The 60,948-nt window shown below is 38.7% G+C and overlaps 4 protein-coding genes, 1 long non-coding RNA gene and 1 other non-coding gene across 12 annotated transcripts; 5 read left to right on the forward strand and 1 right to left on the reverse strand.

Moving 5' to 3' along the window:
• Positions 1 to 10,768: 10,768 nt before the first annotated feature.
• Positions 10,769 to 10,875, forward strand: LOC148916489 (small nucleolar RNA R71). Its single transcript, XR_016128368.1, has one exon. It is a non-coding gene; the product is annotated as a small nucleolar RNA R71 (small nucleolar RNA).
• Positions 10,876 to 22,221: 11,346 nt separating this feature from the next.
• LOC103336049 (Pentatricopeptide repeat (PPR) superfamily protein) lies at positions 22,222 to 29,005 on the forward strand. 6 transcript variants are annotated; one of them, XM_089054359.1, is made up of 3 exons: positions 22,222 to 27,095; positions 28,119 to 28,508; positions 28,613 to 29,005. In XM_089054359.1, exon 1 carries the CDS (start codon positions 22,798 to 22,800, stop codon positions 25,495 to 25,497), a length of 2,700 nt encoding a protein of 899 aa, XP_088910485.1. In that variant the 5' UTR covers positions 22,222 to 22,797; the 3' UTR covers positions 25,498 to 27,095; positions 28,119 to 28,508; positions 28,613 to 29,005. The 6 variants fall into 6 exon arrangements, with proteins under 6 accessions (XP_088910485.1, XP_088910486.1, XP_088910484.1 ...); XM_089054360.1 differs by having other exon boundaries at positions 28,119 to 28,495; XM_089054358.1 differs by having other exon boundaries at positions 28,119 to 28,489.
• Positions 29,006 to 31,838: 2,833 nt separating this feature from the next.
• On the forward strand, positions 31,839 to 32,495 carry LOC148916490 (uncharacterized). Its single transcript, XR_016127852.1, has 3 exons — positions 31,839 to 31,924; positions 32,005 to 32,165; positions 32,261 to 32,495. It is a non-coding gene; the product is annotated as an uncharacterized LOC148916490 (long non-coding RNA).
• A 188-nt stretch (positions 32,496 to 32,683) lies between these two features.
• On the forward strand, positions 32,684 to 33,917 carry LOC148916491 (uncharacterized). Of its 2 annotated transcripts, XM_089054865.1 has the most exons (5): positions 32,684 to 33,131; positions 33,239 to 33,332; positions 33,423 to 33,516; positions 33,596 to 33,714; positions 33,838 to 33,917. In XM_089054865.1, exons 1-4 carry the CDS (start codon positions 32,974 to 32,976, stop codon positions 33,706 to 33,708), a joined length of 459 nt encoding a protein of 152 aa, XP_088910991.1. In that variant the 5' UTR covers positions 32,684 to 32,973; the 3' UTR covers positions 33,709 to 33,714; positions 33,838 to 33,917. The 2 variants fall into 2 exon arrangements, with proteins under 2 accessions (XP_088910991.1, XP_088910990.1); XM_089054864.1 differs by having other exon boundaries at positions 33,596 to 33,911.
• Positions 33,918 to 45,921: 12,004 nt separating this feature from the next.
• On the reverse strand, positions 45,922 to 46,908 carry LOC148916492 (protein FAR1-RELATED SEQUENCE 5-like). The gene has a single exon (XM_089055146.1). It carries the CDS (start codon positions 46,906 to 46,908, stop codon positions 45,922 to 45,924), a length of 987 nt encoding a protein of 328 aa, XP_088911272.1.
• A 7,505-nt stretch (positions 46,909 to 54,413) lies between these two features.
• Positions 54,414 to 60,618, forward strand: LOC103336051 (erythroid differentiation factor-like protein). Its single transcript, XM_008239088.2, has 9 exons — positions 54,414 to 54,772; positions 54,876 to 54,997; positions 55,232 to 55,439; positions 55,528 to 56,053; positions 56,159 to 56,410; positions 56,525 to 56,716; positions 56,802 to 56,876; positions 56,980 to 59,478; positions 60,109 to 60,618. Exons 1-9 carry the CDS (start codon positions 54,594 to 54,596, stop codon positions 60,409 to 60,411), a joined length of 4,356 nt encoding a protein of 1,451 aa, XP_008237310.2. The 5' UTR covers positions 54,414 to 54,593; the 3' UTR covers positions 60,412 to 60,618.
• The last annotated feature ends 330 nt before the right edge of the window (positions 60,619 to 60,948 follow it).

Below are 60,948 nucleotides of genomic sequence, written 5' to 3' on the forward strand. Positions count from 1 at the left end.
AGATCCTTGGAATGGGGGCATACAAGTTGCAGGATAGAGATGGAGAAATTCATGCTGCCCCAATCAATGGCAAATGGTTAAAGAAGTTTTATCCAACCATGTGGGATTCACAGGCTGTACAAACAGATCCTCGGATAGAGAAGGGACAACACTAAATAAAAAAACTTTAATTCTGTTTAGAGTTATCTTTGTTCTAAAGTTGTTTAAAGTTTGTTCCTTTTGTACTTTTTACTTCTGTTTATTTCATCAAAAGAAAATTAAAAACCCGAAAATTGCAGCAAGAAAAATAAACTTTATTTAAAATAAATAGTCATGGGGCCTTCCCCATGGCAAATTGTTCATCATAAAGCAAAAAACTGAAAAGATAAATAAATAACAAAATCAAAATCCTAATTTCTTGAGTTTCTTGCAAGTTGGTCTTTTTAATGGAAAGTTCTTTTTGAAGCAGCACCCCCTGATGGATTGAAGCCTCTGCAATCTCCAAGGCTAGCTTGGAAGCCGCAACCATGCTCTGCACAAGGAAGGTAGCCTAAGTCTTGGGCTCAGTCCAGCCCGAGCCTGCTCGCACTTCCACACTCTGCCACCGCTTTTGAAGCTCGCAATCTGCTTCTCAATTTGTCTGCAGTGGCTTTGGCTTCCTTATACCCCGCCACCATCGATCCATTATGCATACGCTTTGCAAAATCAACCAAGTTGGCTTCATGAGTGGCCTTGCAGAACTCAGAGGTTTTGAAGGTGGGCTTGAGATCCTCATAATGGTCGTGAAGGTTGAGCACATCCCTTGCCAAACCAAGGCTCATTTCAAGTATAGGTTTTGGGGCCATGTTTTATCTGTGCAGCAGGTCCAGATCCTTCATCACCGGTGGTCAATGGCTTCCTATCCTCATTCACTCTAGTTCAAGATGGTGCCATATCTTCACCTCTCCATAGCCTCCTTCACTGTCTTGGATTTTGCCTTGCCTATAGGAGAGCTGAGCATCTCCAATCATGTCTAGCGGGGCATCTAAGTCCATAGCTTCAAACTCTGCAGATCTGATCAGCAAAGGAGGCCGTGGTAGATGAACCTGGAAGGGAATGAATAGGCATCTGCAGAAGGAAGCATAAGTAAAAAACAGGAAAAATCGGAAGAGAAAAACCCAAAAAATGCAATAAACACTTACAACAACAATTGAAGGCTTCAAAGGACTGGTCATCACTGCCAGAAGGCCAAGAAGAGCACTTCTACGGAAAGACAGAAAAAGTTAAAGAAGTAGAACTAGAATAGAATTACAGAAAATAAAGAGCAGAGTAAGAAGAAAATTACCATCACTTGAGGCAGCTGCAGCCACTTTCACTACACTTTGGGGCTCGAATGCAGTAATTTTGCTTGCTCTACTGAGGCTCGGATGCGATTGCTCTGATTGTTCCTAGCTCTTGGAATAGCAATAGAATGTTCTGCCTCTGCATCCTCAAATAGGGCCAACTCGAGCTAGTCATTTGCCCTATGTCTTTTGTTGCTCTTGTTGCTTCTCGAGCCAAGGCAATGCTCTGCTATCACCTCGGCAGGGATTTCCTCCTACAAACAAGCAGTGTGGTTAGGACATAAGGAACAAAAGGCAGCGAAACTAATACGCTAAGGAAACAAGACTCACCTTTTCTTCCACTATCTTGGCCTTCTCCTGAGGCCCCTCTCCTATTTCTTCCAGCTCTTCCAGCTCCTTCTCTTGGTCCACAGCCTCAAAAGCCTCTCTCGGCTCTTCATCCGTGTCGAAAGTAGCGGTGGGAATTGCTTGATCCCTTCCGGCCACATATTCTTCTACAATCCTCTTTCTAAGTCTTTTTGACTTAGTAGGGGGAGAAGAGGGACTTCCAGCTGCAATGAACAGAAAATAAGCCTTAAGATTATGGCGAACAAATTATAAAGAACTCAAAAACTGTCAAAATATACAGAGTCACAAGTTGGGCGTTTCTTTTCTCTTTCTTCTAACAGAAGAAGTGGCCTCAACAGTGTTGCTGGTCTTCTTCTTCTTCTTCTTCTTCTCCATCCCGGAAGGCGGCTCCAGATCCCCAACAGCAATAATCTGATGTATAATTTTACTACCTGAAAATTAGATAGTTAAATTCAAGAAATAAACTTGCAAGCGCACAAGGTTAATGCAATATAGCCAAGGCAAGTACAAGGTCGTTCCCACAGAGACTGAATAAATTCTCAAGTTGTTGTGAATTATAAACTAATTTAAATCCTAAATTACTCTAGACACCCTAATTAATAAACTTAAAACTAATGACTCAACTAAAACTTAATAGAGGATTTTTGAAAGTTGGTTTTGAAAGATTTTCTTTGAAAGAACATTGAAAACAAGAAAATTAAAAGACAAGATAACGAAGAAAAACGTGAACTAAATAAGTTTGTGAAAGATTTTAAAGAAGCTTACCAAGACAACAATTTCACCACAATTCCTCTTATCCAAACCTTAGCATGCATACTATCAAAATTCCCAAGTTATGTTGATGATTAGTTCTCCAAAATTATGACTAATTCTTTTCACAGCAATTAACCACTTCTTCTTACATGCAATTTATCCTTGGCGTGAGGCATAAATATAAACATATAAAAAGACCTTAGGTTCAATGAGAACTTCACACAATCACACAAACCCCTAAGAGTATAGTGTTTACCTTAGGCGCATTCATGAATTTAATCATAAAAAGCAAAACTCATATTAGGCATGGCGTATACCCTAACATGCATCAAATTACTTAACCAAAAACCTAGATGGTAGCTAAGCATCAAGATCATTAGTTAGGAAAATAAGCACAGTGATTAAATTTCAACAACATGGAAATTCTAATAGCATGACATAACTAAGCTTTGAATAATTAGAAAAGGGTTACATTGTGTCTTAGTAAAAGAAAATTAGTTACTCATAATCATGGTAACAAAGCAAAAATAAAACATGGAGAAAGAGATAAGGAAAACCCTTAGAGTTTAGAGGCACGGTGGCTCTTCCTTGCTCCACGGTTGAAGTCTGAAATTTTTCTGGTCCCTTGAGCCTCTACGACCTCCCCTCTTAAAAGAACCTAAAACCTAGTTAGAATGGGCCTAAACAAGTGGCCTTACACGAAGACTTGATTTCCAAGTCAGTTCCTAACTAGAAAAGCTAATTAAAACTAAGTTTCCTAAAACCTCCAGGAAACTGCACGTGATCCTCATTGCGAATGCGATTTGGACACGTTTCTGACCTCCAAAAATTACGTATGACCACTCTTTGGAAAGCTCTGGATGTCTTCTTTTCAGCCATATATCATGTGCCTCAATCTGATGTTGTATGAGTGAGTTGTAGCCAAAATACCCCTGCTGACTCAGTATTCTCCGGGAATTGATTTATGCTGAATTGTCTAATTAAAAATGGGCACCTTAGCAGCCTTCAAAAATTATGAAAATATTCATGGATAAACTTCAAGATGCTGTCTCCCATCTCCAATTGGAATCATGTCGAACTCTATTATGATGAATATTTGACGAATTTATTCATTCCGTGGCTCATAAGCTGAAAAACAGGAAATAACTCAACTCAGCATCTTTAGTCCAAATTAATTCACAAAACTAAGTAAAAAGGATATAAAATCATGTGAATTTATGAACACATCAAATACCCCCAAACTTGGATTTTGCTAGTCCTCGAGCAAAAAAAAATAAAGAACGAAGAAAGAAAAAAAAAAAGAAGAAGAAAACAAACAGAAAGAAACAGAAACACACGGACAACACTCTTCTTCGTACAAACCAAAGGTGTTAGTCTCAGTACAATTTTTCTCCTCGCCAATTGCAATCAATCAAAAGTACATTGGAACACCAATCAGAATTCTCAACTCATAGAAAGGTTTAAAAGAAAGAACAAACTTCCAAAATTTTAAACAATTAATTCATACAATCAAAGAGATTTACAAAAGATTAGTAAAGAACTCACATGCTATTCTTGGTGTAGTGTGAGGCCAACACAAACGCAGAAAATTAAACCAATCTCAAGTATGCAGCACCTCTTATGCTATAAAATACGGACTACCTAGCAAACAACTAGCAAAGGTTTTTTTTTTTTTTTTTTTTTTTTTTTTTGGGAACAAGCTTTCTAATCAACCCATGTAACGAGCTTTAGGTCAGTGACTCCCAAATCAAATGACTTTAGGGCACTAAATGTGAAGACATCCCGAAGGACTTACTCACTCGAGTTGAAAAGGCTTGTATGTAATTCCGACTTTTAGCTTTTAGCTCACTTCAATTTTCACCCTAGCTTCATTGAATTGTACCTTGCTTTTGCATGGGGCTGTGACTTCTTTGGTCACTTTCAATATGTTATACCTTTTTCTTTTAGTTAAAAGCTAACTAGTCCTATATTTTATAAAAGAAAAGGATGAGCATACTCAAAACTCGTTTAAGTCCCTGCAAGAATGTTGGCGTGCATGTGAAAGTCTCAAGGTGTAGCATATGATTAATCCACTAATCCAAAGTAAATAACTGTGATTGCAAATTTCATCCTAGATTTCATAATGGAAGCATGTTCAAACCTTTAAACTCACCTATGAATATCAAATTCAAAATTGAAATTTCACTATACTTTGAATTGTCCACAATTAACAAGAACAAACGGACTAAGAATAACAAATTTATTTATTTTTTTAAATTTTTTAAAATTAATTTTTTTTTATTTGTTTATAATAAAAATTTTACTAAAAGAAAACAACCTAAACAAAGTTTCCCACCCCCAAACTAGAACTAAACATTGTCCTCAATGTTAAGAAAAGAAAACATGCAATGCAAAGTTAAGGATGGAAGCATATAGAAAAGAAAAAAAAAAGTAAATCAATCAATAAGAGAAACAAGTAAAAGAAGAGGACTTCCCCGGTTTATGGTGAGGCATGAGGCTCTAGTGTGAGAGGCAAACCATCCCCAAACTAGTGTGAAGCAGCAGCTTTTGAGGACAGCAACAGCCGCAAAAATCTGGAAAAATGACCTTTAGCGACGGTTTTTCTGCAGAAAACCGTCACTAAAGGTTGTCAGAACCCTTTGTCGACAAAAAATCCGATGAACACCCCTCGCAAAAGGGGTTTTAGTAACGAAAAATCCGATGAACAGCAAGAAAATGCAGCAGTATCAGTTTTGGTATTTTGGCTCATTTTTGAACTTCCAATCCACCTAAAACACAATGTAGGCCATACGGGACCCCCAAACTTAGTCCAAATCATCACCATAACCATTTGCAACATGTCTGAAACCTTGAATTCATGTGAAACACTCCATAGTGAAAATTATGAGGAGAATCCAAAAATGACCATAATTGTGCCAAAAGGCAAAATTGAACAATAAAGTTCTCCAAACCAAACCAGCATCCAGAACATCTTGTTGAGACCATATGTCACTTGCGGGGGCCACTCCTTGGTGCGAAAGAACTAAGAAAATGATATTGTGCATAGGAAAACTTCTCAACTTCTCCAACAAAAACATCAACCAAAATAACCTTTCCTCTTGCATGATTTCAACTCTTGGCAATTGCAACCCCAACAAAAAGCCATATGTGAGCTGTTTGGTATCCTTGTGCACAAAGGCCTTATGGCTTGGCTTTCAAGCCGTGAATCCTACTCCCTGAAGTTAGCCTAGGTGTATGGACACCCACAAAAACTAGTTTGCAGCCTTGGGAGCATTGGATCAAAATCTGGGCATTGAAACCTGGAAAATACTTATAACTACAGGTTGGGAGTCTCGAACTGCAATTTGTTGCCTTCCCTTGCTTTGCGGTCCAAATGAGGAGTGCCAACACATTGAAAAAGACTCCTTAAACATGCTGGGATGTGTTCGACTTGTTCCTACACACAAACAAAATAATCAAATTGCTAAGGAAACCAAAAAGACAGCAAAAGAAGCAAAAACAAGAAATTAACAAGGAAAAGTAAGAAAACTTGGGTTGCCTCCCAAGAAGCGCTTGTTTTAAGTCATTAGCTGGACTTAAGAATGGTGCTCAGGAACATGGTGATGGAATGGTGTCAAAGAATGACACCACCTCTTGAGGATCAAAGTGAGATTCTAGATAATGCTTGAGGCGATGACCATTCACTTTGAATTGGGTCCCAGTTGACATATTCTGAATCTCTACAGCACCATGAGGAGAAACTTGAGTGACGAGGAAGGGGCCTGTCCATCTTGAACGCAATTTGCCTGGAAAGAGTCGAAGTTTGGAGTTATAAAGTAACACTTTCTCTCCCGTCACGAATGTCTTCCTGGAAATAGCTTGATCATGCAACTTTTGGTCTTTTCTTTATATATCCTTGCATTCTCATAAGCCTCATGTCTTAGCTCCTCAAGTTCATTAAGTTGTAGCTTCCGTTTCACTGAGCCTGTATGTCAAAATTGAGCTTCTTGATAGCCCAATATGCTTTATGTTCCAACTCCATAGGCAAGTGGCATGCTTTCCCATACACCAATCAAATGGTGACATGCCTATAGGTGTTTTGTAAGCTGTCCGATAAGCCCACAATGCATCGTTTAGCTGCAGAGACCAATCCTTCCTTGAAGCACTGACTGTTTTCTCTAAGATTCTCTTGATTTCTCTATTAGAAACCTCAACTTGGCCACTGGTCTGAGGATGATAAGGTGTAGAGACTCTATGATGGATATGATATTTAGCCATAAGCTTGTCAAATGCTCTGTTGATGAAGTGCTTCCTCCATCACTGATGATCACTCTGGAATGCCAAACCGTGAGAAGATGAATCCTTTTAGAAAACGCATAACAACAGCAGCATCAGCAGTGGGACACGCCATAGCTTCAACCCATTTTGACACATAATCTCAGCCACTAATATATATTTGTTGCTACAGGATGACGGAAAAGGGCCCATAAAGTCAATACCCCAGACATCAAAGAGTTCAACCACAAGAATACTTTGAAGTGGCATCTCATTCTTTTTGGAAATATTACCAACTCTTTGACATCGATCACAAGCTGCACAATACTTGTAGGCATCCTTAAACAAAGTTGGCCAAAAGAAACCACTTTGCAAAATTTTATCAGCTGTCCGTTTGGGACCAAAATGTCCACCACATGCATAACTATGAGAAAAATTCAGAATGCTCTGTTGCTCATTCTCCGGTAAACATCTTCGGATAATTTGATCAGGGCAATGCTTATACAAGTATGGTTCATCCCAAAAATAAAATTTGACCATGGACAGGAACTTCTTCTTTTGCTGAGAGTTAGAATCAGCTGGAATAATTCCACTAACCAAATAATTCACAATGTCTGCATACCAGGGGACTCCATGTCAGCATGTACAAATAGTTGTTCATCCGGAAATGACTCATTCAGGCAACACTTCCTCTTTGTGGCCTCCGTGTGAGCCTTGACAAGGATCTCTACCACATTTTCGGAGCCTTTCTTGTCTCGGAATCTCTAAGTCAAACTCTTGTAGCAACAAAATCCATCGAATGAGTCCGGGTTTGGCATCCTTCTTTGTCATTAGGTACTCTAGAGCAAAGCATGGTCGAATACACTATGACTTTAGATCCAACAAGATAAGATCTAAACTTCTCCAAAGCAAAGATTATGGCAAGCAATTCCTTCTCAAAGGGTTGAGTAATTGAGTTGTGCATCATTTAATGTTCTACTTGCATAATGAATCACGTGTAAAAGCTTTTCCTTTCGTTGACCAAGAACAGCACCTATTGCATAGTCAGAAGCATCACACATCAGTTCAAAGGGAAACTCCAATCTGGAGCTGTGATAATAGGAGCAGAAGTAAGAAGCTTTTTTAAATTGTTAAAAGCAAGTAAACATGAATCATCAAACTCAAAAATGGCGTCTTTGGCGAGCAGGTTGCACAAGGGACGACTGATTTTGGAGAAGTCCTTGATGAAACGCAGTAGAACCCGGCATGGCCAAGAAAAGATCTCACACCCTTCACTGAGGTTGGTGGCGGCAATTTAGCAATGATGTCTATCTTTGCTTTATCAACAGAAATGCCTTTACTAGAGACTGAATGGCCTAGCACAATACCCTGTTGTACCATAAAATGACATTTCTCCCAATTTAAAACAAGGTTAGTGTCCGTGCACCTTTCCAACACAAGTTTGAGGTTAAACAGACAAGCATCAAATGAATCTCCAAAAACAGAAAAATCATCCATAAAAACCTCAATTATTCTCTCAACCATATCAGAGAATATACTCATCATGCATCGTTGAAAGGTCGCAGGTGCGTTGCACAAGCCAAAAGGCATCCTCCTATAAGCAAACGTCCCAAAGGGGCAGGTAAATGTCGTCTTCTCTTGATCCTCAGGGGCAATGGGAATCTGATTATAACCTGAATAGCCATCAAGAAAACAGTAATGTGAGTGACCAGCTAATCTTTCTAACATTTGATCAATAAAAGGCAAGGGAAAATGATCTTTTCTAGTAGATGAATTCAACTTCCTGTAGTCTATACAGACTCTCCATCCTGTGGTCAGTCTTGTAGGCACGAGTTCATTGTTTTCATTCTGAACCACTGTGATTCCAGACTTCTTGGGGACGACTTGAACGGACTAACCCACTTGCTGTCAGAGATGGGATAGATCACACCTACATCAAGAAGTTTTAAAACTTCACCTCGGACTACCTCCTTCATGTTAGGATTCAATCTTCTTTGCGCATCAATGGTAGCCTTAGAACCATCCTCTAGTAAAATTCGATGCATGCACATGGATGGACTAATGCCTTTAATGTCAGCTATGGTCCATCCTAAAGCTGTTTTGTACTCTCTCAAAACCCGCAAAGCTTTTCTTCCTCGGTAACCAAATCGAAGCAATGATCACAGGAAGTGTATCGGATTCTCCCAGAAAGGCATATTTCAAGTGTTCAGGCAATGGCTTGAGCTCCAGCTTTGGAGGTATCTCAACGGAAGGCAAGATAGGAGCGCTAGGTGTCCCTAGTGGCTCATATGTGTGACGCCACCTTGGGAACTGAATAGGTGTCGAATCCAAAGCTGCTACAAGGTGTTGGGCCTCATTAGAATCTGATCTTAGCTCCGGGTTAGCTAGGCATGTGAGAAGTTCATCCTCGTTTACATTAGCTAGGAAAGTGGTGTGGGCAATAGTATCAACGACATCTACACAAAAACACTCATCCATCTCCACAGGTTTCTTAATGGCTTCAAACACCTTGAACTCAATAGTTTGGCCTTGCACAGTCATAGACAATAAACCTTTCTTCACATCAATAATGGTGCCAGCAGTAGCCATAAAAGGACGTCCCATAATGATGGGAACTTCTCTGTCTTCCTCCATGTCAAGGATGATAAAATCTGCTGGAAGAACAAATTGATCCACTTTGATTAGTATATCTTCAACGATTCCAAGTGGATATTTGATAGACCTATCAGCCAGTTGCAAGCTCACAGAAGTTGGTTTGATCTCTCCAATGCCTAGCTGCTGAAATACAGAATAAGGCATTAAGTTAATACTTGCACCCAAATCAATTAAAGCCTTTTCAATATGTAAATTTCCAATAATGCAAGAAATTGTAAAACTCCCTGGATCCTTAAGTTTTGGTGGCAATTTCTTAAGGAGAACTGCACTGCATTCCTCGGACAACATCACTTTCTCATGTGTAGCAAACTTTCGCTTGTTTGTGCAAACATCCTTGAGGAACTTAGCATAAGCTGGGATTTGCTTCACTGCATCCAACAATGGAATATTTATTTGAACCTTTCTAAACAATTCCAGAATATCCATTGTTTGTTGATCTCTCTTGTGCTTCTATAGTCTTTGCGGAAAAGGAACTTGAGGCACATATATTCGCTCCTTGGAAGGGGTAGCTGCTGTAGGTTCTTTGGTAGGCTCAATAGCTGCTGTTGGGGCCTCTGTAACATCCGTTGTGGCAGGGACAGGGTGTGGCTGAAGTGTATTCATGTCTTCCACGTCTAACTCCATTTCAGCAGCTTGTTTTCCCTCTGTTTCAGCCTTAGAAACATCTTCAGGTCTAGCCTCATAAGTTCGCCCACTCCTTAATGTTTTTATCGCCTTAATGTGCTCCTGGCCTCTTGGATTGATTTCAGGTTGGCTAGGTAACTTGCCTTTCTCCCTCTCATTGACTATGTTTGCAATCTGGCTCACTTGGACTTCCAATTTCTGAATTGCAGCATGACAATTTTGATAACCAGCTTGAAGGTTATTGTTTGTTTGTTGTTGAGTCTGAATAAATTGAGTCATAATCTCCTTCAAAGTTGGTTCTCTTGGTTCATTCGGATTGACAGGTTTTTGCTGAGGATAAATGCGCTGCTCAGACGGATTGTTGTTGCTCCATGAGAAATTGGGGTGGTTCTTCCATCCCGGGTTATATGTGTTGGAGTAGGGGTCATGTCGTGGCTTTTGAAATGAATTTATTTGATTAGCCTGCTCCTGCGTAAGATCACTCAAAGGGCAATTATTAGTTGGATGAGAATTATCAGAGCAAATAGCACACACAGAGGAAGGAGAAACAAATTTGGTCATTGACTGCATGAAATTTTCAAGCTTCTTTTCCAAGTTGGATACTTGAGATGCTGAAGCGAATCCAGGATTTGTATCGACACTATGCACAGTAATCTTCCTTGTGAATCATGTCATCGCCCCATTGCATAGAATTGGCAGCAACTCTCTCAAAAGTTTTGAAGCACTCCTTAGGATCTTTCTCACTCAGAGCTCCTCCACACGCCGCATCAACATTGTTTCTACTGGCTGAGGTTAGTCCTTGGTAAAAGATCTGCATTTGCATCCAAGTTTCCACTCCATGATGAGGACATTGTTGTAGTAGATCACAAAATCGCTCCCAGCACTCATGAAAAGATTCTTGAGGCTTTTGTTCAAAGTTCGTGATTTCCTTCCTAAGTAGCAATGTTTTTGTGGCAGGGAAAAATTTCAGCATGAATTTTTGAGCAAGTTCTTCCCATGACGTGATGGATCCAGCAGGAAGAGAGGTGAACCATGACTTGGCCTTGTCTTTGAGAGTGAAGGGGAACAATCTCAGACGCACTATTTCTTGTGAAACTCCCTTGATATGAACCGTACCACAAGCTATGTAAAAATCCTTAATATGAATGTTGGGATCTTCATTTGATTTACCATAGAACGAAGGAAGAAGACCAATGGTACCGGATTTCAGCTCAAACGAAACATCATCAATTTCAGGAAATGTGATACATGAAGGCTCTTCTAAAATTGTGGGCTGTGAATACTCCTTCAAGGGCTTAGTGTTGGCTGCCATTGACTCTGTGTCAGACTCTAAATCAGTATCAAATGCTTGTTGGTTGATGTGACAGAGCTCTCGGAACGTTTTTTCTATCTCAGGATCAAAGGGTACTAATTCTTGACCTTGGAATCTTGTGCTGACCATCAACTAACACACACACAACATGCAAATATTTGAGAGCAACCTACAGACAACAAAACAAAAGAGATAGTGAATAACAGGTGGTGCTGGAAAACAAAGAAACAAATAATAAAAGAGAATAAATCAAAGAAATACAATAAAGTAAAACAATAAAACAAATATTAAAAAGGGACGATATGCAACCGAAATAAAGACTAAAGTAAAGCTAAAATCACACAACACAAAGAATTAAACTTAGTCCCCGGCAGCGGCGCCAAAAACTTGATGTATAATTTTACTACCTGAAAATTAGATAGTTAAATTCAAGAAATAAACTTGCAAGCGCACAAGGTTAATGCAATATAGCCAAGGCAAGTACAAGGTCGTTCTCACAGAGACTGAATAAATTCTCAAGTTGTTGTGAATTATAAACTAATTTAAATCCTAAATTACTCTAGACACCCTAATTAATAAACTTAAAACTAATGACTCAACTAAAACTTAATAGAGGATTTTTGAAAGTTGGTTTTGAAAGATTTTCTTTGAAAGAACATTGAAAACAAGAAAATTAAAAGACAAGATAACGAAGAAAAACATGAACTAAATAAGTTTGTGAAAGATTTTAAAGAAGCTTACCAAGACAACAATTTCACCACAATTCCTCTTATCCAAACCTTAGCATGCATACTATCAAAATTCCCAAGTTATGTTGATGATTAGTTCTCCAAAATTATGACTAATTCTTTTCACAGCAATTAACCACTTCTTCTTACATGCAATTTATCCTTGGCGTGAGGCATAAATATAAACATATAAAAAGACCTTAGGTTCAATGAGAACTTCACACAATCACACAAACCCCTAAGAGTATAGTGTTTACCTTAGGCGCATTCATGAATTTAATCATAAAAAGCAAAACTCATATTAGGCATGGCGTATACCCTAACATGCATCAAATTACTTAACCAAAAACCTAGATGGTAGCTAAGCATCAAGATCATTAGTTAGGAAAATAAGCACAGTGATTAAATTTCAACAACATGGAAATTCTAATAGCATGACATAACTAAGCTTTGAATAATTAGAAAAGGGTTACATTGTGTCTTAGTAAAAGAAAATTAGTTACTCATAATCATGGTAACAAAGCAAAAATAAAACATGGAGAAAGAGATAAGGAAAACCCTTAGAGTTTAGAGGCACGGTGGCTCTTCCTTGCTCCACGGTTGAAGTCTGAAATTTTTCTGGTCCCTTGAGCCTCTATGACCTCCCCTCTTAAAAGAACCTAAAACCTAGTTAGAATGGGCCTAAACAAGTGGCCTTACACGAAGACTTGATTTCCAAGTCAGTTCCTAACTAGAAAAGCTAATTAAAACTAAGTTTCCTAAAACCTCCAGGAAACTGCACGTGATCCTCATTGCGAATGCGATTTGGACACGTTTCTGACCTCCAAAAATTACGTATGACCACTCTTTGGAAAGCTCTGGATGTCTTCTTTTCAGCCATATATCATGTGCCTCAATCCGATGTTGTATGAGTGAGTTGTAGCCAAAATACCCCTGCTGACTCAGTATTCTCCGGGAATTGATTTATGCTGAATTGTCTAATTAAAAATGGGCACCTTAGCAGCCTTCAAAAATTATGAAAATATTCATGGATAAACTTCAAGATGCTGTCTCCCATCTCCAATTGGAATCATGTCGAACTCTATTATGATGAATATTTGACGAATTTATTCATTCCGTGGCTCATAAGCTGAAAAACAGGAAATAACTCAACTCAGCATCTTTAGTCCAAATTAATTCACAAAACTAAGTAAAAAGGATATAAAATCATGTGAATTTATGAACACATCAATAACCGAGTTGACTGTGCAGGAAACAAAAGTCAAGGATCAATCCAGCAGAGAAATGATAAGAAAAACAGAATAACAAGAAAACTTACCAAACACTTCTCCACTCTGGGCAGATTGGCTGCCAATATTCTTTGTCAAAGAAGGATCTGATTGCAGGCTGAATAAAATATTAGCATCATCACTAAAGACAGAATAGACAGCAACAGACAGAATTGAAAAGTTACCTTCTATAACTTGCATATTGATGTCTTTGATGGTCTGCACCATGAATTTGTGAGTCTCCTCTTCTGTGTGGACAGTCCAGTTGTCCCAACCCTTAAAAAGGACCTGAAGTGCGGTACTAGAAGCAGGCAGATCATGGAATCTAACCTTCCACCAAGCGTCAAACTCGGCAGAACTACAGGAATTCGGTTCCCATGAAGGATAAAGGGCATTTGCACTATTGTTGATCTTATTTACTGCACACCTTACATCCTTGTGGACCTCCAAATCATCTGCATCCCTCCAAGAAGAACCCCTATTGCAGCTTCTGTATGATTTAAGCGGAATAAGTTGGGGGCAGCCTAGTTGTCTTGCGCAGAAATTAAGATGATAGACTTCTGCCCCCAAGTGGTAATTTGGAGGTTTTCCCCCTCCATGAGGCAGATCCTTGGGCAAGGTAACACTCAGGAACTTCTTCTTGAAGTCATTCGACTACCTCCTCTTCAGTTCTTTCTCAAAAGGCGATCCAGCCGGAACCAAGGAATGTCCTTCCGATCACCACCTACCATCGCTGCGCAACCTCTTAGTACAATGTCTAAAGAACATCGGTACTCATTAATCGATCTCTTGGGCACTTCGCTAACATTAAAGGTAGGACCGAACTTGGTCTTGAGCGTAACTATGTCCGAAACCTCGATTACGGGAAATAAACTTGCAACGATTTGGATCATCCGAACACGCCGGGGTTAGACAGATTGAGAGGATTCTCTAAGGTGGCAGGTGTGCAGATTCTTGAACAAATGAGTCGAGCAGAGGCCCAAGTCCGACGATGATTGTGTAAGGCCTCGCCAAGTGTTCAGTACTCAAGCGAGGAGACGATTTGTGAAAACAAACTTGTTCACCAGTACATGAGGAACAACATGTGTTGTTGGTCCTGTCCTTCTCAACACCGAACTTCCTCGGTAGTTGGAGAGGGAGCAGCCTGTTGATAAGAGTGGAGAGATAGTGAAAGGCTTGGCTAGTTTCTCCTGGTTCTTTCTTTTATGGTTATCTCCTACTGCATCCACAGGTCTTCCATGGGGCCTGAACCCAAAGATTTGCGCAATATCCAGCAGAGTTGGAGCCATGGGGCCCACACGGAAGTCAAATGTATTCTTGGCAGAATTTGAAACATAGAGCAGCAGCCAGGAGGTTCTCATCTCTATTGATGGAATGCTTGGACAGAAGTATGGCATCATATATGCCAACCCTCTTTCACGTGGCCAATGTTATTTTAATAATTATCTCGTTTTCCTACTTATCTGTAATGAGTTATTATTTATATATATATATATATATATATATGTATGTAAGTATTTGTATATGCACATATGTGATGGGTGGAAGATTCTTCTGAAATCAATATCTTTTGCTTAAGTTTCAACGGATTGATTAGAGTTGAAGCTTTTGGTTTTAGGAAAGTGTGGAGGAATATTTAATTCATGTGCTTACATATGGGTTGAATTTTGTTTTCTTGTATAAAGAACTACGTGTGGCTTGATCCCTTGGTAAGGGTACGTAGGCAACCTAGAGTTACTAGGTGCAGCCGCAAGATCAAGTGCTGAAAATTTGTTCAGTAAGGTCATATTGGAAATTGATAATGTATCCATGATGTTTTGAGAGTTGAGACCAGATTCAGGATGGTTGAATGATTTATGTCGTATAAAGAGGCATGATGCCATTTAGATTTATTTGTCTAATGCATGCTAAATGATTGACATTTTTCTTGACTGCATATTTTTACGGGTGGTAATTTATTGGGAAATTTCATTTTTCAGGGGAAACTCTGCTAGTTTTCTGGTAGAAGTTAAACCCTTAAGTGTGTTTTCATTTTGCGGTTCAGGGAAAAAAGGGTATTTTGGTCATTCACGCTCAATACCTACCAGGTGTTGGACACACACGAGGCTCGACTCGGATCTCAAAGTGGAATTTGGGTCGGGTCCTATCATGTTTCATTGCTATGTGGTTTCTTTGTTATGGATCTTCTTATTGTTTCGTTGGCTTGGCTCCCTTAATGAAATCAATCTTAACGAAATCAGTTGTTTAAATTAAAAAACACACAAAGAAGTAGGAAGAAAGGAGTTTAAAAAGAAGAAGAAAAGAAAAATGGCACAAACATGTGAAGAGGAGGAGGAGGAAGCGCATAAAAAGAGAATCCAAATGACGTTAACGTTTGAGTTAACATGAGTTTTGGGAAATAAAAAACCTTGACTTAAATTTTTGATGATGTGTCTTGTGGTGGATGGTTAGATTGTTTGTGTAAATGCATGGATACTAAATGCAGAGGCTCGGGATCTATGTGAGAACTCCTCCCTATAGTTTAGACTATCACTTATACTAGAAAAATGACTCTTTTTTTTTTTTTTGCAAGTTTGGGCCAGAGGCATCAATTGTTTGAAAATACCCTTCAACTGACATCGAAAGAAGCAAATAAGTGGCACACAGTCCTGCCACATAGGCAATTAATTGAAATTTCGACACCCAGAATTAAAAAAATTAAGGTACATGATTGTTAAAATTGAGAGTGCAAGGACAAACATTCCTTAAGGGTGAGAATTTAGGGTACTAAATTGAAATTAACCCTTCAATGAAACTACTCACAATCATCTCAATTCAATTTGAGAGAACTAAATAAATATTAAATTATATATTTATTGATTATATGCCTATTTACACTAATGCCCCCTAAAACTACGATCAAATCCCACATTGCCTCCTCAAATTTAAAGTGGCACATTTACCCCGCTTGACCATGGCATGGTGACCCACTTTGCCCCATGTTGTCAACTCCGTCCAAAAGTTTGTTACCTATGATGACATAGCAAGGTGTCTTTGTAATTTCATACATATGGATCGTTATCCACCAATTGAAAGGTGATGTGGCAAGTGGAGCCCACTTCCACATAGGTAAAGATATAATTAAATATTCTAATTATTAAAAATAATAATAATAAATTAAAATAAAACATTAAATAAATTGGTTAATTTTTTCTCTCCCTCTTTCTCTCTTCCTTTCTCTCTCTTCAATCAGCTTCACAAACCCATCAACACATCGAAGGATTCACAATTTTAGGGAGATCCAATAGCTTAATCGGATCGCAGACTCTAACCCATTTCAGAACCTGGTCTTGATGCTCGTCACCGTCGATGCCAGAATCAAAATGCTAGTGGAACATAGTAGGTTTCCGTCATCCCTGTCAACTGCTCTCTCTCTCTCTCTCTCTCTCTCTCTCTCTCTCTCCCGTCTCTCTTACAATGTAACAACCTTATCCTAAATCAATTTTTAATTTTTAATTTATTCTGGGGAAAAGACCATTTTGCCCCTAGAATATTTTATTAGGTTTAAAGTTGACTTTTTTACCGGGAAGGAATTTGGGAATTCCAATTGTGCCATTGCGTAGATCACGTCAAAACGAGTCCGTAGACATGTAGTGGGCTCAAATTTGAGTTGTATTGAGGAAAATACAATCAAAACACTCATAGGGGCAAAATCATAATTTTTTTGAAATCAAATTTTTTTTAAGAACTCACTCTCTTTCTGTCTCTATCTCTCCTGCATGAAACCCCCCTTAATTGTGCCTTCCAGCCAAACCCTTCCCTCCTCCCTAGCCTCCGCCACCACACCCCCTTCCCTTCCAGTCTGATCTCCACCTTGGAATCGCCAGATTTTGGCGGAAAAAGCTCAAACCCAATCGGTTTTTTGTGTGATTTTGCTGGCTCGATCTCTCTCCTCCGACCACCATTTCTGATGTGTGAGGTATGCTTTCTCACCTATTTTCTATGCTCTAGCTAATAGTTGGGTAGGATTTGATCAATTTCTAGCCTAAGTAATTCGATTTTCGAATCAAAGTTTGGTCGGATTTCAGGATGAAATTCCGGCCACTTCCGGCCATTTTTCGAGGTAGGTCCAAGAACAAAAGTTGCTCCAATCAATGTCCTGAACCTAGGGTAGGAATCTTGGCCCTTAATTTTAGGGTTTTTGCGGCAGCCACTATCGCTAAGGATACCCACGCGCCAACGCTTTTGGCGGCGCGTGGTGTAGCAAAAGGGTATTGTGTCCCAATAAATCCCTTAGTTGTCATGAGAGCGCAAGTGTGCTCGGATTCCAATTCAGATACCATTAGAACTTCAAACGGATTTCGCCTATTATGCGATTTCCGGGTTCGATATGTTCGGACCGTTGGATCAAACTCAAACTCACGTATGTTGTACCTTGTATTTCTAGGATCACATAGGATTTGACGGATCGTGAATCGAAGTTCTGGATACTCCAAAATCGCGAACCCTAGGGTTAAATAATCGATAACTGTTCGATGTAGCGATCGTGATTAATCCGACCGTTCGATTTGGACCAAACTTGTAGAGCATAGTTATTAGGATGTGTAAAACCTATAGGAAGTCTCGATTGACAATTGGTGGTCTTGGCACCCATGGGGTCCCAGGTTGACCACTATGGAAATCTATCGCTTATCTAGACTGGGGTCTTTTCAGACCATTATAATCATTGGAAATGGCTTAAATGGGCATAGGAATGGTCATAAACTAGGTGCACGTACTTTTAGAAGCAGGGGGTCAGGGTTTTGGATTAAATAATTCTGTTGAGCTACTTTATTAATTAAATATTCGTAATGGCTTAACTAGGTACTCAGGCACTAGCTGACCCGCGGGAGGGACCTTCAAAAGGTCCAGCGAGCTTGGACACTTAGTGATTGGACTTTTGTTTTATAAATGATTTTATGCAATTAATTTTCATTATTTGATCTTGAATAAGTTATTATTTACTATGGCTTTCCAAGTATGTTTAATTGGATTTAAATATTTTATTTATATGTTGCTATGTTGGAAATGCAAAGGGCTTGGAAAGTAGGAAATTAGGTGATTACCGAATTGAATGGTTCGATGAGAAATAAAATTATAGTTTTTCCATGAATGGCAACATGATTTAAGGATGATTGAGAAATAGTTTTATAACTTTTAATCTTTTTCAGAAAATTTATTTATTTTAAAAACCACCATAGTTACCCAAGGTTTCCCTTCAGATTAAATGTTGCCTTTGGAATGAATGTTGCCTATGGAATAAATTGTTGCCTTCGGATATGACGATGTCCATGAACATCCTAGTTGCCTTGGGTTGAGTCAGTGCACGTTTGATAATGCCCCCATGAGTTTCGAGGACGTCGGGACCATGTGGAGTGAGGAATGCGGATCAGGTTGACTAAATGTCCCCTGAATCCTGCGAGGATTGTGGCGTGAGTTATTTTGTGTTTCTGAGGCTTGCGAGGAAGGAATTGACGAAAAATAAAGGAATTGACAGATATATATAATAGGTCCACCTAGGTGGAAGGAAATTATTTCTTTTACGATGTTTTCATTTGGTTGATGAATTGTTTGAATGATTGAATGATTATATAAATATAAATATGCATGCCAGATTTTTTGGTACGAATATAGAACCTTGAGACAATTAAGTTTTCTAACAGTTTTTACTGAGGGGTTAGTATCATCATATGCTATTTTCTAAACCTTTATTTTTGTCCACTCACATTTTTCAATGTTTTGCGCCCTCAGGCAATAGACGTGCATCAGAGCGCCACCACAGGGCAGGCACCACACTCTGCTCCACCCTTTCTTTGTATAGGATTTCTTTTGTAATCAGATTGTTCCATTGTAAATTTCTGGATTAGTTTGCTCTGAAAATTGCCCTAGGTTTTCTACAAGGCCTGAGGTCATTTAGTTTTGTTGTTGGATTGTTGGAATATTATGTTGATGCATGCTGAACAATTGGGTTATATATATATATATATATATTGCTTTTGCTACATGTGGAAATATTTGGGAATAGACTATTTACAGGGGGAACTCTACCGAATTTTCAGCGGAGGTCAAACTTGGGTTTATCTTCGATCTTGTTAGAAGAGAAATTTAGTCAAGTGTGCCCGGCATCCGCCAGGTGTCAGACATGCACAGGGTTCGGCTTAGATTCCAAAATGAAATTTGGGTAGGGTCTTGTCATACAATCTTTGCTACAAAATTCAACTTAAGGGTTGACAAGAAAAACTTGTAGGTATGAGAGCGGTGGATGTGGGCATGGTTTGAGAGAGGAATTTTGTGAGTGATTGTGGAAATTTGGGGCTGCAGTGGATTGGGTGAGGTGCGGGTTCTAGGTAATTGATTGGATTATTGTTTGGATTGGTGTTATATTCTCATGAGTTTTTCTGGAAATTTAATTGAAGAAGAATGTTGATTTCTTGGTTTTGGAGTTTTTTTTTCTTTTTCAACGGTGGTGGTGATACGACTAAGAGTACAACCATGGTGTAGGAGGCATGGGAGAGACAAAGGCAAAGAGAGAGGTTTGGTTTGTGGGTAAGAGATTTAGCTTATGGGAGTGATTGGAATATTAGTCAGAAAGGGGGAGAAATTTTCCCCAGCATTTGGGTTGGTGGTTGTTTGGGCAAGGAGGGGGGTGGCTTGAGGAGGGGAGGTTATGGCTGCCAGGAGGGGTTTCGGTAGAGAGAGAGAGAGAGAGAGAGTTTGAGAGGGAGGAGTTCAAATTTTTTAATGTTTTATTTTAGTTTTAATTAGTTTTAAATCATTATAATATTTAATTATATTTTTATCTATGTGGAAGTGGGCTCTACTTTCCACATCACCCCTCAAATGGTAATGATCTATGTGTATGAAATTACAAAAACACCCCTGCTACGTCATCATAGTTAATAGACTTTTGGATTGAGTTGACGGTAAGGGACAAAGTGGGTCACCAAACCATGGTCAAGCAGGGTAAGTTGGCCACTTTAAGTTTGAGAGGACAATATGATATTTGACCGTAGTTTCAGAGGGTATTAGTGTAAATAAGCCTTAATTATATTATAATAATACATAGTTATATTAAATGTAAATTACTTAAAAATACATATCTCAATCTTGTAGTTGGGTTTGGGAATGAGGATAGCAATATCATCTCGGTCCGTACCTGACAAAGGATTTTTAAAATTCGGGATACCCATACCCGCTCTGAACACCCAACAGGCCCAACCCATAGGGTGTGAGGGATGAGCAATAGCACAGGCCTCCTACACACCTCTAGGGCAATAAGTGTACTAGCAAAAAAAGGCCTTTTATGTGTGAAACTAATGCTTTTTGTGCTTTATTTTGAACTTTTTTTGGGCCTTTTTCTTTATCTTTCATATAATGAGCTTTTTTTATTTTTATTTTTATTTTTATACTTAAACTAACCTACTTACGATGTAAGTTCAAGACTTTTTTTTTATATTATAATTCTTGTTCAAAATGAGGTAATTGTTAAACAAAAAAGGCCTCATTTTTCATTTTGCCCGAGGCCTCCAAAATCAATAAACTAGCCCTGACACCCGACGAGAATTTTTACCATTCCTAGAATGGCAAAAGAATTTTACTTGGGGATAACACTGTTTTGCTTTACTATCCCCGAACATTAACACAATGACATGTGAAAAAGTTATTCTACGTGTCATTACATTATTGGCCGGGATAGCAAAAAGTGTTATCCTACTGCATGAGAGTTTCTATCCTAAGGCCCCGTTTGGTAGGCAAGATTGGACTGGACTGGACTGGACTAGATGTATTAGACTAGACTGGATGGATATATTAGACTGGACTGGTTGTGATATGACTGGATTTTAAGCAGTTGTTTGGTGCAATAAATACCAAGTTGAGATTGTAGGACTGGAACAAAAATAGCAAAATTAAAAAAATAAATACAAATAAATGTATAAAAATTATAATAATGAATACAATTCTAAAAAAATCTTTGAATCACAGGACTGTGACCCAAACTCTAGAGAAATATCAATTGGGTGTCTTCTTCGTGGTTCCAAAAAGATCCCCAAATCTTGGTGAAATTTCATAACTTGCCATTGAAACCCAATATGGGAAATCAAAATTGCCTCTTAGAGATGGTGATCCATCAAAAGAGCTCTTCCTTGTCTTCCACCAAAACAGTGTCATAATCAGAAACAAAGGGTGGCTTAGAAGCATCTCAACCGTCCACGGCTTACTCAGGTCCTTCGCAAAACACTTCCCTAGAAAATCTTTTCCTTCTTCGCACAAGTCCTCTGGAATTTGCACTAACTCATCTCTTCTAATTCTCATTAAGAGCTTGAAAATATTCATACAAAGGCTATGATCCCATATCAATTTTCCACCCGCCATCTCCGCAACCAAACACCCAAGAGCTGTTGATGCTCTTGCTGGGAGGTCAACTTAAAGACAAGTTGATAGTCTTGTAGGGGAGAAGGTGAGGACCTTCCGCAAGGGAAGAGCACTGCATAAGACAAAATAGGAGAAGCAATTGTCAAGCTTCGGACACCAGTGTGGTGCCGGCCGAAGACTCTCCGATGCTTAAGTCACCTATGAGTGGTAAAATTGGCAGAGTAACAGTAAAAGTGAGAGAGTAGTTACCCTTTTTACTTGGGTACTGTTCCCTATTTATAAGGAGGTGAAAGTGGGAGGTTTGCACAAAGCTTCGATGTGGGACTTTGTGCAACTCGTTGTGGTGGTGACACGTGTCTTGGAGATTAGGTTCTGCAATCGATAGCTTGGACAGTCGGGAGCTTGGCGGTGTCTGCACCTTGGAGGTAGGGGAGAATGCGTGTCTACCTTCGTGTTAGTCGCTTTGAGTCTGGATATGCTTGGTTGATTATAGTGTAAACAAGAGCCAAACAAGCAAGAATTGCAAGGCTCCCTCATAAGATCTCAAGAACAAGGCCTCCTTTAAATCAAATCTCAAGTTTTGTTGGACCGACTAGAAGATGCGAAGATACGGTGAAGGGGAAGGGAGAGAGAGAGAGAGAGATGAGAATATAAGGCAGCAAAATAAACCAGAGCAAGTTCTCGTGAATCAGTGAATAAGGAGGCGTGGCTAGTTTCGAAACCCATGCCTAGCGATGGATTCTGGAGACGGTGTTATTATGGACTGTTGTCCAATAATTACATCTAGTCAATGATGCATTTTATGCTCACCAAACAATAGTCTGGACTCATGTCCATTTTAAATGAAAAAATCATATTCAGTTCAGCTCACCAAACAGGGCCAACGGGGCTTGGAGGATGTGAAGTCTGAAAGTGGTACACCAGCATAAATCTTTGAACCAGTGGTATGTTGGTAATTTCCGGTGCATACATGACAATTACGGCGTTAAAGCGAGTTGCAACTGTGGCTGCTACAAGCTTACTGTCTGGGTTCGGAAACTAGAGGGGTTTCGAAACTATGGCTGAACCCAAATAAACCCCAAATCCTCATTCCTCGTGCCAAAGCCCTCGAATTGAAAGAACCGTCCTCCTCCCCCAAAACCCTAGTTCTTCTTGATGATAATATGTTTTTTTCTCTGAGAAATTTATCCAAATCTAGGGCCAGCACCAACTACCACTATGTCTTCTCCTTACTCAATGCCAATGGTTTTGTAAGCTCCGGTCCCTGCTCACCTTGTTCTTTCTGCTTTGGCCCTAGTGCTGCGTTTTCAACGACATCAACCGCCTGCTTGATCCAAGCCAAGGACGTCGTCCTCTCTTTCAAAGAATGGTTCAAGAGCAGCAACGACGCGTTGCTCGACCACATCTTCCAGATCCTCAAGACCACCGGAGACGACAACACCGTCCTCGACCTCGACAACTCCAACGACGTGTCGTTTCACTATCACCACCGCTCCTCCGCCGACTTGGCGCTTGCCCATCTGAACCTCCGCCTCTCTGAGACCTTCGTCTTGGAGGTGCTCCGCTATGGCAGCAGCGGCCACGACGTCCTCTCCTGTCTCAAGTTCTTCGACTGGGTCGGCCGCCAGCCCGGCTTTAACCACACCCGCGCGACCTTCAACGCCATTTTCAAGATTCTTTCTCGCGCCAAGCTCATGTCACTGATGCTTGATTTCCTGTCCACCTACAGGAAGCAGAGGTATGCGCATACGGTTCGATTTCACGACACTTTGGTGATGGGTTATGCTGTGGCTGGCAAACCCGACATTGCACTCCAACTGTTTGGTAAAATGCGCTTTCAGGGGCTTGACCTGGATGTGTTTGCTTACCATGTTCTTTTGAATGCTTTGGTGGAAGAGAATTGTTTTGATGCTGTTCAGGTCATTGCCAAGCAGATTTCTTTGAGGGGTTTTGAGAACGGGATCACTCATTCCGTCATGCTCAAGTGGTATTGTAAGCAGAACTTGCTGGATGATGCTGAAAAGCATTTGCGTAAATTGTTGTCTGACGAGAGGGCTGTCAATGGGCATGCCGTGAGTGTTCTTGTGCATGCCCTTTGTAAGAATAATAAGTTTGAGCAGGCCGGGAAGTTGGTGGAGGAGTTTCAGGACGCTGGGGTGGAACGCATGGAGAGTGTCTATGGTGTGTGGATACGTGATCTTGTTCAGGCTGGAAGGTTAGATGGGGCGTTGGAGTTTCTGCATAACAAGAGGTCATTGGAAGGGTATGTGCCTGATACTTTTAGGTACAATACTTTGATATGTAGGCTTTTGAGGGAGGATCGGCTTGAGGAGGTTTGTGATTTGTTGATGGAGATGAAGGATGGTCAGATTTTCCCTGATAAGGTCACCATGAATGCTGCTTTGTGCTTCTTTTGCAAAGCAGGAATGGTTGATATTGCTCTTGAGTTGTATAATTCGAAATCTGAGTTTGGGCTCTCTCCTAGTAGTATGGCTTACAACTATTTGATAAATACTTTCTGTGGGGATGGCAGCGTGGACGAAGCATATGGAGTGTTGAAGAATTCTATGGAACAAGGTTATTTTCCAGGTAGGAAAACATTTTCTATACTTGCAGATGCTTTGTGCGGAGAGGGAAAGCTCGATAAGATGAAGGAGTTGGTTATTTTTGCTCTAGAGCGGAACTTTATGCCAAGTGGTTCCACATATGATAAGTTCATTACAACTCTTTGTAGAACTAAGAGGGTAGAAGATGGTTATTTAATACATGGGGAACTCAACAGAATAAATAAAGTTGCTAAAAAGAGTACATACTTTAACTTGATACATGGTTTTAACCAGTCAAGTAGGGGTGATATTGCTGCCAGACTTCTGATTGAAATGCAAGAAAGGGGTCACTCACCGACTCGTAACCTGTTCAGAGATGTAATTTGCTGTCTATGTGATATGGAAAATCCAGATAAGCAATTTTTTAATTTGTTAGAACTCCAATTGTGTTGTCGGGAACCTAGTTGTCAAATATACAACTTTTTCATCTATGGAGCTGGGCATGCGAAAAGGCCCGATCTGGCTAGACAAGTATATGAGACAATGCAGCGAAGTGGGATTGAGCCCAATCTGAGATCTGATGTTCTTATGTTGCAGAGTTATTTGAGGAGTGAACGAATTTCGGATGCTTTGAACTTCTTCAATGACCTGCACCAGAGAAGAGAGATGGGGAGAAGATTATACAGCACAATGATTGTTGGTCTCTGCAAGGTCAAAAGGGCGGATATTGCACTTGACTTATTGAAGGAAATGAGAGAGAAGGGAGTGGTTCCAAGCGATGACTGTTATGAGTTTCTTATACAGTTGTTGTGCTGGAAACAAGGATATCATGTAGCAGTAAATCTCATTAATGACTTGGAGAAAGTTGGCCGCCATATTACATCCTTTACTGGTAACATACTTCTGTTGCATTCTCTGAAAAGTCAAGAGCTCTACGAGGCTTGGGTTCAACTCAGACAGGTGCCAAATGAGAAGTCTGATAGTTCAATGCTTGGTCTGCTTATTGGTGCATTTTCTGGTCGTGTCAGGTTGAGCCAAGATATTGAGAATTTGGAAGAAATAATTGAAAAGTGCTTTCCGCTAGATGTGTACACATACAATATGTTGCTGAGAAGACTAAGCGAGACCAATATGGACCGTGCTTGTGCATTGTTCTATAAGATGTGCCAGAAAGGGTATGAGCCTAACTGGTGGACTTATGACACCTTAGTACAAGGTTTTCTTAAACATGGGAGGACTTCTGAGGCAAGGAGATGGGTAGAAGTGATGTACCGGAAAGGGTTTCATCCAACAGAGCGTACAAAGCTATTTATTTGATTGGTTTTCATTGAAGTCACTAGTGCAGTGTCTGAAATTTACTAGACATTACACAGTTGCAAAGTTTATACAAGTTTTGCCGCATGATAATATATTTCATACCTTGGTAAGATTGTATAGATGGAGCATTTATATTTGTGTGATTTTTGTTTTATCAACTGCTCAGGAAAAACGGGAACCCTAAAGTTATAGCGATACATGCTAGTTTCAATTAATTTCTTCTTCTTTGTACTCTGTTTGGTGACTTACTACAAATCCTTTGCCGCATGTAACATGTATGGGCAAGACTATCTGGACAGATTGCCTTTTTGTTGATATTTTCCATGGTGTGTCCGACAATCTTGGAACTCTAAGGTTGTTGTTCACAGATTTAGCAAATAGGGATGATACAAAACTATTGTCTTTGTTTCTGTTATCTATTGTGTACATTATTATTATTCATTAAAACTAATTCTTTACCAATGAATTTGTCTTAACAAAGATGATAAAATAATAAAAACTCCCAGACTTACAGGTATATTTTCTATGTTACAAAAGTTGATTAAGACTTATTTTTCAGCATGATAATATTAAGTTCATACCTTGGTAAGATTGATGATGCAGAATGCATATTATTAGTTTTTATAATTCTACTTGGATTAGTTTTCCTATGATTAGTTTTCCTAATTTAGTTAAAGATTCCTTGTTGTTGAAGGATCTCTTATTAGTTAATTTGCTTTCCTATTTCTTAAAGTTTCCTTTTCCTTTTCCTAGACTAAAAAGGGTTTTGCCTCTATAAATAGAGTTGTTTGTAATCTTTTAAGGCAGACTTGTTTAATGATAAATTTCCTTACTTTAAACTCTCTGATTCCTTCCCTTTCCCTTCGTCTCTTCGATCTCTAATTCTTCTCCTCGATCTCTTATTTCTTCTCTGTTCTATTGCTCAAGTGTTTATTCTAAAACCTACGGGCTGTTCTACATCAATTGATTAGATGGAGTGTTTAGATTTATGTGTTATTCATTTTTTCAACTGTTAGAAACACCCTAAACATATAACAATGTGTTTTTTATGTCCTGTGCAGAACCTTGACAGAGAATTCACAATACGATGCATGTTTTTATAGAAGTTTTGTGTGGTTATTTAATTAGCAGAACTATTTCTCCTCCTTAATCCTTATTCAAATAGTTTCCCATGACATGTGGTTCCTCTTTGTACTCTGTTTGGTGGCTTAGTACAAATCGATTGCCACATGTATGATGTACGTGCTGCAAATTTATTTTCCTGTACTAACCTCTATCTGGACAGATTGCATTTTTTGTCGATATTTTCTATTGTGGCTTTGACAAGCTTGGAATTACTAAGGTTGTTATTCAAAACTTTAGCAAATAGGGATGAGACAATTCTGTTATCCTTCCTTCTATTTTCTAATGTGTACATTATTAATCCTTAAAACTAAGTTGCTCCAATGAATTTTGTCTTAGCAAAGATGATAATTTAATGAAAACTCTCACAGCCTTACAGGTATGTTTTCTTTGTTGCAAAAGACTACACTGAAATATGGGCTTACACAATGAGAAGGAAAAACTAAAGGCTTCGCAGCAATCTCCTAACTTACAAGGTATGACTAGTTATGTAGTTCAGTTGAATATGGTTACAATCAAAGCGAACTTTTGTTCCTTTGCAAACAAACAATGAATGCTAACTTTGTTCAGTTTTTTCATTTCTTACCACCATTTAGAGCGACATTTTAGGGGAATATGACTGAACCTAAAAAACTTTCATTCATATTCTCTGGCATGGCTTGGCATATTATATTAAAAAGAGATAAATCACCTATTTTGTTTTTCTTTTGTAAAAAATTCATCTTGTATTCAAATACTTGCATTGAATTGAAATGCAGAAATTTATTTCAGAATATAGGAAAACTCAGGATTTCAAAGATGCAAGATGGTAATTTCCTTGTTTGGTATCATCAACAAGGAAATTAGCAAATTATGTGTGGAAAACTGGTGGGATTTGCTGAAATAATTCTGACTTTAAATTTCATCAAAAGAGGCGCAAATAATTTTCTTACCGTGTCCTCCGTATAAGACCTTAACTGTCTCTACCCAAATCAGTCCTTTTACAAAGAGCCAGAGAGGGAAGGAAAATGATCATGTCGAGAATGGTGCTTTTCTGATGATTTTCGAGTTAGGTTCAATTCCAAATTATGCCTGAGACGTACCTATTGGCTCTTTGAATGGAAGCAAAACCATACGATGGGATTCTGCTGTATCTGCTTTGTGGGTGAACTGTTGCTGTTTCTTTGAGACCTCAGGTTGTCGGTCTCTGGTTTGTTCACTTGCTGCTTTTGGCATTACCTCTGGCTCTATAGAGTATAGAACTTTGTGATTTATCTAATTTCTTTTCTTTATTGAGATTACAGGTTCCATCTATTTATTTTTTTTATTTCTCTTTGTGATTTATGTTTAAACATAATCTTCCAATCTTTGGAGAGTCTGGTTTTTTATCCTGCTGATGGGCTTCTTGTTCATCTCGTTCTGTACTTATTTCACCTGTTAATACAAGTTTCTTTTCCAAAATAAAAAAAGAACAAAAAATTGTGACCTCTCAGTCACTTACTGATTGTACTTCTGTGCAGTTGGACATGCATCTGCAGGAGCAATTTGTGAGGATTATTTTGAACCACGATGTAGAGCTGGGATTTATCTGACGCTACCTGTAGATTGTGAACTCAACAGTTACTGATGCTAAAGAAGAATATATGGACTTCTCCAAAATGAGGACTACCAGGAATGTTTTCCCAAGCAAAATTCAAGTAGACGGCATTATCAGATTCCAAAAATTTGTCTCCTTCAGTTGCCATATGTGCAAAAAGTGGGAGAATTTAAACCCCACTCCAGTTGTCTTTCAATTTAGGGTGAAATTATTGTATGGTACTGGAATGCGGTCACAGAATATAACCCATCCACATGGATATTATAACCCACAACCATGGGTTCAAAGTTAACCGTAAGGGTAGAAAACGCCAGTTATGACCCTTTCAATTTAGATTAGCTTAATAGCTTTAAAAATGAAGGTTAATTTATTAATTTAAAATGAAGCTTAACATTTCAAGTTGTTACTTCCTTGCAGGTCAAAAAGGCATTCCATATGAGGGAGATTAAGTAGAGTTCATTCCACATCCACTCCTTGCACTCGTCAATCACCACGCTCGAGTGTCATCTCAGGCACCATTCTGGAAATAAGTGCTCAGATGGTCCCACGGTTTGATCAAAATGGGGTTGAGAAGGGCAAGTAAGATGGGTCTTACAGTCAGGGGGTAGTCTTTAAGGAGGACCAGGGAAGCATTTCTTAGTAGTACACGACCTTCTTCCTCATCAGTTTCTCTTGGAGCATTTCCCCGGGAGATATCAAATGTAAGATGTTAAATTTGGATTTCATACCTAAGTGGCAATTTGACACTTTATAAATTTTTTAACTCCATTTGCAAATATCATTTTATTTTGTTATATTTTTAAAGGTAAATATGGCTTATATAATCAAGGCTTAACTGCTACAGTGCTCCTTGAAACATTGGTCAATTTTTACTTATCCCCTCTCAAGGTTAAAGTGATCCACTTTGTCCCATTGACCGATATTTTTTGTCTCACTTTGCCTCTCATCGTCAAGTTTGTTAAAAATTCTATTAAAAAAGCTGATGTGGCACTAATGGGACCCACTATTTAGCTAAATTAAATGCCATGTGTGAAGGAAAAAAAAATTGTCTTTTAAACAGGCCCAACACGTCTGACAACACTTTCTGGCCAATCCGTGGTTGCTCGCCGCCTTGATGCAATCTTCGCCACATCATTATTGTCTCTAGGGGCTCTACACCTCCTTGCCCAAGTATTCCACTTTCCCGTCATTTTCTTCGACCGCATCTACTTTCTCATTGGAACCCACCAAAACCACGTCGTTTTGATAGAGCGAAGCGAGCTTTCAGCGGCAAGCTCATGTGAAACTTGAGCGTTCTCTTCGAAAGATAGAATTTTGGGCAGCAACACTAACCGATTTCGGGCCTCGAGGCGGCTCAACTTGTCTCTTATCTTGCCTTTCTGCTGTTCTTCTTGGTCTTCGCCGTTGGCGGTGATCTTGGAGGCTTGATGGCTTGGTGGATGGGCTCGCGGTTGGGGAAGAGTCCCATTTGAACCAAGGGCGGTTATCTAGTGAGAGCGCTTATGTGCGAGCGTTATATGAGAACCAAATCCAGCCATCAAATTATCCGAGCGGCTAAAGAGAAAAGGCAAGCTTATGGTAAAAATGGGTAGGTTGCAGTTCCCTTTAGCCCAAGTGTCAAGTCACGCTGCTTGAAAAAACGCGCCATTCTTCTTCCTGACAGTGGCCAGTCGCACCTTTCTTGTCAATAAATTGATGAATTTATGAATGAACCCAAAATACCTACCAGACATAAATTTGTGTATTTATCTTGTCGCAGAAACTCTCTGGTGTGCTCTGGCTCCTTCACTTCCTCCTTCATCTAATATTTCTCATTTGAACGTCTGAGAAAGTACGTTTCTCTCGAATTCCATCTCTTTCATTCATATTAAAGTTTGCATGTTATATTGCATTCAGTTAATGTTTAAATCACTTAATGTTTAATTTTTTTTTAGGATTTTAGGGCATTGATTTTCTGGGTAACAGTAGTCTGTCTCTGATGTAGGATTTTAGGCTTTGATTTTCTGGGTAAGAGTAGTCTGTCTCTGTAGTAGTTGTGTTTGCAAAAATATAAATTGGCGTCAGTTGTTTTGTTTGCGTCTTTTTCTAGTTTCTAGTAATTTGTTGAAGCATAGTAACTAATTTTTAAAGTATTTATGCAGTTTAAATATTATTTACTTTAAGTTGGGTTGTCTTTTTATCGCAATTCATTGTGGTAATTTGTTGAAGTGTAGACTCACAGCTGTTGGTTGTTCCTATATTTTTTGCATTGTGCTTGCTTGTTGTCTTTTCTTAAAATTCCAGGAACCTTCATGTGTTGGTCATTGTAATCCTGCTTTGCCCATCTAGTGGTGTGAGTGTATGACATCATTTTAGGGATTTAATAGGGTTTGGAAAACAAAGAATAAGTACCATTAGAAGTAGAACGCAGAAGAGAAAATTGAATCTTAACTGTGAATATGAGATGATTTGGGATGCAGAAGGATCAATGCATCTTCTAGTAGGTATGAATTCTGTATGTTAATGTGTTGAAAATAGTGTTGGTAGGTATCAGTTCTGTGTGTGAATGTGTTGAAAATAGTGTTTGTAGGTGAGTTGAAAACAGTGTTTCAATTTTGCATCTTAATGTGTTAAAAATAGTGTTAGTAGGTATCCATTATGCATCTGAATGTTTGAAAATAGTGTTTGTAGATATTAATTATGTATGTTAATGAGTTGAAAATAATGTATTAGTTTGCATCTTAATATGTTGAAAATAGTGTTAGTAGGTATCCATTATGTATGTGAATGTGTTGAAAATAGTGTTTGTAGGTATTCATTATGTATCTTAATGTGATGAAGATGTGTAGATAATATTGTCAGTAGGTATCACTTCTGTATGTTAATGTGTTCATACTTGTGTGAGCAGTATCATACATTTCTTAAGTAAAAGGTGTTTGTTGCAGTTATAAAATGGAATGTGGGTTCGAACTTTGTTTGCCGGAGTCAAAGATCTATGCTGCACGGGTGAATAATATGTGTGTGGCGCATTCAGTCCTGTGTAATTTGGGGCTCATTTCAGTGAGTTGCTTATGAAAAAATTTAGAGAGAGCTGTTTTGGGCACCTGTTGGGCCTCCATAAAATTGCATTTAGTGGTCAAATTGTGCATGCTCTGGCACTCCGGCGAGTCGGAGGACTTGGTGTTAAGGACATGCTGGGCCTTACTTATGCAATAGGGTCCAATATTGCCCAATTCAGTGTAAAGGATTTTTGTTTAATAAGTGGTATGAAATGTGGAACATAGCCTGATATAACGTCCGGGAGGGATGCTCATAATCGATTTATGAGAGCGCATTTTAGCAACAGGGGTCACATTACTTGCAGTGACTTAGAAAATGCATTCCTAAAGTCCGAAAGAGGAAGCAAGGACTCGTTCAAATTGGGACTGCTGTATTTTGTGGAGTTTGTGATAATGGGTAAACCCCAAAATGTGAAGATAAACGAGGAGTACTTACATTTGGTTCATAAAATGGACGAATTCAACAATTATCCGTGGGGATCTATATCTTTTGAGTGTCTGCAAGATTCTCTGTTGTTTGCTCCTGGGAAGAAAGAGAGTGATGAAGAGAAAAATGGGAAGGAAAAGGGCAGGAAAAGGGAAAAAGGCGGTGCGGAGTTGATGAGAAAGGGAAGAAAAGGTGGAAGATGAGAAGCCTAAAAGAATAAACTGACCTGCATGAAATATAAAGGGATTGAGCTATGCTATCCAGGTATGATGTAGTTCAAAATTAGTGTTTGTAAAATTTTAGTTCGTAATTAAGTACTGACTTTGATAATCTATTTGTTGTAGATTTGGATGTATGAATTAATCGCTGAATTGAGAATTCCCCCCTTAGATATTGTAAGCGGATCGAGGAACCTGCATTAGTCCCTCGAATTTGCCGGTGGGAATCCACGGATAAAGTGCCTGAGTTTAGAAAGCTGAACGCTTATATATTTCAAAGCAAACAGGTGTGTAGTTAATAATTTATTTCAATACTAAATTCGTTTCATGAAGAAAGTTGTTTAGTATTGTGTATGACCTGTTAACTCTATGTGTTTGATAGCCTATTATACTACGCCTCTTACGACCAAGTCAATTGGAGATGAGCCAACCGTATTGGAGTTGGGGATCAAATATTCCTGAATTTGATGCACCCGGTGTAGGTCTGTAGGTATGTAAGGACCTTGATGAGTTAAACTCTGTTGTGCAGCAGTTGAGGAATGAGGTTGGAGTATTGTACCATGAGAAGGGTCAGCTAGAGGAGAGAGTTTTATGCTTGGAAAAGTGTACGAGGCATGCAAGCGAGGAAGGCTGGGGATCTTTGGGCGAGAGAGAATAAGACTAAGGATCTTTGGAGAGGAGAGGAATAAGACTAAGGATCTTTGGAGCGGAGAGGAATAAGACTAAGGATCTTTGGAGAGGAGAGGAATGAGGCGAGGATCTTTGGAGAAGAGAGTCAGAAGGCGAGGATGAGGATCTTTGGACAAGAGAGTTAGAAGACTGAGGATCTTTGGATAGGAGAGTGATAAAACTGAGGATGGTGGAGTAGCCGAATCGAGAGAGCAGTGTGTACAAAATGCTAAAGAAGAGGTGCAATATACACCCCCGGATATAAATTGGGATGATTCGGGTGTGGTGTGTGTCACCCTTGTTAAATTTCTTACGAATCCTCCTCGAAAGATTGACACGTCCACTGCTGAGGTTGAATGTGGCGAATATGTTATAGTTGGGGTCCGGCAAAAGAGTCGGGGAAAGAGTGAGATTCTTGGCCCTGTGATGAAGAGGCGAAAGGCAGTGGTGAGGGAAACTCCATGGACAGGTTGGGAGATTCCTAATATTTTGGAGGACACAATTGCTGACCCCCTCAGGCCTGTTCCTCATGATTCCCTTTTGGAGGTTGCGAAATTCTGCTGGGAATGGGGACAAGAAGAAAAGTAAGTTCCCACTGCCCATCCTTCGTGAAATGTAAATTGTTTATTATGATTAGTTATTGAGTGAATAGTGAAACGGAATTGATAATAATAATGATTCACAAATACAGTTCACATGTGCGGTTATGTGGAGAAGACGGTATGGAAGGTTCGCATAACTTCTTTGTTCGATTGCTGACCAAGGATGGTTGGTTGGATGACTCGGTAAGCATTGTTTGATTTGCGATTTTGGCGAAATTGCCATGCTATGTAGTGATTTATTGATTTAATAATGGAAACAACCCTTTTATGTAGAACATAGACATGGCCTTGCTTTTGGTACGGGAGCGCCACGAGAGGTCTGGCAACTGGGTAGGTTACATGGACAATACTGGACACTACTTTTCAGGTCTGTATTATTTCTTAAGCATTGTTTATTTTCAAATTTGATATCCGTTATGATGCATAACTCGGGTGCCACTATGCAGAAATGTGTTGCCTTGGATTACAAGGAAATGAAGGCGTATGTGGGAAAGGAGGACAAGCCACACAGCAAGGGTCTACTGGGAATGGTCAAGGGCGAAGGGCTGAAGTTGGCTAAATCATGGTAGTCTGTGAATCGTGTTTGTTTGCCCTTCAACCTACAAAGGCAGAAGCACTGCATCTTACTTCTTGTCGATTTAAAAGAGTGTGAGATAAGGGCATATGATTCAAAAGTATATTTGTGCAGAACTCAAGCCATCCAATGGGCCGTGCAGCCGGTGGCGAAAATGCTACCTCGGTTGTTAAAGGAATCTGGATATATTGGCGGGTCGATTGAACAGCAGTGGCCAGTTATTCGCGTCATGGATGCACCCCAACAAGTAGGCGGATGAGTAATATTCCACCTAAAGGATTGTCTTATGAAATGGATTTGTTGTACAATGAATCACAGCTTCTTCGATATGTTTTAGGGGCGACTGTGGGATGTACATCCTCAAATATTGCGAGTTTCGACCTCGAATGTAGACTGGCCAAGATTTCGCATGACGCCATGCCCTTGTATCTGTTGAAGCTCATTTGTATAGTTATTCTGAGGATATTCGTAGCTGTGATTCAGTAGGAGATACTATAACTTGCAAAGTTAACTTTTAATTGGGTGGGTGTAGTGTAGTATATTAACATGCAATGTTAATTGAACCGGGTGGGCAATTTTGTTGGTAACAGACCTTATATTCACGAGTTACCAAACCAACCTTTGTATAATAATATTAATATAAGGGTAGTTTGCAGAGCTTTCTTCGCAGGCTTGAGCGCATCTTTCCCCTTTCTATTTTAGTAAGGTTTTGAAAAGGTAGTTTTCTTGTTGTTGCCTGCGTAAATCTCACGGCCTGGTACTCCGTGCCGAGGGGATGTGCGTTAACACGTGGCGTCCTTTTTGGATGCGGTGCGGTTGTGCTCAGGCGTGCCAGCACGGTCTACCGTGCATCGAGATGGTGATGAGGTTTGGGTTAAATGATGTGCCTGTTTTGAGTTCGACTCTGATCAAGCGATTGTGGCGAGAGAGGCCGATCTCGGCCGTCGGGTTCACTTTGCTGAGCTACAAGGCCGTTTAGTGGTGGTGTTGGTCAGAGAGCGACGGTCGTATGATATATGGGGTGAATGAGATGATAACAGAGATGGTGCTCTGGCGCCTTGAAAATCAAGGGTCGTATGATATATTGATGAATGGATTTTCCTTACAATCTACCATTACTCCTAGGAAAGCAAATAAAGGTATTGAAAGTGCATGACAGGAAAATATAATTTGCTCCGTGGGAGGCTTTTGGTTTGGTGTTTGAACCTCTTGAATGTAGTCTTGAGCTTAGCATTTATAGGGGGAGTCCTGGAGGGACAATCGAGGCCGAAAAGATCTACATGGTGGAGTATGATCGGGGCAAGTGGGTAGTCAAATCGGCATTTGGAATCGTGAAGCATGGTGGTGTGACCCCCATAGATCCTGGTAAATCTCAGTCACTGCCCTGATCGTGGGTTCTGCCCTCTTGGCTGTGGGAACACATTTAATGCCCTGGTCTGGTGGTTAGTGATCTGACCTCAAGTTGTAAGATTACTTGTGAGAATATTGGCGCCTAACCACTCTGATTTCCATTACAAATCCTGACTTCAGTCACTTCCCCTCTCCTCGTGCATTAAATGCTTCTTGCGACTAGTGGGCTTGCTGCGATAGTCAGAGGCATTACTTCATTAAATGGGGCGTGGGACCCTGAGGCCACGTGGCGATTTAACCACAGTATCTTCGACCGTGGCCTTTACGGCCTTCGGCTTGACCTATAATACCGCGATCGCGAGGCCGAGAGGTTTCTGCCTTTGCAGCTTTTCTTTTGTTTTTAGGAGGGCGAAATGCCTAACGAAACGTGGTCGTTTCAATTCATAAGTAGGTGCTAGGGCTGAGAGGAGGTCCCTTCGGTCAGTTCATGACCGTGATTTATTAGGCATAAACACTTGTTTGTTAAGAAACAAAGTCTTTTTTATGATCCAACTCCCTCTTTTCACTTAAAATTAAATAATAAGTTTTGTATTTTGTTCAAATACAAGCTCTATGACCTTGAACACATATTGTTGACTGTATGCTGACCCGAACCCTAAATGGTGCATGATTCTTTTCAAATGTCAAATAAATAGTAATGTATCTTGTTTAGGGCAAACACGATTGTGAAGTTCAGATGCAGGCATATGAAATGTTGAAGTTTGTCATTAACTAATTGTGCTGAAGGCGTAATTATATTTCTACATTTCCAACACATCTTATATGTAGCTATCCGGATTACAAAATTACAAAACATATACTTAAACCCAAAACATTTCTTGCTTTTTCATCAATTTAACAGCCAAATTCAGAAATGATAGAACTAACATGAGTAGGAGGATTTTATGAATGCCCTTCAGTATACGGATTACTTCAGCATATGCATTAAGTTCCTTCATATCCACCTGGTTTTGAATGTCAGATTCATTTGGGGTGTTGGCTGCTATCACCCATTCATAGCCACTACACCTTGTAGCTCCCTATACAAACAAAATAAAAATAAAAATACAAACTATATTTTTCAGTCTGGGATTACAATATCAAACCATATTCTTTTATATGGAGCAGTTTGATTTCGGATTCTGTTTATTATATACAGCTTATTTGGTTTTACATACGAGGTTTAGGAAGATTATACTTACATATATTGTGAAGCACTTCCAATACGGTCTGCCTTGATTCCTTTCGGATTTGGAAATTAACTTCACCATCTCAGCATTGTAGTGCCGACACCTCTTTGCTTCAGTGTTTAATGAAGAAATCGACATCTCTTTGCCCAGAGTTGAAAATGAAGAAAATAGAAGAATTATACCCTTCCAAATATTTGGTCAAAACCCCGAAATTATTTTCCTCCGATTCTGAAAAGGAATTGGATTTTATTATTTGGTCAAAACATATATATGGAGTTTGAAGTTTGAATTCGCCTTTATTAGTCCCGACAATCCGTGAGCGGGAAATTCCAAAGTTGAATGTTTTTTTATATGTTTAAACCTAATACATGAGCGGGAAAATGAAAAGCATTGCTGTGGGGAATTTTTAATAATATTTTTACCCTAAACCGTAGCCTTAAAGGCATTTATGAAATGAAAATATAAGTAAGACAAAAATTAAAAGGAAAAGGGGCGTGTGGCGCCATGGGGATGCGCCGCGTGTCGTTGAGGTCTGCAACTCCCCACTCCGGCTCCGCCACTTGGCATTCCGTGTGTATTTTATTCCTTTTTTTTTTCTTCAGAAAATCGTAAAAAATACAGGAAAATTCAGAAAAAATGGGGGAAAAATTCCTAAGTATGTATCGGGATGAATACTTCGTACTGAAAGTAGAATAACGGATTTTGGTGTGAGGAACAAATAAAATTCGAGAACAAACCCTAGTGTTGGATGATGCAAATGAAAACACTAGTACACTTTTCAAACCCTACACTCTTATTTGTTCGATCACATTAATTCCGTATGGATATTTATATGACGCGGCCTTTTTCCGGATATTTCATCGAATGAAATGTAAATCACGAGTCGGAGGATTTTTTGGAATTTTCCCCTTCAATTCGATTTTTAAATGAATATGAAAAGGCGTGTGGCGCCATGGGGATGCGCCGCGTGTCGCTGAGGTCTCTGATTCCCCACTCCGGCTCCGCCACTTGGCATTCCGTGTGTATTTTATTCCATTTTTTTTCTTCAGAAAATCGTAAAAAATACAGGAAAATTCAGAAAAAATGGGGGAAAAATTCCTAAGTGTGTATCGGGATGAATACTTCGTACTGAAAGTAGAATAACGGATTTTGGTGTGAGGGAAAAATAAAATTCGAGAACAAACCCTAGTGTTGGATGATGCAAATGAAAACACTAGTACACTTTTCAAACCCTACACTCTTATTTGTTCTATCACATTAATTCCGTATGGATATTTATATGATGAGGCCTTTTTCGGGATATTTCATCGAAGGAAATGTCGTCACTAGTGCGGAGGATTTTTTGAATTTTTCCCCCTTCAATTCGATTTTTAAATGAATATTTAATGGGAAATGAATAAAAAATTTGAAAAGGGGCGTGTCGCGCCATGGGGATGCGCCACGTGTCATGAGTCTCTGACTCCCCATTGGCTCCGCCACTTGGCATTCCATGTGTATTTTATTCCATTTTTTTTTCAGAAAATCGTAAAAAATACGGGAAAATTCAGAAAAAATGGGGAAAAAATTCCTAAGTATGTATGGGGATGAATACATAGTACTGAAAGTAGAATAACGGATTTTGGTGTGAGGGAAAAATAAAATTCGAGAACAAACCCTAGTGTTGGATGATGCAAATGAAAACACTAGTACACTTTTCAAACCCTACACTCTTATTTGTTCGATCACATTAATTCCGTATGGATATTTATATGACGCGGCCTTTTTCCGGATATTTCATCTAAGGAAATGTAAATCACGAGTCTGGAGGATTTTTTCTGGAATTTTTCCCCCTTCAATTCGATTTTTAAATGAATATTTAATGGGAAATGAATAAAAAATTTGAAAAAGGGCGTATGGCGCCATGGGGATGCGCCTCGTGTCATGAGGTCTGCAGACTCCCCACTCCGGCTCCGCCAATTGGCATTCCATGTGTATTTTATTCCTTTTTTTTTCTTCAGAAAATTGTAAAAAATACAGGAAAATTCAGAAAAAATGGGGGAAAATTCCTAAGTATGTATCGGAATGAATACTTCGTACCGAAAGTAGAATAACGGATTTTGGTGTGAGGGCAAAATAAAATTCGGGAACAAACCCTAGTGTTGGATGATGCAAATGAAAACACTAGTACACTTTTCAAACCCTACACTCTTATTTGTTCGATCACATTAATTCTGTATGAATATTTATATGACGCGGCCTTTTTCCGGATATTTCATCGAAGGAAATGTAAATCACGAGTGCGGAGGATTTTTTTTGGAAATTTTCCCCCTTCAATTCAATTTTTAAATGAATATTTAATGGGAAATGAATAAAAAATTTGAAAAGGGGCGTGTGGCACCATAGGGATGCTTGTGTATTGAGTCTGCAGCTCCCCACTCGCTCCGCCACTTGGCATTCCGTGTGTATTTTATTTTTTTTCAGAAAATCGTAAAAAATACAGGAAAATTAAAAAAAAATGGGGGAAAACTTCCTAAGTATGTATTGGGATGAATACTCCGTCAGGAGTTTTGACTTATACTTCTCAAGGAGTTTTTGGTTAAATACGCTATTTAAATCACTTCTCAAGGAGTTTTTGACTTATACTTGTCAAAGAATTTTGTATTGTTGTTGTTGTTGCAACAATCGTAAACATTGCATGACAAATTCCGAATGTGAAGGGGAAATACCCAACACTTATTTCCCCCCTTAAATCATTATGTTATTGAAAATAGAATTTCAGATTTCTTTTTTAAACTATTTTTTATCTTTGAAATATATTTTCAAATGCAGGACAAATCAGGAAATGTTGGGAAAGTGAAAATGTAATTAAAGAATCACCAGAGTATCTTAGAAGATCAAGGTTGGCTAAGACCCGGTGTGAGTGAAAGGATAATCCCTCATGCGTTGACAACACGCAACCTCCCTGGCATTTTGGTGTCATCATCTTCACGAATGGTGAAATGGGAATAGGAACCAGCAATTCCCCATTTCAGAACACATATTGAAACCATAGCTTTTACCCAAAACCATCCAAAACATATGCACGCAAGCTACAAAGGTCTATGGAATAGAAACGTCTACAAACCTGTCCTGAAATTGGATCTTAAAAGTGTACAACATTACAATAAACAGACCTTCAATTAAAAACATTAAACAGAAGGTAAACTTCCCCTGTAAATAAAAACAAACAAAACTCAAAACACTGTTTAATACCCATATCATACCATGGATATTTAATTTATTAAATCCAACAGGTCTCCCTACGGAGTTTGCGCTCAGCGATAGCTCCCTCTTCCATTTGCGGGGTTCACAGGCGTTCGGTAGATACCGTGTCGAGTAGTTGCCCTCCTAGCCCCATTGGAATTTGAAAAACCACTCCCGATTACCCTCACAGTTAACGCAGGTAAGAAAAAAAGTTGTGGGAGCAGTAAACTTTACAAAAGTTGGAGGAGTCACCACGCCGGAAATGGTATACCTCATCAGTCGATTAAAAAATGATGCCCTGCATGCTTGCATGTCAATTTGCTTCGTTTTGCTTAGATGGCACAACCATTCCATCGCATCCTGTTCGCCCTCCATAGGGTTCACCAGCCCTAGCAAGCCAACAATATAGGAGGATTCCATATGCCCTGCCTTAGCCGCCACCCGGAAGTTGTTGACAGCCTCATCATCTTTCAATATGAAGAATTGAGTTACAGCTTCTCTGTAAATGATTTCTGGATTTTTGTGTTCCTTGTACTTTTGCTAGAACTCAACAATTTTCTCTTGATCAAAGCCGTACCATTCAGGATGCCACTGGTACTTCTGTACAGACACAGTTCTCCAAACCTCGGGATCATTCAGCATTTGTTGAAATAACTTGCATGTCCTCGCCATGTTGTACAGATCTTCAGAGGAGTGCTTTGAAACCAACAGCAGCACCTTAAACCATGTCCATCTGGGTTGTTGGAAAGAGTGAGTGCAAAAGGTATGTGTACAGTTGATGAAGGGTGTGTCTGGACAAATGAGGAAGAAATGTATATATTGGAACGAACCGCTATCACCTAAACTATGGAGGAAGACAACTTTGGGTTTAGATAATGTATTATTGGCTTCGTTTCCCAACCGGTGTGAGTGAAACGATAGTTCACACACCTCGATGATCCAGGTTTTGGCGGTAAATTGGTCTTCTCGCGGCTCCATGCCTAGGCATGTTCGCATTTATGATACTAGTACTACTAATCAACGTCAGCAGTCAAAATATTAAATTTTATGATAATGATTATGCAAATATCACATCGCTACTTATGGAGGTAAACTTCGTTGCATGTGAATAATTTAACACCCAAGTATGAAACAAAATATCATATCAACGCACGATTAACAGTACAAAAAATGAAAGCACTGTTTATGACATCACCAGTTATGAAGGTAATCTGAATTCAACATGAGCAAGTAAACAATTTTTTTTTTCTTCTGAAATATGATACTAAATATGAACTTATATCACCAGTAAAATAACAAAAAAATGTGATTGTGGTACTTATAATGCAAATATCACATCACAAGTTGTGAAGGTAACTTACATTTGAACATGACCAACTCAACAGTTTCATCTTCGCAAATATGACACTAAATATGAAGGGTAAAGAATTTGAAAATATCGTATATGATACAAATAATGCAAATATGACATCACCAGTTCTCAAGGTAACTAAAGTTGCAGCTCCCCACTCGAAGTCAACATTGGCATTTTGGCGGGTAAAATAAAAAGGGGGACTGATCTATAAATACCAATGTAAGAGTATTTTATCTCCCATTGCACCTCCACTTGCTCCAAAGAAGAATAAACTCAGAATTGTTTCCCCTACAAAAATCCCCCCATACTTATAACAACTCCAGCAAAAAATGCAGAGCCTTTGTCACAGAGGAATAATAAAGCTGAAGATGTTGATGATGGAGATGTGAAATCCATAAACTTTTCATCTGAGAACCACGATGATGTTGCTCGGATTGGCAAGATGAGGCATGATGCGTTGATCATGGAAATCAAACGCCTGAAGATACGTCTAAGATGGTATAAAGAAACATTGGGGAAGGAGAAAAAGAAAGCGAAATTCCACCTTCAATCGGTCAAAGAATGGCGAGGGTTTGGCTTGCGAAATGAAAAGGTGTTGAAGGTTGATGCTTGAATGAGTGCATGCAGATGAGGAAGCGAAGCACGCATAAAGGGTTTGACCTGTTCATGAGTTTGCAAGATGTGTTGTCCCAAGCTACAACTGGGACGGGATCGCCATGGAGTAAACAGTCCCTGGATAAAGTTCATTTTGGGGGTTGTAAGTATTTTGTTCGGAACAAATGTGTTGTTCTTTTTTAGTACATTTTTTGGCATTTTGTGTGGGCTCCTGAAGGTGTAAAAACTGTGGTTTGAAGTTTTCATATTTCTTTGGTAATGTATCCAACTCTAAGACGTGAAGGACAAGTGTAAGCAAATGGGGAAACTATTATTAATTTTTTAAGCGTACTTCTGTCTACATAAATTGTTGTGCTTTTATGAAGTTTGTTTATATTATTTTCTGATCACATATTTCTTTGTGTTATTTTATAACGCCTAAAAGGCATGGAATAGAAACAACAGAGGTGGATTTGTTGATAATCCAGGTATTTATGTCGCATAGTAATCAAGTAATGGAGGGTTGGCTTTATATCGTTTGTTTATGTCGATACTCTGTATGTTCATAGCATATTTAATATATGAGGTAAATGCTCTTGTGTGTTTCCATTTTAGGTCATTTGAATAAAATAATGCAGCTATGCAGAAAAATATATTAGTAAATACAGTGCTGAATAAATTTATTTCGAAGTCTGCTTTTGTTTTCCCCTTTTTTAAGTAATTGGGTGAGTTTTGAGGTTTGAGCATTTATTTGATCACTTATATGGTAGCAAATTATGTTCGTAACTTGGCATTTTAGAGGTTTGCTTATTGGTTTCAAATATATAATTTTACCAATGAAATAACAAGAACCATATTGTGTCTGTCACTTGAAAGGAGAAAATATATAAATATTTTTCCAAACAATTATATATGAAGCAAATGAAACTGATACTTGTCTTCTTATAAATTAGATAATGAACATTAAGGAAGTACACTTCTAATTTTTGCAAAATATAATGTTACGGTTAAAAGGAAAGCAAGTTATCACCACATTCCAAAGATGGAGTGTACACTCTATATTGTCACATCAGATGAAATTAAGTACGAAATTAAGTTTTCATAATCACTTTGGATGATTTATAGCTTCCCCCAGTGTTGTAATGGCACAAGGAGTTGGAAGCAATTTTCTGGGCAATTTTCCGATTTTTCTCCTATTTATTACAATTTTTAAATCATTTTGCATTACAAAATTTAAAACATAAGGAAATAACACACATGGCAACAGCTGACCGCATCCCCCTTCAGTATGGGCACACGTGTACGCCAGTGGCCATTGCCACATCCGTCCTTTTCGTGTGAATTTAAATGAATATTGCTATTTTCTTACAAAATTCATAACTAAATATACAAAAATGGGGAAAAAATTTCGCAAATTGCTACGAACTCATTCAAACATGATAAATCAAAATTCAAGTGTGTGCTAACATTTTTACTAATCATGTGAGGCTCCTGTGATTAACTAAATCAAATACTCTGATTACTTAAAATATATATATATATATTAAAGTGATGGGACAAAAGGAGAAAAAACAAAATGGAAAACTTCCTTACATAATATATAAACGTTGTTTAATGCCCATGGGCTACTCATGCCTTTCATATCTCTTTTCATCTTTCCAGTCGTCTTGTTTGCATACAAACCTTCAGCCGAATCCCCCAATCTGACGATTTTGTCAACATGTTCGCTTGATTCAAGCGGCAAAGCGAATGAGGGGGACTCCGATGGCTCATGGGAATATGCCTTCGATTATCCAAGGTCCCCACCACCACCGCTGCAGCTTCCAACCTCCTCCATAGCGAGGGGACTCCGATGATCATTTGTGGAAATAAATGATATGAAGAACAAACTGGAACACAACTCTTCCTTGGTCCATTATTGGACTCAAAAGTGTGTCGGTGAGCGAAGTTGGCTTATTTGACTCGGCAAGTTAACAAAGCCCGTTACCGAAAGGAGAAGCGAGAATTCGTGCCCAAAGAAGAAAACACACAGCAGAGGATTTGCATATGACAGAGGAGGATGCTACGTACGAATCTTTGAGCATCCACAAAGGAGGCGACAACCAAGGCCAGGCAATGTATATGGCTTTCAGCCAAGGTTTTGAGAAATTACGGCGGTTCGCTGCGGATGTCCACAAAGATATTGGTGGGATGCCATAACCCCGTCTATTGCACAGGAAATCATCTCTAGTGGTGCACACCCAACAAAGCAAGGCCACCAACCAGCAAAAGGCAACGATAATGAGTGGTGATAGCTATATCAATCCGTACGCAATCCCTTAGCAGTTGTTTGTTTTTGTTAATGCCCGATCTGGGTTAGTGTTTAAATGTGTATGCCCGATCCGGGTTAGTGTTTAAATGTGAATGCCCAATCTGGGTTAGTGTTTAAATGTGAATGCCCGATCATGCTTACTATTTTCATGTTAATGCCCGATCATGCTTACACGTAGCTTATTATTTCGTTCAATCACAGTTCGATCACTAACTTCCGGATTAGAAGCGTTCATTTCGTAATAGTGCTCACAATTTTTTGTTTAATTCATTGTCGGTGGGGAGACAATTTGTTTCAAGATTCTCTTACATAGATATTCGTTGGGTGAGACTTTACAGAGACATAGTGATTGTTTCAAGATTCTCTTACTGACACATAGTCATGGTTTCAAGATTCCCTTCGATCTTTTCAAATTCATTGCAACTATTGCAAATTTGTGTACAAAACCCCTTGCATGATTCCCCCAAACTTGTTCTCCTTCAAACAAGGGCTTCAGGTTCTGAAAATCCCAAACCCCAGAGGACATCCGGGACATCAACCTTTCAACAAAAGATGGATCCGAAACTTCGAGTTATGCATTGAAAGCATGGTCCCGTTCACGACCAAAAAATATGTAAATCGGTATCAATAAATGTTAAAATTCCGGGACCATAAATGAAATCAAACTCTTCCAGATAGTTATGTGTTTAATAATAAACCATAGTTCGTATCAATGGACATGAGGAATTTACCTGAGATTCACTAACGCTTCCAGATACTTTCAAAAACATGTAAATAAGTATCAATAAGTGCTCAAACTACGGGACCATACATGGAATCAAACTCTTGCATATATGACTCTGTCATAGTAGGTTCATTGTCTTGCGTGCTCTGAGTGGGCTGCAAATGCTCACTAACAGGACCACCAAGTTCTGTGTCGGAAGATGAAAAGCTGCCACATCGGAAAAAAATAATAATAAACATCAACAACATAAATTTCAAAGCACAATATAACACATATTCACTTACGGGCTGGCAAATTTTGGACAAGTCCGTCTATCATGATCAGTCTTCCTACATTCAGTGCACCGACGTTTATGTCGTTGCGCTGCCTTCTCTTTTTCTCCTTTAACTCTTTTCGCATGCCCTTTTACTTTCACTCGATGTGGATCTTTGATTCTGAGTTGGGGATAACTAGTTTCGACATCTCCATTAGGTTCTTCGAAATGAGCTCTTGATGACACCAACGTTGTAAGCTTCCCACGAATGTCCTCAAAAGATTTTTCCAGCAACTCAAAACCTTCATCACACAACAAAGCCGAATCAATCAACTCACTTGCAACTTTGCAAACTTTCGCTCTCTTAACCAAAAGCAAACCATCAACGCAATCGTTAACTTCTTTGTGATTCTTATCATATATTACACCGCTTTTCGCACTTTGAAGCCATCATTTCAATATGTACTTGTCTGGCAAGTGGTCAACCTGCTTCATTCTTAAGAATGCTAGGATGTGTCGGCACAGAATACCCCAAAATTTAAAACCTTTGCAGCTGCAATAAGCTTTATCGGCATCTTTATCATGCACAAGCTCTTTCATCCGTGTCACCCCCGGATTTACCCGCTCACTCACTTTGTATCTGCAGTGTGTCTCATCTTCGTCTACAAGTTTGAACAAGCATAAAAGACTTCTGAAGTCTTCCCTCTCAAACATTTCCAGAATTTCCCGAGTGTAAATGCGTCCCATTTGATGTTGCATTGGTGTTTGAAATGGCAGTAGAGGTTTTTCATTGTAATCAACATGATCAGCCATTAACTCCTTGTGTCTTTGTGAAGCAAGAGCTCTCTCAAAACGTACAATGAATTCCATCAATGTATTTTTCCGGTTAATTTATTGTTTGAAAAATGAATGACAGCTTTTGGCCTGTTGACTACTTGACATCACAGCCGAAAACACATGTTTTACATATGATGGAACCTAATTCTCCCGCATAGCATGAATTGAGCACAGCCACGCATGGTCTTGCAGCCCATTGTTTGTGATGATTTCCTCCCATTTCGCATCAAATTCTTCTTTCTTGTCCATATCCCATATGCATTTGTTCATTTCCGAAAAACATTCTCCAATGCCGGGTTTCTCTGTAATCTTATTCAAGATATGTCATATGCAATATCTATGGAATGTTGTCGGGAGATTTACATCAATTGCCTTTGACATGGCTGCATCTTGATCAGTGATGATCATTTTGGGTGGCTCACCCGGCATGGTTTTCTTGAATTCCTCTAACAACCATACAAATGAATCCGTGGTTTCACTAGTTAGGAATGCACAACCAAACAACACTGTCTGCCGATGGTTATTAAAGCCTAACAAAGGCGCAAAGACCATCCCATAGCGGTTCGTGTTGAACGTCGTATCAAATACCACCACATCTCCAAAAAATCCATAAGCTCGTCTTGACCTTACATCTGACCAGAAAACATTACCCATCCTTCCTTCTGAATCTACCTCCATCTTGAAATAAAAGGATTCATTCTTTTCTTGCATAGTCATAAAATGCTCCTTAAGCAGCTCTGCATCATGGCCAATCACCTCTCCACACACGTCCCTTACATAATTATAGACATCTCTCTTAACAAACCCAACATTTTCCAATCCCCCTACTTGCACCTCAAGAAGGCTTAACTGTTTAGGTACCGGAATATTAACTTTACTCATATCTGCACTATAGGCCTTTGTAGCCTCTGTTAAGTTTCGGTGAGATCTCAATAGATGGAATTTATCAACTGTGGTCATGTCATGGTTGTGTACCTCATTGAATCCTACAACAATGTACTTATTCTTGTCTTTCATCTTCAATATCGCAAGTTTAGCCTTGCAACCAATTCGAGTACAACCTCGACGTCTTCTCTTATGACTAACAGTGCTTGTCAACGCATACCCCTGTTTACAACATACATATTCCTTACTTGTTACCTCTCCTGTCATTGTGCACTTCCTCGTTGTAGAACACCGAATGCCGAATCCGGCTTTCGCAGCATACATATTATAGAAATTGAACACATCGTCACAGCAATCAAATTCAAGTTTCAATTTTGGTTTCAACTCCGACCTTACTTCCGATGTCACCTGTCCTTCACACTCCATTGCACAGTTCTTGCAATTTAACCCTGTATTCACCACCATCATACCAACATTGGCACATGCTTTCAAAGAGCTTTAAAATATATATATTAACTAACATATGATATGAAAATGATTCCCTGGTGAAATATTAAAGACTTACATACAAACTAATGTAACTCATGCTTATGCCCAATAATAAACTTGACAAATACAGTGTAAAGAGCTTCAACATATATATATATATAACTAACATATGATATGAAAACGACTCTCTGGTGAAATATTCAAGACCAACATACAAAATTATGTAACTGATGCTTATGCCCAATAATAAACTTGTCAAATACAGTATAAAGATCTTTAAAATATATACGTTAACTAACATATGATATGAAAATGATTCTCTGGTGAAATATTAAAGACCTACATACAAACTAATGTAACTCATGCTTATGCCTAATAATAAACTTGACAAATACAGTATATCACTTACCTCGTGAGTCATTTCCAACTTCAACATTTCTACAAATATGATAATGTCACCCTTTAAGATCTGGACGTCATCCCCATACACTTTTCTTCTTCCTCAACCCCTGTTTCGACCGTGCTCAACGATTTCAAAACCAAGAGAACAGCACAACGTCGCGGTCACCAGTTTCCAACTCAATAAGTTGCTCAAGGATTGATGAATGTGCCGACCACAAAGATGATAATATAAAATACACGAACACTTTCTTTCGCCTGAATGAGAAACCCAGAAAAATGAGGGCTAATACTTCTAGGTTCTTCCTGGAATCGAATAAGGAATAACAGGGGCTCTCTCTCTTCAGTGTTATTGGTCTTGCTCACTCAAAGCTGATAAAAATACACGAACACTTTCTTTCGCCTGAATGAGAAACCCAGAAAAATGAGGGCTAATACTTCTGTGTTCTTCTTGGAATCGAATAAGGAATAATAGGGGCTCTCTCTCTTCAGTGTTATTGGTCTTGCTCAATCAAAGCTGATAAAAATATTGGCCACCTTTAACAAAACGAACAATTTGGATTGGAGGGGACGTCTATTTTCGACTCGACGTTTTGGCGGGAGGAGAGAGAAGAATGCCTCGTTCTAATACAACACTTACACTTACAATTGCTTTTGATGCAGCCGTTAGATTAGATCCAATGGTGTTCTCACGTAACGTTCGCACATAAGCGTTCTCACCTGATCCAAACCGTTTGAGCCAATAGCTTCTATAGCAGTCGAAGCAATCGCAATCGAATATTTGGGGCTGGTGGGTGCTGGTGCTAGTGGACTTGGGGCCTTTCATGGAAGATTTCTTCTTAGGGTCTTGGGCCAGGATCAAAGAAATATTGGGGGTGGTTTTCATGGACCGGGTTATCAAGTAAGCCAAGACTGTGGCCAGAGCTAAAATGGCAGCTGGGAGGAGCTGAAGCACAGCGAGAACAAATCCATCATAAGAGGAGCTATGGTTGCATCATAGGAAGATTATATAATCTTGTGTCTAATTTGGCCCAAATTCTAGTATTGTTATGCCAAGTAAAAAATCATCCAGAGGAAGGGACCACTTTCAAAGCTGTAACAATAACAAAATCCTGAAACCAGACTTGAATTAGGTAGTCCAAGAACCACCCTCTCATTAGGTTGTATAATACTGTTAAAAGTCTAAATTAAGGAGAACTGGCATTTTCCAAACAATTCCACAAAACACAAACTATCAAATTTATACAACCCATGTAAAGTATGAACATATTTCATGGAGGAGGAGGAAGTAGAAGGAGATGGGTGCACTTTGCCTTTGTTCTTTATATTCATGGTGTTTGATGTTTTGCTTGTGTGGAAGAGAGAGTGGTAGGTGATGAAGCTGGATAGGGATTCTGGGAAAAAGATGAAAACTTAAGAGAGAGAGAGAGAGAGAGAGAGAGAGAGAGAGAGAGTGATGAATAGTGGTGGGGAATGGGTGAGGTCGAAGCCCTAAATCCACAATTTTTAAAAGATAATTTTTAATTTTTAAGTTTTTTTCTTCACACATGGCATTTAGTCTAGTTAAATAGTGGGTTCCATTAGTGCCACGTTAGCTTTTTTAACATAATTTTTAACAGACTTGACGGTGAGGGGCAAAGTGAGACACAAAATATCGGTTAAGGGGGTAAAGTGGGTCACTTTAACTTTGAGAGGGATAAGTGAGAATTGATCAATGTTTCAGGGGGCACTGTAGCAGTTAAGCCTATAATAAATAAAACTTTGAAGTTGAGTAAATAGTGGCCGAGGTCCGGGTTGAAGTAGTTAACTCCATACAACTTATTAATCAATTACTAATTTGTTGAGCAAATGAAAAATTGAAGCAATGATATCTATATTTGTATGAAAAGAATGATCAAACTTGTGTGCGTAGAAATCTTTTAAGAAGTTATTTAAGTAACAAGGGAGAGGGTTTCTCTTGTTAAGTTGGGGGGCTAATATTTTTTATCATAGAAAGATAGGTGCAAGTTGGATTGGAAATTTTGATTCCGATTATTTTTATCCATTTTTATTTTATTTTGGTGAATCAAAATCAAAATAAATTCCGACATTTGAAAGTTTTGAAATCCAAAAACTTTAAACAAAATTGGATTGAAATTGGAATGTATTTTAGAAATATGAAAATTCTGAATTCTGAAATATATTAGGATTTCAAGCTAAGACTGTATGGCTCGTTTGGTAAGTCAGACTATATTGACTAATTTATGTCGGATAGTATTAATATGTTCCAGACATGATCTGTTTATACATAATATTATAAGCGTTTAGTCTTTGTTCGGGATAAATAGTCTGACTAAGTTATACTGTGTTGTTGCTATTCTGGATAACATCGGATCAGACAATTTTATTTTTTTAATTCTTTGATAATTTAAGTGGAAATTGAAATTCTAATGACATGACATTTTTTTGGTAAGATTCATATGCCAAGATTTTTTTCTTCATATAACCCATTATTATAATTGTAGAATCTCAAAAAAATTCCAACATACCCAGATGCATTAATAAAAACAATACCAAATAATGTATAATTCAAAGTGATCACATACTAAGGTGATAAGAGCTAAAGGGAAAGTTGTTCATGAACTAAACTGCATTGAAGAGTTGGTCACAGCTCCCTCGCCAAAATAAGAGAAAAACAAATTCTTTTCTCATAGCACCATCCAATGTCAAGAATGTTCTCTCATCACTTGATTTCTCCAAAATTAGACGTAGTGCCTTAATTTGGTCATAAATAAACAAGTTCATCTTTGCCAATTCAACAGTAATGTCAGGTCTTGGTTTTGATCCTTTCTCAAAACTATTAGTTATAGTTTTCAATTGGTCAACAGACTTAGAAATCATCTCACCAAATGTTTTAGCCATTTTATTTTGAATATAGTATCTGCATTTTGTTTGCAATTTCGATTGCTTGAGCTAGTTGAGTTTTGTTGATTTGATCTTGGCAAAGAGGCAAAATGATTTGGTTCAACGTCAAGTTCCTCATCATCATCATTGAATACATGTAAAATAAGAATAATACAACAATAAGTAGAAGTATGCACAAGACTAATGACAACAAAATACCGTCGCACTTGCATAAACCAATTCCCTAATGAGTGCAGACTTTCATTAGTGGGAATTTAAGGTCTTTCAAGTCTAATTTATTATTTAGTTAATGAAAATTTAATTGCATAGGGAAATGGAGTAATTTAGTGGGAAGTTAAAAAGGCCCGTGCCTTTTTTTATAGCATTTGGAAAACAACCACTTTCTTTATTAGATTGAACAACCCAACCTCTTCCTCCATTGCTTCTGACCTAATTCCAAAACTCCCTCATTGTTCTCTGTTTCCATGGCTCTCTCTTTTCATCTATTTGTCTCTTTTCATGGTGTTGAGGCCCAAAAAAATCTACGGTTGGGTCCGAATAAATTGTCGGCCTAATACGACACATTATTGAGAAAAGACCCAATTTGGAGTATGCAAAAGTCCGCCATGCACAAGTCACACTCCACATGCCATGCCAAATAAGTAATTCGGCATGTTAGAAATCGAGATTAAGATTATAAAATGCACTAACTCTACAAATCCATGCTAATTATCCCGTCAAGCATCATAATAAAAAGCACGCCACGCCAAGCAGGAGATCAATATTTCCCACATAACCGTGCTACAAGCTTAAGTGGACCCAAGCCACTCAAATGCCCGAGGCTTGCTTGAGTGAGTTGTGGTATGGATGGTAACAAGTTGTCATGAGGTCTTGGGAGCCTCGAAACTCAAGCCCATTTCTTGAAACCCAAACATGTGGGTGAGTATAAAAGAGAAAGAGAAAATAGCCCATTACTCCAACCAAAATAGCCCAAAGCTTGATAAGGTTAACCCATTTATTTGATAAAACAATATTTTGTCTTAGAAGGCCCATACAATTAAAAAGAAGCAGCAAAAGCCCCAACACTTGGCTGGAGAACAAAGCCACGAAGGTAGCTTGAAGGTCCACGTGCGCAGAATTGCTGAGAAGCTCCAGCACATGTGAGGAACAAGTTTCAAGCAAAGACATCCAAAGGACCCGGGATTTTAGCACGCAGCTGCCAGGAGAAGGGGCGCCCTTCAAACCAGCGTGTATACCCAATTATTTCCCTCATTAGATCTAGCCATGGAAGAAGGAAGGAAAGAAAAAGGGAGATTGCTGAGAATGGGAGTCCCCACTGAAACAGCTGTAGGAAAAGGCCTCGAGCTCCCAAAAATCCCTGTTTTTGTGCTATTAGGCAGAGTGGATTTCACCAAAATAAGATAAGTCAAGGGATGAGGGAAGAAAGGAAGGGAAATATTTGGCCAAATTGGATAGAAACCATTAGGGTTTCTTGGGAAGGAGGAGCTTCCAGTGGCTATAAATGAAGCACCTCCTACCCAAAACCAACAACCCACAGCCAGAGGGCAAGTTTCCTATCTTACTTCCTAAACCCAGCAATTTCGTGCTCAGTTAATCTTTCTCCCCTTTAGTTTTCCCTCTTGGTAGATTGTTCTGATATTTAACAGAACCTCTATCAAGCTGCCGGAAAATCACTTAAACCACCAATTGCCATCTTCTAGCCTTTCCCCTCTTCTTAACCAAACCCTTTGATAATCCTCGTCCCTCTTTTTTTCTTAGAACCCCTGTTTTTCATAGAAACTCACAGCTATCTCTTTTTAAGGCTAAACTCATGACAACTTTGCTTTCATGCCACAAGCCTCTCATGCCAAGCCAATATTCTACCTGTAAGCACTAAGAATTCATTTGTAAGCAGCCATTGTTTTTGTTGGTGAAGGTGACCAGGGTGTTTCCTAAGGCTGCACTATCCTTTCAAAACATTCTTGGGGTCTGATCTTTGAACTCAGACATAGGGGGAAATTTCATCCATTTTTGCTCTTTACGGCAACCCAACCCATTTGTAGTTGCTAAAAGAAAAAAAGCCCCCACACATGGCTGCCACTATCACTCTCCCATCACCATATTAAGTTGATGATTGGAACAACTAATCGAGTTTGGCAGCAAGGTCGCTAAGGTATTGTTATAATCTTTATGAGTTTTGGTTCGCTAAATGTACGCTCCAGAATGCTAACGTACCACAATTCGATACGTGCGATCCAGTTCAAAATTCGTAATAGGATGAGAGAATTGGGTAACTATGATTCATACTTCTTAACCATCGTTTCCTTTCATTCTAATCAATATATAGTTCCCAACAAGGTGAAAAAGTGAAAAACACCAAACAAAAAGCAAAACATAGACAAATAAATAATTCTACAATGCAATTACATTCCTAAGCAATCACTTTATTTGCTAAAGTTTCCCACAATGTTGAATTACTCTATGACATACAAACAATTAAACACTTGACTAAAAAAAATCATAAAGGAAAAACTCGTAACATAATTTCCACAAAAAATTTAATAAGAGAGGAAATATATAAAGAAAGAGAAGATGAAAACAAAAGAAGAGAGAAGAAGCATATTGGGGAGAGAGAGAGAGAGAGAGAGAGAGAGAGGGATGGATACATGGAGAAGAATGAAGAAAATAACCTGTGGAGAAGATAGCAAAGAAGAACCCTAGGAAGAAGAAGATGAAAATAACGTCCGATTTTTCACGTAAACGTGTGTGTTCTTTTTCCCTAGCCGTATAATTAAGCGTGTGTTATCTAAACGGGTGTATGTTGGTTGTATTAGTTAGTCAGGTAAGGAGAGTATTAAAAATCCAACTAGTTTAAAATAGTCAGGTAATTGGGCTTGTTTGGTGTTCAACTTGAATCCAACTTTTAAAACTCAAAAACAGAATTTGAGTCCAAAACAAAGAAAACCTGTTTGGTAGCCCTATTTTTAAAAAACTCAAACTCAAGAACAACCAAAAAACACCCTAATTATTATAAAAAAAATATATATGTTTTTTAAAGTTTTTTTTTTCTAACAACCTACAAGTTTTCAAATTTTTAAGATTTGAAAATAGTTTTCAAGTTGTATACCAAACAAGTTTTTGAATCATAAAAATAGATTTAAGAACTCCTTATTTTTAAGAAAAATCAAAGTTTTTGAATTCCCTATTTGAATAAGATACCAAACAAACCCTACAAGTTGACACCAAACTAATAACTGATTTCATGTTGAACTAAATATGACTTGATGACCAAAGAGACATAGATGAGTTATGTCATCTAAGCAATAGCATATAATAGTTTTTCGCACTTTCCATATGATTTTTCGATTTTGAGCCAATTTGAACCTTTCAAATCATTGGACATGTTCAAAATTTTCAATACCATAAAAGTAAAATATAATTTTTTCTAGTAAAAAAACAAGTCAATTACTAAAAATATATTTTTGAGTGTTTTTTGGTCACTAGATTGTACTCAAAATTTCAATTTGGTCGCTGAGAAAAAGATTTAGTTAAATTGATCAATGTATGAGCCAACATTTACAATTTATAGACATGTTGTTACTTTTCCATTAGGTGACTCACATACGAGATAAATTTGTGCAAAGCCTTTGGTCACTTGTTTAAATACTTTTTTGGTAATTGATTGTGCACGAAATTTCAAATAGAAAACACTAATGACTCACCCACAAATTGCACAAGACAAGTATCTTATCAAAATATGCATAATTTTTATTGATTTTCTGCTATAACGAATTCTTGTTTTTATATATTTTACTTTAAACATATTGTGTATATATTATTTTATCCTTATTTAATAAAGAGTCTTTATTTTTAACATTTTTATTAATTATTGATAATTGGTGAAATTTTGAATGTTTCACATTAAAACCTTATGGCTTTTACATGTATATAGATAGATAATTGCATGTCTATCAATTGTAAATTTTGAGTGACAGTTATCAAATCTGACTAAATTTTTCTTTCTCAGTTTTCAAATTAAAGTTTGGTGTTAAACTCAGTGACCAAATTAAAATTAAAATTTTCTTTTCTTTTATTTTTTCACTGTTTTAACATTGTTTTTTTCTCGGGCCATGTATAGTCAGCTTTCGGGTACATTACGCGAGAGCCAGTTCATTTCAGTGAAGTTTCCGGAAGAAGAAAGAGACCGTACCCAAAAGAAAAGCTTCAACCACAGGCTACAGTCTGCAAAAGCTTGAGAAAGAAAAAGAACGCAAATCTGAATTTGAAACCCTAGCTAGGGTTCGAGGTCTGCTATTGCACACTCAAAACAGAAGCCAGTGATGGAGAAACCATGGGCATCGGTAGCGTCAAGCTCAGAGGGATCTCGAGAGCTTCAGTGCATAGGCAAATTGGAAATCGAAAGGCCAAACCCCGTTGGCTTCCTCTGCGGCTCCATTCCAGTTCCCACAGACAAAGCCTTCCACTCTTTCGATTCTGCTCTCATTCCTTCCCGCCAAACGTCCGTACTTTCTCCCCACCTCTCTCCCCTTGTTTTTATTTATTTATTTATAATTTTCTTTTTTATTTTGAGTTTGATTTTATGGGTTTGATTTTGGTTGCAGAGTGAGTGCTCCGCGGTATCGAATGCTTCCGACGGAGACAGACCTCAAGAGTCCTCCACTGCTTTCAAATTTTCCAGACAAGGTTCTTCCCATTGCTGCCGTGCACTCCAAGGCCGCTGGAGGTATGTACATTTCTCTTTCAATTTCAAAACTAATTAACATTTAGTTTCAGTTTCTAACAATTTTATGGAATATGTGGTAGTATTGGAATTTGACGGTCATTTTTTGCTTCATAGTTTAAAAGACATAGGCTAATAGTAATAGGCATTTAATTATTGATGGCATTTTATTTACCTAATTTGATTTCTGAAGCTGTAACATGGATGGTGTTATTTTTGGTGCTTTAACTTTGGCAGGTATAGCGTGGGATGGTGGTACTGTTACATCAAATCTCGCTAGGAAATGTGAGGCCCTTGCTGTGTCTGGTTTGGTTGAGTATGGGGATGAGATTGATGTCATTGCTCCAGCTGACATTCTGAAGCAGATCTTTAAAATGCCATATTCCAAGGCTCGATTATCAATTGAAGTTCATCGTATTGGACAGACACTTGTTCTGAATACCGGGTTTGTATTTGCTAATGTGGTATTTTATTTGTCCTCCATTTAAAAAGAAAAATAATCTTATCTGATCTGATCTTTTTCTGAAGTGTAGGCCTGATATTGAAGAGGGGGAAAAGTTAATAAGACGACGTAAAAATCAATCAAAATGTGCAGATCAATCTTTGTTTTTAAATTTTGCTATGCACTCAGTTCGAATGGAAGCTTGTGATTGCCCACCAACTCATCATGTCCCATCACGGGAGCAATCCAACTCTTCTGTTCTTCCTGGAGCAAATACTCAGTTTGTGGGACAGCATGAGAATGGTGCTGGGGATGAAGAATCAAATCATTGTCCAGAGTACACAGAGGTTAAAAGGGATGATTTCTTTTGGGACAGTAAGAAGGGTAAGAAAAATAAGGGACGCAATCCTGTTAATAAGGCTTCACAAGTTGGTGAGAAATCCAGATGCGCAATACAAGAGTCTGAAAAACATAGAAGAGTTGGTAATGATGGGTTTTTAAGGGTTTTGTTTTGGCAATTTCACAATTTCCGCATGCTCCTCGGAAGTGACTTGCTTCTATTCAGTAATGAAAAATATGTTGCTGTTAGCTTGCATCTCTGGGATGTTTCACGACAGGTTGAAGTGGCCTATTACAAATCTTGCCCTTTTCTTTCCTTTATTTATTTTTTGTTTACATACCCACTTTTTTTTTTTTTGGCTTTTTTATTTCTCTGATAACAGGTTACACCATTAACTTGGCTTGAAGCCTGGCTTGACAATGTCATGGCGAGTGTGCCTGAGATGGCCATCTGTTATCATGAAAATGGTGTTGTCCAGGGCTATGAGCTTCTGAAAACAGATGATATATTTCTACTAAAGGGGATCTCTGAGGATGGCGCTCCTGCTTTTCATCCTTATGTGGTACAGCAAAATGGCCTTTCTGTTCTGAGGTTCCTTCAAGAAAACTGCAAGCAAGATCCTGGAGCTTACTGGGTACTGATGTGATTTAATTTTTTGTGAAATTGGGTTTTTGTTTGTTTTCTTTTTTGTTTGAGCTTTATTGTTGAAATTTCAATGCTAACATTCATCAACTTTTCAAAATTTCAGCTGTATAAAAGTGCTGGGGAAGATGTCATTCAGCTCTTTGATCTTTCTGTGATTCCTAAGAGTTGTTCTTCTAATGATTGTGATGATAGCCCAAGCTCCCTGCCTTCTGTATTGCATCAAGGGAGAAGTGATTCCCTGTATTCATTAGGGACTCTATTGTATCGAAGTGCTCACAGGCTTTCACTTTCAGTGGTGTGGAAGAAATATGTCATTTGTATTTGGTACATTCCCCTGATCTTGTTATAAGTTGTTACTAATTTATTTTGAATTTCTGCAGGCTCCAAATAATATGGCAAAGTGTGCCAGGTTCTTCCAAAAATGTTTGGAACTCCTAGATGAGCCAGATCATTTGGTACTGTGTTTTTTTTTTCTGGTTACTAATTCAGGATTTAAAAAAAAAAAAAATTTAAGTCACAAGTAAAATGGTAACTTATAATTGATGTACTGCTGAATAGGTTGTACGTGCATCTGCACATGAACAATTTGCAAGGCTTATTTTGAACCATGATGAAGAGCTGGAGTTAACGTCTGATGCTCTGCCTGTAGAATGTGAACTTACAGTTACTGATGCTGAGGAAGATTCTTCGGACTTTTTGAGTAGCATTTCTGAATTGTCAGTCCATGAACCAGTACCCTCCCTTGTTGGAGAGGAAACTTCATGTGAACATGGACAGAGTTTTCAAGATTCAGTAAGTGGTGCTTCTGTAAAGATGACTTTAGAAGCAAATGCATATTCTCCAAGAAAATTGTTAGCAGCAGGTGGCACGGACATCAGAGGTTCCACAGAAGCTGTACTAAGTTCCTCTGGCGATGAAAGCTCTGAAGTTGGCAAATTGCCTGCAACAACCACACATGTAGTTCAAATGGTTGCTGAACCAATCTCCTCTAAACTAGCTGCAATACATCATGTTTCTCAGGCTATTAAATCTGTTAGATGGATGCGCCAACTGCAGACTACTGAATCCAAGTTGATGGGCCAGGACAATGGAACCCATGATAGGCCACCTTCATCTGTTAATCTTTCCGTTTGTGCATGTGGTGATGCTGACTGTATTGAAGTTTGTGACATTCGGGAATGGCTTCCAACATCAAAATTGGACCATAAGCTGTGGAAACTTGTTCTTTTGCTTGGAGAATCGTATTTGGCACTTGGACAAGCTTATAAGGAGGATGGCCAGTTACATCAAGCTTTAAAGGTTGTAGAATTGGCCTGTTCTGTTTATGGATCCATGCCTCAACATCTTGAAGACACAAAATTCATTTCTTCCATGAGTAGTTGCTTTTCATCAGAGACAAAATTCAGTTATACAAATAAAAAGACAAGATCATCTAATAGTGATCTGGAGGATCTGAGCTCAAACTCCAATGATGACTGTCTTTCGTTTGAGCAGTTCTCTTCCATCTACCTCTTCTGGGCCAAGGCATGGACACTAGTTGGAGATGTTTATGTTGAATTCCATATTGCCAAGGATAGTATGATCCCTGCACTGGAGAAGAGAAAATATTCTACTAGAGAGTTGAAAGTGTCATCTGAGGTTGTGAAAGAAGTGAAAAGGCTCAAGAAGAAGCTGGGACAGTATACACAGAACTGCAGTTCGTGTTCTCTGGTAAATTGCAGCTGTCAGAGTGATAGAGCAAGCAGTGGTAGCAGTGCAAGTAGTAGTCGTCGTGATATGCGCTCGGTAACTTGTGGCAGGAAATACAGTAAAAGATCCTACGCTAAGAGCAACGCCTACCCACTTTTAAGAGACCCTGAAGATGATAATCTTTGTTTGAAAATGGAGAACAGAAATGTTTCTGATCGTGAATATTTACACCAAAATAGAAATGGTGAAACCACAGTACAATCTTCTAACAATTTAGAAGGCATCCTAGAGATGCATGATATGGGGTCGACACTGGCCTCTCAATCTAATGCTGCTTTGAGAGAACCAACAAAAGTAAAAAATGGTGGGATATTCAAGTACCTTGGAGGTCCTGCGGTTGGAGATGCTGAAAGCAATCTTTCAGAAGCCCTATGCTGTTATGAAGAAGCTAGAAAGGCATTAGGTGGTCTTCCATCTAGTTCAGCAGAATTACAATCTATAATGAAAAAGAAAGGGTGGGTATGCAATGAACTGGGTCGAAATAGGCTTGAGAGGAAAGAACTAAACAAAGCTGAATTTGCTTTTGCAGATGCTATCAAAGCATTCAGGGAAGTCTCTGATCATACCAATATCATATTAATAAACTGTAACTTGGGCCATGGAAGACGGGCATTGGCAGAAGAGATGGTATCAAAGATTGATAGTCTCAAGACGCATGCAATCTTTCGAACTGCATACAACCATGCATTAGAGACTGCAAAATTAAAATATAGTGAATCACTTAAATATTATGGGGCAGCAAAGGTGGAACTCAATGCGTTTGTTGAAGAAGCTGCTGGCCCTGAATTAAACAATTTGAGGACTGAGGTATATACACAATTTGCTCATACGTATCTGAGGCTCGGAATGCTCTTGGCAAGAGAAGATATATCGGCGGAAGTTTATGAAGCTGGAGTCTTGGGAGATGTGCATGTTGATTCCACTAGCCCTAGTGGCAGAAAGTCAAGAAAAGAATCACGTAAGCATGAGATTTCAGCCAATGCTGCCATTAGGGAGGCACTGTCTGTTTATGAATCATTAGGCGAATTACGGAAACAGGAGGCTGCATATGCCTATTTTCAGCTGGCTTGCTACCAAAGGGATTGTTGTTTGAAGTTCTTAGAGCCAGACCATAAGAAAAGCAACTTATCTAAAGCTGAAAACACTATTCTCCAACGGGTCAAGCAGTACGCAGCCTTGGCAGAGAGGAACTTGCAAAAGGCCATGGATTTCTATGGCCCCAAGACGCATCCTACCATGTACCTGACTATTCTTATAGAAAGATCAGCTCTTTCACTGAGCCTTTCAAGCCCTTTACACTCAAACGCAGTATGTTCTTGAACTTAATACTTATTGAAAATTTTGAATTTCTCTTGGTACAAATAATATTTATTCACCCCTTTTTGAAACTCAGACAGAGACTGAAAAGTATATGGTATACATGTGCGTGCATGGATTGCACCACATTTTAGGGATTGGATAGGCGAATTGAATGCTAAGAAGGGGATTTTATTCTTGAATTGTTCCTTTTTATAGAACTCTTATGATCTCATCCTTTTGACTGTTGGCTTCAGCATTTTGATTCATATTGGTGATTCACTCGCTGACTTGTCTTGTTCCGTTTATCATCTTGGATCATGACATTAAGTTGATTAGAGATGTAAGTTGGTTAGGAAGTTGATCAACAGATTTGATACTGAGGTCCAGCAACATGTACTCGTGTATTTATGTTGTCCTTTGCACTTACTAAATATTTGTTATAGAAAATAAAAAAAAATAAAAAAATTTGTTAGCAGGGAGTTTTAACCTATGTATTTAGGCATGTTAAGCATTTTATTGTTCTCCGGCAATGTGAATAAGTAAGAAAATCTAGCATTATAATCTGCCATGACTTGAGGCCTCCTTGCTGTTGTTCGCACTCAAATACTGAATGAGGCTGAAATGTTGCTTGTTTTCCAGATGTTGGAATCAGCTCTGTCTTACATGCTCGAAGGACGGTGTGTGTCAGAAACAGATTCGGACTCTTCGAAAACTGATCATTCTGAGGTACTTGTGAAGTTTTGGAGTCAGTTGCAGATGCTTTTGAGGAAGATGTTGGCTGTGGCGCTTGCTGCACGTGCCAACAAATCTCCTGTTTCTCAGCCACCTTCAATATCCAACAGGTCTGGAGATGCTGAAAAGTTGAGGGAGCTTTACAAAATCTCTCTCAAGTCCACCAAGTTAAGTCAATTGGATGATATGCACTCCTTGTGGACATCATAATCTGGGAACTTGTCTCTGCACGACAGCCTTATCGTAATTATGGGACGATAACAGGTGGAGAGAGAACTTGGGTTTGTAATGTATTGTAATATGCTCTGCATAATATTGTCTATAGAAAGAGTTGTAAAAAGAAAAATCCAAACAAATATTTGGTAACTATGACCTTTTTGAATTCTGGTAATACTAGTAATAATATTTCTTGGAGTATTGTCATAGACTAATGATACCCAGAGGCTTCTTCGACTTGAGCATTTTTTTAACTTTTATATGTTTTTAGAGAAGTAAATATAGTCACAAATTGTTGGAACTTCTTGATATAGGGAGGACTAGACTAGACTAGACTAGCAAAATGCCTATATTTCATGTGCATTCAAGCCATAATATGGATATGTTTAATTTCAAGGAAGAATGGAGACTATCTATAAGAGGTTGATGACCAAAACTTATCCCCCTATTTCCCTTGAAAATGGTGGGATTAAGAGGGATTAGTTTAGGGTTTAGGGTTTAGGTGTGCTTTTTCAACTTTGTTTTTCTTGC

Source organism: Prunus mume, linkage group LG6 (assembly GCF_029339155.1).
Source record: "Prunus mume cultivar Tortuosa linkage group LG6, ASM2933915v1, whole genome shotgun sequence".
Taxonomy (NCBI): domain Eukaryota; kingdom Viridiplantae; phylum Streptophyta; class Magnoliopsida; order Rosales; family Rosaceae; genus Prunus; species Prunus mume.

Coding starts and splice junctions, on each gene's coding strand:
- LOC103336049 (XM_089054356.1), top strand. CDS start 22,798: ATGTTTTTTTCTCTGAGAAATTTATCCAAATCTAGGGCCAGCACCAAC.
- LOC148916491 (XM_089054865.1), top strand. CDS start 32,974: ATGAAGAGGCGAAAGGCAGTGGTGAGGGAAACTCCATGGACAGGTTGG. Junction 33,132..33,238: donor GAATGGGGACAAGAAGAAAA/GTAAGTTCCCAC, acceptor TCACAAATACAG/TTCACATGTGCGGTTATGTG. Junction 33,333..33,422: donor ATGGTTGGTTGGATGACTCG/GTAAGCATTGTT, acceptor CCTTTTATGTAG/AACATAGACATGGCCTTGCT.
- LOC148916492 (XM_089055146.1), bottom strand. CDS start 46,908: ATGGAGTGTGAAGGACAGGTGACATCGGAAGTAAGGTCGGAGTTGAAA.
- LOC103336051 (XM_008239088.2), top strand. CDS start 54,594: ATGGAGAAACCATGGGCATCGGTAGCGTCAAGCTCAGAGGGATCTCGA. Junction 56,411..56,524: donor AAGATCCTGGAGCTTACTGG/GTACTGATGTGA, acceptor TCAAAATTTCAG/CTGTATAAAAGTGCTGGGGA. Junction 56,877..56,979: donor TAGATGAGCCAGATCATTTG/GTACTGTGTTTT, acceptor ACTGCTGAATAG/GTTGTACGTGCATCTGCACA.